This window comes from Heptranchias perlo, chromosome 5 (genome assembly GCF_035084215.1).
Source record: "Heptranchias perlo isolate sHepPer1 chromosome 5, sHepPer1.hap1, whole genome shotgun sequence".
NCBI lineage: Eukaryota > Metazoa > Chordata > Chondrichthyes > Hexanchiformes > Hexanchidae > Heptranchias > Heptranchias perlo.
Window position 1 is genome coordinate 20,067,513 of NC_090329.1, and position 61,415 is coordinate 20,128,927.

The following is a 61,415-nucleotide window of genomic DNA, read 5'->3' on the forward strand; positions in this document are numbered from 1 at the left end:
TCCAAGCAGAACAATCCTAGCTCCTCTAGTCTCTCCACCTTACATTTTTCAATACTTAGAACAAAACCATCAATTGAAATAAAAACCATTGAAAGGTAATAAAATCAATTTTTAAAAATAATTTTCCTGCTGATTTATGCTGGAACCTCCTGTTACAGACATTCCTCCATTCTGCGTCACCGGATGAAAAATGTCTATGTTATATCTTTTCAGATGGATTTGACCTAGGCTGGGGCAACGGGACTTTGAAAATAAAAGCCTCGGCTGCTTTGTCTGATAAGATTGCCCTTTCCTTTTGCTTCGACTGCCTATAGTTGAGCAAATATATAATTCGGTCTGGAGGCATTAAATGGTAACGACACAGAAATTCTCTCTCCGGGTGCGTGCGTGCGTGTGTGTGTGTGACATTTGATGGCATGTGGTGGCTTGCTAACACATAGAGGGGGTAATTTTAAGTTTTGGTAATAGTGTAAGCAATAACAAGAACTTGCAATTATATAGCGCCTTTAACAAACACATACACACAACACACACACGCAACACACACAATGCCAAAATAAATATATTCAGATGTACTCAGGAGGTGTTTAAATGCAAGGCTTTGATAATACTTATTTAATGTTGGTATGAAACCATTTCTGCACCAATTATTCAGGATAAGTTCACGCATCAGTTATTATAATTCACATGCTTTACACACAGATTTAAATTTTATTTTTTGTATTGTGCATTGATACCAAAGTTAGAAAGAAAAATCTTGCATTTATATAGCCCCTTTCACGACCTTAAGACGTCCCAAAGCTACTTTACAGCCAGTGATGTACTTTTTGAAGTGTAGTCACTGTTGTCATGTCGAGAATGTAATTATAAGCAGGGTCTATTGTGTGAGTAAATCAGGACAATCATTCTGGATAGATGGGAATTTGTATAGATTAATAAATAGTAATTTGCATCCATATTACAAAACTGGCTTTTCAAGTCTGAACAGTTAAGAACTCTCAGTATACAGTGCAGTCCACATCTCGTGTCAAGGTATTTCAGTGTATTTCCTGGAGGACTGCTACATACGCAGAACCCCAAATCCTCCAGTCTGACCCAGTGAGTTTCCTAACTCCACAGGAAATAGGAAATTGGGGGAATCAAGTGAGTTGGCATAATAGTCCCAGAAATGTCCATTTTATAAATGAATTTTGCTGAACACCACAAACCCTAACTCGACTCAACTTTATCTTCAAGCCAATATTAGAGGTGGAGGGGGAGCTAAAATTGTAGTCATACAGTACAGAAGGAGGCCATTCGGGCCATCGTGCCTGTGCGGGCTCTTTGAAAGAGCTATCCAATTAGTCCCATTCCCCCTGTTCTTTCTTCATAACTCTGCAAATTTCTCCTTTCCAAGCATTTATCCAATTCCCTTTATGAAAGTTACTATTGAATCTCCTTCCACAACTCTTCCAGATCGTATCAACTCGCTGCGCAAAAACTATTTCTCCTCAACTCCCCTCTGGTTTTTTTGCCGATTACCTTAAATCTGTGTCCTCTGGTTACCGACCCTCCTGCCACTGGAAACATTTTTTTCCTGTTTATTCTGTCAAAACCCCTCATGATTTTGGACACCTCAATTAAATCTCCCCTTAACCCTCTCTGCTCTAAGGAGAACAACCCCAGCTGTTTAGATTTGAGATTGAAAATTGCACCATGGCACATACCCATTAATGCTTGTTCTGAGGCAAAGAATATCCATTAAATGTTGAAAGGGGTGAGATGTTAAGTGTATTCAGTGTGAACAGACCTCCTGGCTCTGACAGCACCACGTCCCTCACTGGACAGAACAGAGGGGCAAAAAAAGTCTTTACTAAAAATAGGAATGATGTGGAGATGCCGGTGATGGACTGGGGTTAACAATTGTAAACAATTTTACAACACCAAGTTATAGTCCAACGATTTATAGTCCACACTGCCTGAGGAAGGGGAAAGCCCCCGAAAGCTTGTGGGATTAAAAATAAAATCGTTGGACTATAACTTGGTGTTGTAAAATTGTTTAAAAATAGGAAGGCAGAAGTCTCCTTCCTATTTGCTAAACACCCACACTAGCCTCCTAAGGCTATTTTTAGGGTCCCTGACAGTTGTGCAAAGATCAGTTCTAGAATTTTTTTTTTTAAAAAACGTAGCAAAATTTTAAATTTAGATACCCTCATAAACGAGGAGACAAGCCCCCCCCCCCCCTTTTTTTTTTCCAATCACTGGTTTCTCCATTAGCCTGTTTTAAAAGAAGGGACGGGAAACGTTGGCCTAGTGACTGAATTCCCTCCTCACCTCAGCTCCAAGTCGTCGAGAGTCTGCAGTAACAGTCCCGAGCGGTCTGCCATGGAGGTGGAGCGAAAAAACTTGTTCTCTGCATCGTTAGCCTTGACCTTGACCTGGGCCATGGCGGTGAGAAGATTGAGGCCGTGGACTTGTTCCTTTCTCTCTCTCTCTCTCCTGACTCTCTCCTTCCCGCCTCCGGGACACTTGGCAAACGGCTCCCCCCTTGCCGCAGGATCTGATCGTCAGCCTACGAGGAGATGAGTATTTCCAAACATGGTGAAGACACCCCTAGGGGCCCAACCTTCTGCTCAGGGAGAAACAGAGCGGAGCCAAGCGAGACTCGAACACACCCGGTCACTCGGATTTCTCCCTCTCTGGTGGCATTTTTACTCGCTTCAGAAGGAGGAACTCTTGACAGAAGACAAGCAACACTTTAGCCAGGTGCATTCTGCATTTTCCATGTGTGAAACACATAAAATATTATTTCTTTGATTGATCTCTCAAAATCAGGCGATTACATTATTCTGAATTTGATTTGTTGTAAATTTGTACCTAAATTCAGTATAGGTTGTAGGATATCTACATTATGTAGATACATTATGCAGCTCAGTGGGTAGCACTCGCCCCTCTGAGTCAGTGGGTTTAAGCCCCACTCCAGAGACTTGAGCACATAATCCAGGCTGACGCTCCAAATGCAGTACTGAGGGAGTGCTGCGCTGTCAGAGGTGCTATTTTTCAGATGAGATGTTAAACCGAGGCCCAGTCTGTCCTCTCAGGTGGACGTAAAAAATCCCGTGGCACTATTTCGAAGAGCAGGGAAATTCTCCCTGGTGTCCTGGCCAAAATTTAATCCCTCAACCAGCATCACTAAAAAACAAATCATCAGGTCATTATCCCATTGCCTTGCTGTGTGCAAATTGGTTGCCACATTTCCTAAATTACAACAGTGACTACATTTCAAAAAGTACTTCATTGTCTGTGAAACGCTTTGGGACGTCCTGAGGTTGTGAAAGGCGCTATATGAATTCAAGTTCTTTCTTTCTGACTTTACATTGGCATCAATGCACATTACAAAAAGTAGTTTAAATCTGCCTGTGTAAAGCACGTGCACTATAATAACTGATGCATGAACTTACCCTGAAGATTTGGGTCAGATACGGTTTCATACCAACATTTTGTTACCTGGCCATTCATCTCATTACAGTTAATAGGATGTTGCTGACGCAGTGATTCATTCTGTGAATCACTTTAAGATGTTTAAATAAAGAATTTGTATTTATATAGACCTGTCAAATCATCAGAACCCACCAAAGTGCTTCTCAACACTTTGGTTACTTTGGAAGTGCAGTGACTGTTATAAGGTAGGCAAACACAGAAGCCAATTTGCACACAGCAAGGTCACATTAAAGGCAAATGAATGACCAGATAAGCTGTTTTGGCGTCCTATTTGGCTGAGCTTCTGACCCCATATCCTTTCCATCACCAAGACCGCCTATTTCCATCTCCGTAATATCGCCCGTCTCCGCCCCTCCGCTGCTGAAACCATCATTCATACCTTTGTTACCTCCAGACTCAATATTTCAATGCTCTCCTGGCCGGCCTCCCATTGTCCACTCTCCGTAAACCTGAGCTCATCCAAAACTCTGCTGCCCGTATCCTAACTCCCACCCATCACCCCCTGTGCTCGCTGACCTACATTGGCTTCCAGTCCCCGACATCTTGATTTTAAAATTCTTATTCTAGTGTTCAAATCCCTCCATGGCCTCACCTCTCCTTATCTCTGTAACCTCCTCCAGCCCTTCAACTCTCAGAGATCGCTGCGCTCCTCCAATTCTGGCCTCTTGTGCATCCCCCACTTCCTTCACTCCACCATTAGTGGCTGTGCCTTCAGCCGACTAGGCCATAAGCTCTGGAATTCCCTCCCTATACCTCTCCGCCTCTCTCTCCTTAAAACCTACCTCTTTGACCTGTCCTAACATCTCCTTCTTTGGCTCGGTGTGAATTTTTGTCTGATAATGCTCCTGTGAAGTGCCTTGGGACGTATCACTACGTTAAAAACTCTATATAAATGCAAGTTGTTGTAGGTTGGTTGAGGGAGGAATGAGATGGCCAGGGCACCGAGAGAATTTACTGCTCTTCTTTGAACAGCAGCACTGGATCTTTTACTTTCACCTGAGTTGGAAGACAGGACCTTGGTTTAACACCTCATTCAAAAGGCAGCACTTCTAACAATACGGCACTCCCTCAGCATCGCATTCAAGTTCGTGGCACACAAACCCACAACTTTCTGACTCATGATGGGACAGAGCTACTATGTGAGCCAAGCTGACACTTGTGATATATCTGATACTACATTATGTAAATGCAATTTGTTGAAACATCCAAGGGTAGGAATAGCCTGGATGTTAGACAGAGTAGCAAGCCTCTAGAATGCATTGCTGGCTGGTGGGGTAGTTGCTGATCGCATCACATAGAAGGCAAGCGTCTTTATAAATAACACTTTGGTCCATGTGAGCTCCTGAAGTGGTTTCGAGCTCCTGAGGGGATCAGAAGCTGAGGGAATTTTCCAGCGTATTTCTTCCCTTATATAAATGCAAGTTGTTATTAGGCATGGTTTTTTTTGCCTCTTGCAGGTTACGTGGCTGCAGAGGGCTGAGGGGGGTGGGGGTTGGTGGTGGGAGAAAGAGAAGTGTTTGGTCCTGATGCTCTGGCCATCATGGTGTGTGGGGCAGGTTTGATGGACGAGCTGGTCTTTTCCTGCCCGTCAATTTCGTAGGTTGGTAATTATTAGATTTTTCTCAGCTAACTACATGTTACAGAAAATCTCCCGATGAGTCTGGATAAGCAGCAAGGGGGGAAATTGGCCTAAAATATACTTCCATTTCAGGGGAGTAGATTTTTTAAAACTTACCTTGTTAGTTATGGCTGGCAGCAGTCTCTAAGAGAAACAAGTCCTATTTACCTTCTTGAATTCAGTTGGCATCAGTCACTCCCACAAGTCTTACTTTGATGGGATTGACTCACCCTGTATCTAAAGGTCTGACGACAGTACCTCGTATCACACGAACTGGATATACGTGCATTTTGCACATCTACTTCTTCAACCTCGCTGAAGGCGGATAGTTGACACTAAATGAGAGGCTAGGTTTAAATTATTATGCTGCTTTATTCTATGGTACAGTGTGTGTACAGAGCAACAGTTACAATCAGATTCACTTAATTCAATCGATACAACTTATCCCTGCCCAAAGGCAAGTGCTAAGCAGAGCGAGCCACAACATGAATTCTTAATGAATTAGTTTCTGACCCTGCGCCATTTGTGAGCAAGAGACAAATCCTTGGGATGTAATTTTTATGGGATCAGTAATGAACATAGTCTGTTTGGTATAAGGAAACTCCAATTTGTTCCACCTTCTATCTCAAGCACTCAATTCCTCTTTGGGTTGTTGAAACTGGGCCTCCATCACAGACAGCAGATATTCTTTGGACTGGATTCTTAAGGTTCCATGATTGTAGTACTTTACTGTAAACCAACACGCCCAATACAGGACCAAGGGAGAGCCGCACCGTCGGAGGGTTGGGACCGAGGGAGCGCTGCACTGGCGGAGGTGCCGTCTTTTGAACGAGATACTAAACCAAGGCCCCGCCTGCCCCCGCAGGTGTACTTAAAATATCCCACGACACTATTTCAAAGAGCAGGGAAGTTCTCCCCGGTGTCCTGGCCAATATTTATCTCTCAACCAACATCACTAAAACAGATCATCTTGGGTTATTTATTACATTGCTGTTGGTGGGACCTTGCTGTGCATAATTTGGCTGCTGCGTTTCCTACAACAGCGACAGTTCAAAAAGTACTTGATTGGCGGTAAAGCACTTTGGGATGACCTAGAGTTATAGTATCACAAAGTTTACAGCACGGAAGGAGTCCGTTCGGCCCATTGCGTCCGCACCAGTCATGAAAGGCGCTAGATGAATGCATGTTCTTTTTTCAGCAAGGTATAACGCTCTTACTAGTGCCGTGGCTGAGATGAGTGGATTTAGTACACACCAGACATCCCCCTAATGTGTATGGATTAGTGTCAACCCTCACCGCCCACTGAGCAATCAGGGGACCCGCACTCGTGATTTGTGCATAGGGGTTCATCGAATACATTTTCTCCTGTATACGTAGGGCAGAAGATAGAAACTGCTACTGAAGTTAGCTCAGATACGCACAGGCCCGTAATTTTATTTTATTCTATGCACTACAACAGACTGTCTCAACAAATAGGGTACAAAACAACACAAACAAAAACTTTTATTTTCCAGTCAACTAACCAAATAAAATCTCAACAAACTGCAAAGGGCAGTTTTTGAACACGTACAACACATGAAAAAAATATATATATATTTTAAAAAAGCTAGTCTTCATTAACTCTCGTGAAACGATAAATTAGGAAACCGAACAGGGCAAGCGAGAGAGGAACTTTTCTGGAATAGAAAGTTACTATTGGCAGATAGCAATAGAATGAATAAATCTCAGATTTTAACACCTTAGTTCCAATCAAGGAAACAAAATGGAAGAAATTCAGTTAATTGTGTAATCTCTAATCTGTGCAGAAGCCTGTTAATAATGTAGGTAGCTTGTTCCAACAGTTGAACAGCAAGGGATTCACCAGATAAGAATGCATCAGTAACAGCTCCAGCACACACAGTTTTTGCCTTCTGTTGACACGGGCACTGTTAAGAACGACATGGTAACTGATCACCTTGACCTTCCCTAACTTTAAACGTCTCTCGTTCTGGCTCCTCTGCAGATTTCTATTCTCCCGCCAGGCTCAGGGTTTTCTTCCAGAAGCTGTTTGAACAACTAGCCAAGAGCAAGATTTCTTCCCAGCATCGCTGATCTGGAAAAGAAAGCCCAGCTCTCCAGCTTGGAAGGCACACTTGTACCCATTCCCTCCCCTCTGTCATTAGCGGTTTGCTCGCCTCCTCTGCATTCGTGTTGATTTGATCCGTTGGGGGGAGGGGGGGTGGGTTTTTGCACCCTGCCCCCCCAACTTCCCTCCCTTTCATTTTTCCTCCAGGCTTCGCAAAATGGCTTCTTCAATTTTGGCATCTGAAACAAATAACGCAGACATCAAGAAACTTTATGCATCACCACGAGCCTTTCATAAAAGATAGAATCTTTCAGCACAGAAGGAGGCCACTCGGCCCATCGCGCCTGTGCCGGCTCTTTGAAAGAGCTATCCAATTATTCCCACTCCCCCTGCCCTTTCCCTTCAAATGTTTATCCAATTCCCTTTTGAAAGTTACTATTGAATCTGCTTCCACCACCTTTTCAGGCCGAGTATTCCAGATCATTATAACTCGCTGCGTAAAAGAAATTCTCATCACACCTCTGGCTTTTTTTTTTAAAAACCAATTACTGTAAATCTGTGTCCTCTGGTTACTGACCCTTCTGCCACTGGAAACAGTTTCCCCTTATTTACTCTATCAAAACTCATGATTTTGAACACCTCTATTAAATCTCCCCTTATTCTTCTCTGCTCTAAAGAGAACAATCCCAGCTCCTCCAGTCTCTCCGCTATAGTCCTATGACTATAGACCCTCATTCCTGGTACCATTCCAGTAAATCTTTTCTGCCCCCTCTCTCAGGCCTTGACATCCTTCCTAAAATGCCGTGTCCAGAACCGGACACAATATTCCAGCTGAGGCCTAACCAATTCTCCACAGTTCCTGAACTCAGCTGGGTCACCAGAATATGGCCTTTCCCCACCAGCAGAGAACAAAGGCTTTTTTTTGCAGATTTAGCCAGATTTATTTATTAAAAAAGGCCTGGAATCCTAGGGGACACAGTAATAGGATTCAGCATTTGAATCCTGAGATCCAATTCACTGAACAATGTCATTCACTCATTTTCTCCTTCTACCCTTTGATATCCACACATCCTCTGCTGTTCTTGGCCCTGTAACACGGTGCTGCTTATTGCTAACGTAGACAACAGATTATTATTCCAGATGTGCTCAAGTTCTGGAGTGGGGCTTGAACCACAGAGGTGAGAGAGTGGCTAACTGGGCCCAAGGTACACTTGAATAAAAAGTTACCTTCATTGAAGGACACTACCACAAAAAGGAACCCACAGGTTAGAGAGCTTCTAACTCGGCCCAAGATACACTTTTAATAAAGACAGTTACCTTCACTGAAGAACACTTTACCTCAAAAAGCTAAAAAATCAAGAAAATCAAGAGTGCACCTTCATCAGCTGTTTCCTGCTCTTCAATAGCCTCTTGCAAGCTCAGCACCAGTGTTTTTTGGAGAGCTTCATCTTCATCATCGCTGACTGGAGTCCAATAAAAGAAAAGAAAGTTAACAGTGAAACGACCACAGAGGAGGCGCCAAACAGGAACCAGAACTGTTTGATAGCTAATTAGACGATGACAAACATCCAGCTCGGTTCCCTTCCTCGCTACCAAAAAAAAAATTGTTGAATTCCCACACCGCTTTACAAGTCCGCCAAGAATAGTTTAGTTGTTGTGAAGTTGTGTTCAAGACTCCTTTTTAATTCCATTGACGGCCTGCCTTCCATTGTTATGCTATCCTCAGTACAGTACGATAGTCCAGGCTTGTAGTATTAATGCAGCACACCCTCCCCCCACTAGACCTGCTACTCCATGTCTTTGCTTTAATTCGCAGCCCACCAACTCTGGAATCACGCTGGGCCAGAACTCCAGAGGAAGGGAGAAATAAAAAAGTGTTAATTTTCAAAATGATTCGCTTTTGTGCCGTTTGAACTTGCCCTTTGCGCAAATCAGTGGTTGGGACGATACGATGGTCCGTTAGTGAGTGTTCCTGGTCTAGAAGGAAGGGACTTCAGTTATGTGGAGAGACTGGAGAAGCTGGGATTGTTCTCCTTAAAGCAAAGCAGGTTAAGGGGAGATTTAATAGGGGTGTTCAAAATTATGAGGGGTTTGGATAGAATAGATAGGGAGAAACTGTTTCCACTGGCAGGAGGGTCAGTAACCAGAGGACACAGATTTAAGATAATTGGCAAAAGAATCGGGGTGGGGGGAGGGGTGTGGAGAAATTATTTTACGCAGCGAGTTGTTATGATCTGGAATGCACTGCCTGAAAGGGTGGTGGAAGCAGATTCAATAATAACTTTCAAAAGGGAATTGGATAAATAACTGAAAAGGAAAAAATTTGCAGGGCTATGGGGAAACAGCAGGGACTAATTGGATAGCTCGATCAGAGCCAGCAAAGGCACGATGGGCTGAATTGGCCTCCTTCTGTGCTGTGCGATTCTCCACAGCTTGCGACTCTATAAAAGGTCAACAAATCGACACAATGGCAGTGATAGATGACCCTATTGGCTTCCCTTTTGAAAGAGCAGGCACTCCAGAAGATAGATAGAACTGGAGGGCATCTCAGGTGGAGACCGGAAGTCCAACAGTGCTGGAGGTGCCTGGTGCCTTGGATAACTTTTTTTTGCTGAATGGTTTAATAGGTTCTATTTTGAAAAACATGATCAGTCAAGAATCACCAGAAATCTTTTTGGTCGCAACCGCAAAATTTTCAGACTTTGCATTCCCAGTGGGAAGCCCGTACTTTTACGCGCCGACGTTAAGCCCAGAAATAAAGCCGGGTTGCGGTCGCGACCCAAAAAACTATTTTCAACTCCCACCCGCCCCCATTCTTGGGGTTTAAAATCACTCCCTAAGTCAGTATGCGAGGGTCCGTGGTTACTTAACCTTGCCTTGCACCATCATCCCTTTTATCATTTAATCGCTCCTGCCCATCACCCTAACACACACACCTTCCCTTTTGTTCTTTCCTCCCCTCTCCCTTCGTCCCTGGCTCTGCACTTGCTTAATAACTGTTAAATCTCTAACATCTTCCAGTTCTGACAAAAGGTCATCGACCTGAAGTTTCTTTCTCTCTCCCCACACACATGCTGCCTGACCTGCTGAGTGTTTCCAGCATTTTCTAGTCTCACTTCCGACTTCCAGCACATTTCACTTCAGCTTCCGTGGCTGATTGCCCAAGAAAACTTACGACCAAACGGAAAACCCCTTATGGGATGGCCGTATGTTTCACAACATTCAACATCACATTCAGAAAAGCATCTCAAAAAACAGAACAGGTTGCAAAGAATAAAAATTACATCCAACGTCAATGTAGGAATCATAGACGCATTTATTCCAGTTAAGCAGTACCATGGGGTCTAACTTTTCTTTTTTCATCTTACTGCTTCTGTCCCACCTTTTCCAATATCAGATATACTATTCAGTAAGGCACACATCAGCTCCCCTTCCATCTGGTGAGGGTTAAGGATGTAACCCGGGCGCATTGTTTTCCTCAACTGGTTCTTCAACTCCTCGAAGCCCTTGTCTCCGGAGAGCACGGTGAAAGGAATATGCTTTGGCAACTGCTCATCCATACGTCCGGCCTGTAAATGGTGGGGTTGAGGGGGCGGGGGAAGGTCACAGAAGTAAGGAGAGGGGTGGAGAGAGGGAGAGAAGAAAATAAAACTTCACATTTCTGCCATTAGTCAAAAGTTCCGCATTTGCTCTCTTGATACAATTTAAATGGTACAATTTTAAAAAGGTGAAGAAACAGAGACCTGAGAGTGTATGTACACAAGTCTTTGAAGGTGGCAGGAATAGTTGAGAAGGCATACAGGATCTTTGGTTTTATAAATAGAGGCAGAGAGTACAAAAGCAAGGAAGTTATGCTAAACCTTTATAAATCACTGGTTAGGCCTCAGCTGGAGTATTGTGTCCAATTGTGGGCACCACACGATAGGAAGGATGTCAAGGCCTTGGAGAGGGTGCAGGGGAGATTCACCAGAATGGTTCGAGGGATGAGGGACTTCAGTTATGTGAAGAGACTGGAGAAGCGGAGATTGTTCTCCTTGGAGCAAAGGTTAAGGGGAGATTTAATAGAGGTGTTCAAAATAATAAGGGGTTTTGATTGTAAATAGGGAGAAACTGTTTCCTCTGACAAAAGAGCCAGTGATGGACCGAATGGCCGCCTTCTGTGCTGTATGATTCTATGATTTCTATTTTCTCCCCCTACCGGGTACAAACACAACACAGAACAAATGTGTCACGTTATCTGAGATTTACACACGGCTTAGCAAATAAATTGCTGACCGACTTTTTGACAAATGCTTGTTCCAATTTCATAAATTGATGCTGCTGCCCTTGCTCTCAATAGACAGGGTTATGGGTTGAATCTCCCCGGATTGAAGGGCACCTAAACTACAGTCCCCGCCACGTATGGCAGGTGTGTTGGTGTTAACGAGATTTGCCAGCTATACGTGGAGGAATGTTAAAACCAAAAAGATAAGCAATCAACATTATTTTTTAAAACAAGAACTCTCCACCTAGCAACCACCTCGAATTGTTAGCAGTTACATCCAGAATCTGATCACTAAAAGGTAATCGCACTTTAACGAGGTGCGAACTGCTGATTGAAACTGCTCGAAGACCTGACTTTGCCTGAAATCGGCACAGCCTTTTAAATCAGTAAGACAGGGTAAGTAGTTATTGAACTGCCCGAAACAGTCGGCACGCTTAATACATTATAAGTAGAGCCTTTGTAATTGACTCCTACGATAATGGAAAACTGTTAACGTCATTTGCCCGATATATGGGGAAAGAGCAGGGATGTGGGACTAATTGGGTAGCTCTTTCAAAGAGCTGGTACAGGCACGATGGGTCGAATAGCCTCCTCCTGAGAGAATCTATAGGTGGCTGCCCGTGATAAGTGTGGACGGTGTAAGTGGTGGGGACTGTATTTAGTTTATTTACAAATATACAAGGCAATGCCAAAAAATGCATGATCATCTGTTGAAAATCATAGGATAATTATAGATGAGGAAGGCCATTCGGTCCATCTTAATTCATGCATCCAGAAAAGGTCCAACACTCCCTCCCCTCCCCTTCCTCCCACATCCCACCCGCCATTGCAGCAACCAGTGATTTCTTAAATGATTCCAAGGTTTTAACCTCCACTACTCTGTCTGCCCTCTCAGGTGGATGTAAACGATCCCACGGCACTATTTCGAACAAGAGCAGGCGAGTTCTCTCCGGTGTCCTGGCCAATATTTATCCCTCAACCAACGTCACTAAAACAGATTACCTGGTCATTACTACATTGGTGTTTGTGGGATCTTGCTGTGCACAAATTGACTGTCATGTTTCCTACATTACAACAGTGGCTACACTTCAAAAAGTACTTCATTGGCTGTAAAGCACTTAGGAACGTCCTGAGGTCTTGTGAGGCGCTATATAAATGCAAGTTCTTTCCTTTTTTAAAAAACTATCAGGCAGTCCATTCAATGCGTTGATCACTCTTGTGCATGAAGAAAAACTTCCCGAAATCAGTCTTAAATTCACTGTTTACTAGTTTGACCCTGTGCCCCTTCGTCCTATTCTCAATGTAATTTTAAAAGTAATATTCCTGGTTTACCTTTTCCATCGTCTTAAATACCTTATCTACCTTTACATGATGACCTCTCAGCTGCCTCCTTTCCAAGCTGAACAGCCCAAGAGTCAGATCCCCAACACCAGGGATTAGACTAGTGCCTCTTTTCTGCACAACCTCAAGTGTTTAGAATCATAGAAAGGTTACAGCACAGGAGGCCATTTGGCCCATCAAGTCCATGCCGGCTGTATGCAAGAGCAATTCAGCAAGTCCCACTCCCCCGCCTATCCGTGCAGCCCTGCAAATTTTTTCCTTTTGAGTACTTATCCAGTTCCCTTTTGAAGGCCATGATTGAATCTGCCTCCACCACCCCCTCAGGCAGTGCATTCCAGATCCTAACCACTCGCTGTGTAAAAAAGTTTTTCCTCATGTCACCTTTGGTACTTTTGCCAATCACCTTAAATCTATGCCCTCTGGTTCTTGACCCTTCCGCCAATGGGAACAGTTCCTCTCTACCTACTCTGTCTAGACCGCTCATGATTTTGAATATCTCTATCAAATCGCCTCGCAACCTTCTCTGTTCCAAGGAAAACAATCCCAGCTTCTCCAGTCTATCCACGTAACTAAAGTCCCTCATCCCTGGAACCAGTCTAGTAAATCTCTTCTTTGGCCTTCACAACTTTCCTGAAGTGCGGTGCCCAGACTGGACACAATACTCCAGTTGTGGTCGAACCAGTGTTTTATAAAGGTTCATCATGACTTCCATACTTTTGTACTCTATGCCTCTATTCATAAAGCCCAGGATCCCGTATGCTTTTTTAACCGCTTTCTCAACCTACCGGGCCACCTTCAACAATTTATGCACATATACCCCAGATCGCTATGTTCCTGTACCCCTTTTAGAAGTGTGGCCTCTAGTTTAAATGCCTCTCCTCGTTCTTCCTACCGAAATGTATCACTTCGCATTTTTCTGCGTTAAATTTAATCTGCCACGTATCCGCCCATGCCACCAGCCTGTCTATATCCTCTTGAAGTCTATCATTATCCTCCTTACTGTTCACTACCCTTCCAAGTTTCATGTCATCTGCAAATTTTGAAATTGTGCCCTGTACACCCAAGTCCAAGTTATTAATATACATCAAGAAAAGCAGTGGTCCTCGTACCAACCCCCGGGGAACACTTCTGCACACCTCCCTCCAGTCCAAAAAAACACCGTTCATCACTACTCTCTGTTTCCTGTCACTTAGCCAATTCCATATCCATGTTGCTACTGCCCCTTTATTCCATGGGCTGCAATCTTGATGACAAGCCTACCATGCGGTACTTTATCAAACGCCTTTTGAAAGTCCAGATACACCACATTAACTGCATTGCCCTCATCAACCCTCTTTATTACCTCATCAAAAAACTATCAAGTTGGTTAAACACGATTTGCCTTTAACAAATCTGTGCTGGCTTTCCCTAATCAGTCCAAGTGACTGTTAATTCTGTCCCGGATTATTGTTTCTAAAAGTTTCCCCACCACCGAGATTAAACTGACTGGCTTATAGTTGCTGGGTTTATCCCTAACCCTTTTTTGAACAAGGGTGTAACATTTGCAATTCTCCAGTCCTCTAGCACCACCCTCGTATCTACGGATGTTTGGAAGATTATGGCCAGTACCTCTCCAATTTCCACCCTTACTTCCCTCAGCAACCTAGGATGCATTCCATCCGGACCGGGTGACTTATCTACTTTAAGTACAGCTAGCCTTTCAAGTACCTCCTCTATCAATTTTTAGCCCATCCAGTATCTCAACTATATCTTCCTTTACTGAGACTCTGGAAGCATCATCTTCCTTGGTAAAGACAGATGCAAAGTACTCATTTAGTACCTCGGCCACCCCCTCTGCCTCCACAAGTAGATCTCCTTTGTGGTTCCTAATCGGCCCCATCCCTCCTCTTACTACCCGTTTACTATTTATATGCCTATAGAAAGCTTTTGGATTTCCTTTTATGTTGGCCGCCAGTCTATTCTCATACTCTCTTTGCCCCTCTTACTTCCTTTTTCACTTCCCCTCTGAACTTTCTATATTCCGCCTGGTTCTCACTTGTATTATCAACCTGACATCTGTCATACGCCCCTTTTTTCCACTTCATCTTACTCTCTCTCTCTCTTTTGTCATCCAGGGTGCTCTGGCTTTAATTACCCTACCTTTCTGCCTTGTGGGAATGTACCTAGACTGTACCAAAACTCTTTAAAGGTCTCCCACTGTTCAACTACAGTTTTGCCTGCCAATCTTTGATTCCAATTTACCCAGGCCAGATCTGTTCTCATCGCATTGAAATTGGCCCTCCTCCAATTGAGTATTTTTACTTTAGAGTGGTCCGTATCCTTTTCCTTAGCTATTCTAAATCTTATGATACTATGATTGCTGCTCCCTAAATGGTCCCCCGCTGACACTTACTCCACTTGGCCTGCCTCATTCCCAGCAATGCCTCCTTCCTCGTTGAGCCGGAAACTGTACCAGTCAAGAAAGTTATCCTGAACGCACTTCAAAAATTCCTCCCCCTCTTTGCCCCTTACATTATTATCCCGGTCTATATTAGGATAGTTGAAGTCTCCCGTTATCACTACTCTATAGCTTTTGCACCCCTCTGTAATTTCCCTGCAAATTTGTTCCTCTATATCTTTCCCACTAGTTGGTGCTTGAATCTTTCCCTTGGTCTCTTCCACCTGATCAGGACACTCACCGTGGGATCTCATTGGACCTCTCCACAATCCACAGATCACTAAAATGTAGTCGTCAGGTACAAAAAAAAATCAAAAAGTCTAATGGAATCTTAGCCTTTATAACTAGAGAGGTAGAATATAAAAGGGGAGGAAGTTTTGCTGAAGCTATACAAAGCCCTGGTTAGACCACATCTGGGGTACCGTTTACAGTTCTGGGCGTCGCACCTTAGAAAGGATATATTGGCCTTGGAAGGAGCACGACGCAGATTCACCAGAATAGTTACCAGGGCTCCAAGGGTTAAATCACGGAGAGGTTACATAAACTAGGCTTGTATTCCCTGCGATATAGAAGGTTAAGGGTGATCTGATTGAGGTTTTTGAAAAGGAATTAATAGGGTAGATAGAGAAACTTTTCCCCCTGGTGGGAGAGTCTAGGACGAGGGGACATAGCCTTAAAATCAGAGCCAGGCCATTCAGGAGAGAAGTAAGGAAACACTTCTTCACGGAAAGGGTGGTAGAAGTGTGGAACTCTCTCCCACAAAAAGCAGTAAATGCTAGCTCAATTAATAATTCTAAATCTGAGATCAATGGATTTTTGCTAGCTAAGGGATATGGAGCCAAGGTGGGTGGAGTAAGGCCACAGATCAGTCATGATCTCAATGAATGGCACAACGGGCTCGAGGAGCTGAATGGCTGACTCCTGTTCCTATATTTTGATTGTGACTTCCCCCGATTTGTACTCCACTGTTTTGGCCTCGTATCTCAACAAGCATTGGCTTTGTTGACTGCTGCTCTGCATTGGTTGGATATGTTGAGCATCAAGTCTACTAAGACCCAAGGTCTCTATCAATCTCATGCTTCGATATCTGAACACATTTTACAAGAGGACCCATGAGGCCCATTTTTTTTCCTTCCAATATGCAATACTTCACACTTGCCTGCATTGAATTTCATCAACATCACTAAAAACCAGACAATCTGGTCATTTATCTCACTGCTGTTTGTGGGACCTTGCTGTGCACAAATTGACTGCTGCATTTCCTACATTACAACAGTGACTACACGTCAAAAAGTACTTCAGTGGCTGCAAAGCACTTCAGTCCTGAAAGGCGCTATATAAATGCAAGTTCCTTTTTAAAAAAATTTCTTCTTTCATCTGCCACAGATCTGACCACGCACATATTTTGTCCCAACTCATTCCGTAATTTCTGAGCTGATTCCTTACATTCCACTGCCCCTCCCTGTTTGTTACTGCCTGCAGATCTGACCACTTGGCATTTGAGTTTCTCAATCCAGGTTGCTGATGCAAATTAGAAACAGTAGTGGCCCCATCAATTACAACTTAAAAAAAGATAAAGCGAGGTGTGGCTTCTCTCTCACCCCTAAACATATCGTCACTGACTGGGATAAAAGAACCAGGGGGAAGAAAAATCAAAGAACACAAACATGCATGCAGATGGCAAAATCAGCAGCATCCTTCCTAGCACTGCACCGTGGATGAAGGAAAAAACAACCCGTGTTGACCAGGAAATTGTAGATGGGACAGTTTTCTGGTGCTTTCCAATGAGTCTTTCCACCTGAGGGAAAAAAAAATACACGTTGAATTATAGAAAATTACCAGGATCTTTAAAAAGACACAAGTCAAGGATAAGAAAAGGCTCCTGTCTCACTGAAATTCATCCCTTTTTTTTTATATTCGTTCATGAGATGTGGGCGTCGCTGGTGAGGCCAGCATTTATTGCCCATCCCTAACTGCCCTTGAGAAGGTGGTGGTGAGCCGCCTTCTTGAACCGCTGCAGTCTGTGTGGTGATGGTTCTCCCACAGTGCTGTTAGGAAGGGAGTTCCAGGATTTTGACCCAGCGACGATGAAGGAACGGCGATATATTTCCAAGTCGGGATGGTGTGTGACTTGGAGGGGAACGTGCAGGTGGTGCTGTTCCCATGTGCCTGCTGCCCTTGTCCTTCTAGCTGGTAGAGGTCGTGGGTTTGGGAGGTGCTGTGGAAGAAGCCTTGGCGAGTTGTTGCAGTGCATCCTGTGGATGGTACACACTGCAGCCAAAGCGCGCCGGTGGTGAAGGGAGTGAATGTTTAGGGTGGTGGATGAGGCTGCTTTGTCCTGGATGGTGTCGAGCTTCGAGTGTTGTTGGAGATGCACTCACCCAGGCAAGTGGAGAGTATTCCATCACACTCCTGACCTGTGCCTTGTAGATGGTGGAAAGGCTTTGGGGAGTCAGGAGCTGAGTCACTCGCTGCAAAATATCCAGCCTCTGACCTGCTCTTGTAGCCACAGTATTTATGTGGCTCGTCATCTAATACTCTATTACACTATATTACACTTTCCACATTAAAACAGTGACTACACTTCAAAAATACTTCATTGGCTGTAAAGTGCTTTGGGACATCCGGAGGTCGTGAAAAGCTTCTTTTTCTCAATTAAAAGCATCCAGCTGAATTTTGTGCATCTCCGATGTTCTTGCTCACTAATCAAACATGTGTTACACAGAGCAAAGATCTCCCTCCCTGATGATAGGTTTAACATTTATGTATGTTAAATATTTATGGGCCCCCCCCCTCCATTTGAAGTAATAATCTGCGTTTACCTTATCGGGTATGACATTAGTGGAGAGGACAGCAAGCTGGATATTAAAACTTGGTTAGAGGGGACAAAATAAAGGGTAGCAGTTAGGAGCAGTTTTCCAGGGTGCTTGAAAGTGGGTGTTGGTGTCTCACAGGGTTAATTTTTGGGGCCATGTCTGTGTGTAGTAATGATTTGGATCTCAGCCCAGAGGGAGGGGTGTCGAAATTTGCACTAATAGCAAAATAGGAGGTGCAGTTAATTCTTTAGAAGACCAAAGGAAGCTGCAGTTGGATATTGATAAGATGGGGGAGGATGGGCTAAAAAGTGGGTGTTGGGGTTCAACGCAAGAGTGAGGCAATGCATTTTCACAATTTGAAAAAAAATAACTAGGAGTATTTATACTCTGATTGGAAGTAGGGTCGGTGCTATGGAAAAGCAGAGGGATTTGGTGGTATAGGTTCAAAGGTTAAAAGCTGTTGAGGCTGGGGGTCAATTGAAAATTTCAAAACTTGAGATTAGGTAAGGGTATTAAGGGTTACGGAACCAAGACAGGTGCAGATCAGCCCTGATCTAATTGAATGGCGGAACAGGCTTGAGGGGCTGAATGGCCTACTCCTGTTCCAATGTTCCATTAAAAGGCAGCACCTGAGGCTGATATGGCTGTAAAACAAAAAGCTAATGAAGTTCTATCACAAGAGGTACAGAATATAAAAACCAAGAGGTAATAATGATTCTACATAAAATCTTAAGACCTCAGTTCTGTAGAGTACTGTGTGCAGTATTGGGCTCCATTCTATAGGAAGCATATTGAAGGTACAGCACAGATTCACAAGGATGCTGCCAGTATGAGGAAATACAAATAAGACAGACTTGCAAAATTGGAGCTTTTTTCGTTAGAACAACGCAGAGTCAGGGGCAATACGATAGAAGCGTTTTAAATCATTAATAGATGGGACAGGGTAGAGAGAAACAGGCTGTTTCCAGTAGTTAAAGGGTTAAGAACGAGGGGCCAGAGCTACTAAATTAAACGCAAGAGATTTCGAAGAGGGCAGGAGTTCACAGAGAGAGTGTTGTGAGGCGGTGGAACTCACTTCCAGGGTTAGAGGCCGAACCATAACATCCGAGAGTGGATTGGTGGGTGGAAGAAGAGGGGTTGAAGGGATATGGGAACAGGTCGGGTAAATGTGATTAGAACTATTTGCTCGCGAGATGGGTAAACGCCGACACGTACTGGATGGGCCGAATGGCCTGGTTCAGTGTATTTTTCAGTCTCAACCATAATCTAAGACAGATTTTCCCCCCTTCAAAAAAAAACCCACAAAAGCCCTCAATATATTAGGAACATAGGAACAGGAGGAGGCCATTCAGCCCCTCGTGCCTGCTCCGTCATTTGATAAGATCATGGCTGATCTGTGATCTAACTCCATATACCTGCCTTTGGCCCATATCCCTTAATACCTTTGATTGCCAAAAAGCTATCCATCTCAGATTTAAATTCAGCAATTGAGCTAGTATTGAACTAACCTTGAAAGCCCCAGAAAAATGTGCCTTGGTTAAGATGTCCCGGTAAATGGTTGAAGAAGCCTGCCCAATTATCTAAATCGATGAAGACAAGGTGGGTCATTGTGCGGAGCAGGTCCAAGTCAGGCAACTCAATGTCTCCTTCCTGGATTGTGCCTTCCCTTTCCGCTAGTTAGTAAAATATAACAAAGGGGAGGGAGGAAAAAAAAATTAAGACAAGCGTAGAAGAATTGTTGCAACAAAAAGTCCTTCGAATACAACTAAATGGAGTTCAACGTCACTAAGTGTGAGGTGATGCATTTTCGTAATAAAAAATAACCAAGAGTAATTATTCTCTGATTGGATGTACTGTCGATGCTGTGGAAGAGCAGATAGATTTGGGGGTACAGGTTCAAAGGACATTAAAGGAGGTTGAGAAGGCTGTAAAACAGCTAATGAAATTCTATCACAAGAGGTATAGAATATAAATACCCAGACCCTGCCAGGAACCACTTAGCTTGTTCATTCAATGGGCCTGATCTTGCTGGAAAAATAATGGTGTGTTAACGATGCATGCCGTTGTTAATGCACAAATTTTAAATTTTCTTGATGACTTTTCCTTTCTCTCTCTCAATCCAAGCTTTCTTTCCCTCTCTTTCTCTTTCTGTACTTGGTTTGACTCTAATTCACTCCATTTCCTTCTCCGTCATTCCTCTGTTTCTTTCTCAATCCTTAAATCTCATTGGGAATGGGAGGATATTGAGAGGTGTAGAGGAAGTGAGGGACCTTGGAGTGCATGTTCACAGATCCCTGAAGGTAGCAGGACAAGTAGATAAGATGGTTAAGAAGGCATATGGAATGCTTTCCCTTATTAGCCGAGGCACAGAATACAAAAGCAGGGATGTTATGCTGGAACTGTACAAAACATTAGTAAGGCCACAGCTTGAGTACTGCGCACAGTTCTGGTCACCACATTACAGGAAGGATGTAATTGCACTAGAGAGGGTGCAGAGGAGTTTTACGAGGATGTTGCCAGAATTGGAGAGTTTTAGCTATGAGGAAAGATTGGATAGGCTGGGGTTGTTTTCCTTAGAAGAGGGGTGATTTGATTGAGGTGTACAAAATTATGAGGGGCCTAGATACAGTGGATAGGAAGGACCTATTTCCCTTAGCAGAGAGGTCAATAACCAGGGGGCATGGATTTAAAGTGATTGGTAGAAGGATTAGAGCGGAAATGAGGAAATATTTTTTCACCCAGAGGGTGGTGGGGGTCTGGAACTCACTGCCTGAGAGGGTGGTAGAGGCAGAAACCCTCATCACATTTAAAAAATACCTGGATGTGCACCTGAAGAGCCATGACCTGCAGGGCTACGGACCAAATGCGGGAAAGTGGGATTAGGCTGGGTGGCTCGTTTCTCAGCCGGCTCGGACACGATAGGCCGAATGGCCTCCTTCTGTGCCGTAAATTTTCTATGATTCTATGATTAAGGAAATAGACTGTTGGGCCCGTCTTTCACTAAGGTCCCAGATGCCCTGTTGCCCTCCCTGCACCGTTATCAGCTCGCACTTCCAGCAAATCACGTGCAAAAAATTTGAGAGCTGAAGGGTGAGGGAAAAAAATCTAACGCCACAAGATGCCCCACTCCATCCAGCGAGATCCGGCCCAATGTTGCAAAGTGCACCAGGACCTGATTGTTTAAGGAACAGACATATTGGAGATAATTTTAACCTAACCTAATAGAGCGTGAAATCGGGTGGGGTGTGAAAAACGCATTTTAAGCTAACCCACCCTCTGGGAGAGCTGCAGCAGCTGAAATCAGTCTACATTTGGACAATGAATTCCCACACAAACACATACCTGGAGCGTAGAATGAAACCTCCCCAAAGTAGCTTTGTATTTTAGACATAAGTATAAAACCAGATAAAATTAATCGCCCCGAACTTAACAGAAGTATTTTCACGCGACATTTAAATACTTAGCATTAGAAATTTAAAATTTCATTCAGACTACACAAGTGGAAATCTACTGTACTATGTTTTCCTCTTCTGCAACTTTTGAAGAAACATTTTAGTGTGAGTACGTGTGGTGTAGATGCATTTAAGGGGCTGTTATTGATGTATTTAAGAGGAAGCTCAATAAACACGAGGGAGAAAGGAATAGAAGGATATGCTGATAGGGTTAGATGAAGAAGGGTGGGAGAAGGCTTGTACAGAGCGTAAACAATGGCACCGACCAGTTGGGCCGAATGGCCTGTTCCTGGGCTTTACATGCTATGTTTATAATGTGTGGGCTGGGGGAAGAGAGAGAGAATCTAATCTTCTCGTGTCAAATTCTCTCTCTGTCAAGTCAAAGTCGCAGAAAGCGTCCTCATTATAAGCAGAAAATTGCTGTCAGGGACTGATCTAATCAATCAGTCCATAAAATGCATCCTCCGAAAAATCAATACTCTACAAAGTAATGAATGCTGTGAGGTACAAGAGTACATGGGTGGTGACACCGAGTGTCTCCTCTCTAAACAAAGACTGAAGTCAAATCCAGATTGGAAATGGCTGCACTGCTGAGTAAGCACAGCTGTTTCATGCCTGAAATAAACAGAGCATTTAAGACACTATAAGCTGCAACGTTAAATTTGACGTTAATGCAAATGAATAATCTGGCCGATAAAACAGCTACATTTAGAACAATTACAAGTGGTGGGAACCGTACTTTAACCTCCGCCAATGTTTGCTGCATCAGATCTTTGCACAGTAGTTCTATTGAGAGGTTATGTGGGCAGTGCAGCACGCAAGTACTTCCATGTACTGAGACAGTGCGCCAGGATTCAGAATGACACTCTCCATTGCCCCATTTGGTGAGTTCCCAATTTTGATGTTGCCATAAGGATACTGAGTGGAGGTATGGTGATCCCCAGAGTAAAGGAAGGACAATCAGAAATTCGGGAACCCTACCCACACACCCTGGGGCTGAGCGGCCCACTCCCGTTCCCATGGCGGAAGCAGAGTCAATAATAACTTTCAAAAGGGAACTGGATAAATACTTGAAGGGGGAAAATTTTAGGGCTATGGGGAAAGAGTGGGGCGGCGCGGGAATAAGAGAGGGGAAGTGGGACTAATTGGATAGATCTTACAAAGAGCTGGCACAAGCACGATGGGCTGAATGGCCTCCTTCTGTACTGTATCATTCTATGGTTCTATAACGAGGTAAGAATATTGTGTTGCCAATCAGAACAAGTGAATTGTTCACTGAAATGGTGATTAGACTGGAGCTAACTCTTGCTCTATTTACTACTGCATTTTATGGCCAGGATTTTTCCACCAAATACACTGAACGGGGAGGGGAAATCTCGAGCTGGTGTGTAGATAACTCTGGCTTATGTTCCTTAAAAAAACCAAAACACTGATACCACAGTGAAACCTGTATAAACGGACACTTACTGAGACCCCCAAATAACTTACATGTTTAAAATATAAGGAATCTTACAACACCAGGTTATAGTCCAACAATTTTATTTTAAAATCACAAGCTTTCGGAGATTATCCCCTTCGTCAGGTGAGTGAGTGAATAAGAGGTTCTCAAATCGCATATCTTATATTAGGCTGGGACACCATCACACCAATCAAAAGGTGTCGTTGGTGTTCAGACAGGTTAGCCACGGAAAACAGTACGTCCCAGTATGCTGAATACACATTGTGTCAAATTACACAGACTGGACTCCTCCAGAGGGTCGCCGCCCTAAACTTGACATGTATGCTCAAGCTGTCAGGAGATGCGTCAATGCCAGATTCATCAGCCGCACTCAGAAGACAGTCCAGAATGTCACCCGAGCACAACGCAACGCCATCGACGCTCTCAAGACCAACCGCAACATCGTCATCAAACCAGCAGACAAAGGAGGAGCCATCGTCATACAGAACAGAATGGATTATTGCAAAGAAGCATACCGACAACTGGACAACCAGGAACACTACAGACAGTTACCCGCAGATCCGACCAAAGAACACACCCACCAGCTCAACAAACTGATCAAGACCTTCGATCCAGACCTTCAAAGCATCCTACGTGCTCTCATCCCACGTACTCCCCGCGTGGGAGACTTCTACTGCCTCCCAAAGATACACAAAGCCAACACACCCGGACGTCCTATCTTATCAGGCAACGGAACCCTGTGTGAGAACCTCTCTGGATACGTCGAGGGCATCCTGAAACCCATTGTACAGGGAACCCCCAGCTTCTGTCGCGACACTACAGACTTCCGACAAAAACTCAGCACCCACGGACCAGTTGAACCAGGAACACTTCTCACCACGATGGACGTCTCGGCACTCTACACCAGTATCCCCCACGACGACGGCATGGCTGCAACAGCCTCAGTACTCAACACCAACAACAGCCAATCTCCAGACGCCATCCTACAATTCATCCGCTTCATCCTGGATCACAATGTCTTCACCTTCGATAACCAGTTCTTTACCCAAACACACGGAACAGCCATGGGGACCAAATTCGCACCCCAATACGCCAACATTTTCATGCACAAGTTCGAGCACGACTTCTTCACTGCACAGGACCTCCAACCAACGCTATACACCAGATACATCGACGACATTTTCTTCCTATGATCCCACGGCGAAGAATCACTGAAGAGACTACACGATAACATCAACAAGTTCCATCCCACCATCAAACTCACCATGGACTACTCCTCAAAATCGGTTTCTTTCTTGGACACACAAATCTCCATCAAAGACGGGCACCTCAGCACCTCACTCTACCGCAAGCCCACGGACAACCTCACGATGCTCCACTTTTCCAGCTTCCACCCCAACCACGTCAAAGAGGCCATCCCCTATGGACAGGCCCTACGAATACACAGGATCTGCTCAGACGAGGAGGAACGCGATGGACACCTACAGACGCTGAAAGACGCCCTCGTAAGAACGGGATATGACACTCGACTTGTCGATCGACAGTTCCGACGGGCCGCAGCGAAGAATCGCATAGACCTCCTCAGAAGACAAACACGGGACGCAACCAACAGAGTACCCTTTGTCGTCCAGTACTTCCCCGGAGCGGAGAAACTACACCATGTTCTCCGCAGCCTTCAACATGTCATCGATGACGACGAACACCTCGCTAAGGCCATCCCCACGCCTCCACTACTCGCCTTCAAACAGCCAACCAACCTCAAACAGACCATCGTTCGCAGCAAATTACCCAGTTTTCAGGAGAACAGCGTCCACGACACCACGCAACCCTGCCACGGCAACCTCTGCAAGACATGCCAGATCATCGACACGGATACCACCATCACACGAGAGGACACCACCCACCAGGTACATGGTTCATACTCCTGTGACTCGGCCAACGTTGTCTACCTCACACGTTGCATGAAAGGATGCCCCGGAGCATGGTACATTGGCGAGACCATGCAGACACTGCGACAACGGATGAACGGACACCGCGCAACAATCGCCAGACAGGAGGGTTCCCTCCCAGTCGGGGAACACTTTAGCAGTCAAGGACATTCAGCCACCGATCTTCGGGTAAGCGTTCTCCAAGGCGGCCTTCGAGACACACGACAACGCAAAATCGTCGAGCAGAAATTGATAGCCAAGTTCCGCACCCATGAGGACGGCCTCAACTGGGATCTTGGGTTCATGTCACGCTACACGTTACCCCACCAGCAAGGGGGAAAAAAAAAGTTATCTGTTTTTAATATTCTCTCTCTCTCTCTCTGCCTTTTGGGTCTCTTTCTCTCTGTCTGTGTAATTTGACACAATGTGTATTCAGCATACTGGGACGTACTGTTTTCCGTGGCTAACCTGTCTGAACACCAACGACACCTTTTGATTGGTGTGATGGTGTCCCAGCCTAATATAAGATATGCGATTTGAGAACCTCTTATTCACTCACTCACCTGACGAAGGGGATAGTCTCCGAAAGCTTGTGATTTTAAAATAAAATTGTTGGACTATAACCTGGTGTTGTAAGATTCCTTACATTTGTCCACCCCAGTCCATCACCGGCATCTCCACATCATGTTTAAAATATACAAGAGAAACACTCTGAAACTACTGACACTCGCTAATTACAAACTACAGACAAAGCCTTCAATGCAACAAGTACCTTTTACAACTCAAAACAACGGTCACGGTCAGCACGAGGCAGCAGTGGGTTTAGTGAAAGAAACGGCTTTTGTGGAATGGGCGAGCTCATTACCCAGCATGCACAGCGGCAGAGAAACTGCTGTATTTCTGGGATTGAATGCTGGCACGGCTGTGTCCCAGGGATAGAGAGGTTTCTCTGGGATTGAATGCTGGCACGAATGCTGGCACGGCTGTGTCCCAGGGATAGAGAGGTTTCTCTGGGATTGAATGCTGGCACGAATGCTGGCACGGCTCTGTCCCAGGGATAGAGAGGTTTCTCTGGGATTGAATGCTGGCACAGCTGTGTCCCAGGGATAGAGAGGTTTCTCTGGGATTGAATGCTGGCACGGCTCTGTCCCGGTGATAGAGAGGTTTCTCTGGGATTGAATGCTGGCACGGCTCTGTCCCGGGGATGGAGGGGTTTCTCTGGGATTGAATGCTGGCACGGCTCTGTCCTGGGATAGAGAGGTTTCTCTGGGATTGAATGCTGGCACGGCTCTGGCCCGGGGATAGAGAGGTTTCTCTGGGATTGAATGCTGGCACGGCTCTGTCCCAGGGATAGAGAGGTTTCTCTGGGATTGAATGCTGGCACGGCTCTGTCCCAGGGATAGAGAGGTTTCTCTGGGATTGAATGCTGGCACGGCTCTGTCCCAGGGATAGAGAGGTTTCTCTGGGATTGAATGCTGGCACGGCTCTGTCCCAGGGATAGAATGGTTTCTCTGCCGCTATGGATGTTGGGTGAAGAACCCTCCATTGTACTTGAATTTTTTTTTTAAAAACACACACAGTACATACAAAAATGACCACTTTGAAAATAAGGACACCTACAAAAAAAGACAGCTGTGCCAGTCCCCTTGGTGTTGGACTGGGCAGGGGGGGGGGGGGGGGTGTTGGAGGCGGACACACAGTCAGCTGTAGAAGAGATTATAGGAGTAGTAGTTAACAATGTGTTAAACTTGCCCTCCCTCCTGAGCTAAATTCATAGGCCACTACCTTTTCTGTTTAGTCTCTTGGCCAAATAGGTGACCTCCCCTGCCTTTCTGATGTACAGGTGCCACCGACTTACTGGCTGGCATGGATTGGGCAAGTGTAATACAAAGGCTACCTTTGGTCGGTATAAAGTTCTGGTTACTCGTCGAGGCCTCGGTTTCGTCGTCTGCCGCCGTCTCCTTGGCATTGCCAGAACTCGTGGCCTCGACGTCAGCTGCCAGAGAGCTGCCCAGCGGCTGCTCCTGCAAAGTGCAGTGTTTACTGTGATAGTGCATTTGGGCGCTTTGGCAGTCATTAAAAGCCTTGCTGCAGATGCATTTGATGGCAACTGTCCCAGCGCCAGCAACTCTCGTCCCATGGCTCTCCGCCAGATGATTCCTCATGTCTCCCTCGCACTGCGCTGTGGCAGAACAGGAGCAGCGGAACCACAGCTTTCCTTGGTCGAACAGGCTCTTCATGCACTTGTGGCAATCTTCCTTCCGTAACTTTCTGGAGTTGTAGTGCAGCCGACACCCGCAGGACAACTGAGAGCTCTTCCCCAGAGCCTCAATCTCGGCCTCCTTATCGGATGCTGCATCCCCATGCTCCACAAAGACATAGTCAGTGCTGTGGAAAGCCTTGTAATGCTCGAGAAATTCATCTTCAGAACTGAACTCGATGTCGTCGCACAACCCGCAGAAATAGTTGACGCTTATCTCGCTGTCGTGCTGATCCCGACTGTGACGGTACAAGGTCTCCACCCTGTGGAAATGCTTCTTACAAAACCCGCAACTATACTTGTGAAACTGGTGGTTCGTGAGGCAACGGCAGTGCTGCGCGACGAGTTCCTCCGACTCAAACATCTCTTCGCACAGCCGGCACTGCCACGAACCATCCGCTGGCACGGCAACTCCCGACTCGGGGCTGTTTGGATCCAGCTGTATCCCTTCACCCTCTTCACCTTTCAAACCCGTTGCATGCCAGGCCAACTTGGACGAAGAGGGCTCAAAAGCCATCAACTCATCTGCGTCCACTTCCCTCTCGTAGTAGTAAGCATGGCCACTGTGGTACTCCACGATGTGGGACATCAGGTCGTCTCTCCTCAGCATTTCCGCTCGGCATCGCTCGCACCAGAAGTGGTGGTGGTTCAAATGAGCTCCCCCGTGACTGCGGCTCATGTGCAAACCTATAATCCCGGCATCGAGTGCCAGTTTGCCGCAGACCAAACACTTGTGGCGGATTCCGTTAGCCGCCATGACATGTTTCTCCACCCCCTTTTCTGTATCGAACCGTTGGTGGCATTCGCAGAACCACAGCCTGACGGTCGGGCTGTCGTCGCTCTCCATCTTCTCTTCCTTCACGGGCACGTCGTTGGGTTCTCTCCGGCTCCTCTTGTTGGAACTGTGGGCAGCCGGCTCCCTGGCGCCCGGGCACGTCTCGGTCAGGGGCCTCTTGAACGGAGAGTTCTTCTTAGCCTTGGACTGGTCCAACATCATACGGAGGTCGGAGGGAGTTGCGCTCTTCTCATTGAAGTGGCAAAACTCCAGGATGGCCTTCTCCATGGTGCGTATCCAGCGGATGTCGTGCATGGTTTGCTGAGTGTGTTGATTGATCTGGTTGGCGTCCACAAACAGCTTGTTGCAGTCCAGACAGCGTCCCCTCACTTTGAATATCGCAGCAACTTGGCTGATATCTTTGGCAGATACAGCGACAGGGCCAGCCTTCCTGCATCGCATTCTGCGAAGAAAGAAGAAAGTGAGACATTTATAAATGCACCCAAAATCACTACGTGGTCCACAATTAGGGAAAAGACAGAAAAAAAAAAGGTGGTCTCAGAATGGAATGATTCCCAAAATCTCGTGATGTGAAAAATGATTTAAGGATGCCTACTTACACCATGGCTAGGGCACCCAGCTAGCTAGGAAAAGTCACCACACGATCATACGAACAATGACGGGACAGTCATCGAGTATAGACGATTAAGGGGTGATCTAATTGAAGAGCTGAACATGATTAAAGGAGTTGATAGGGTAGCTAGAGAGAAACTATTTGCTCTGGTGGGGGAGTCTGGAACAAGGGGGGCATAATCTTATTAGAGCTAGGCTGTTCAGGGGTGATGTCAGGAAGCACTTCTTCACACAAAGGGTAGTAGAAATCTGGAACTCTCTTCCACCCCCCCCCACCCCACCCGCAAAAAGCTCCCGAGGCTGGGGGCAGGGAAGGGAGGGTGAATTGAAAATTTCAATACTGAGATTGATAGATTTTTGTTAGGTAAGGGTATTAAGTGTTATGGAACCAAGGCAGGTAGATGAAGTTAAAAAGAGATCAGCCATGATCTAATTGAATGGTGGAACAGGCTCAAGGGGCTGAATGGCCTACTCCTGTTCCTATGAATGGACAAAATAAATCTCTGTGCCTCCCCAACGCACACGACAAATCAAAATCAAGAGGAGTCCAAGAGTCACTTGTGTGGTTTACAAACAAATTGCCCCATGACTACTTTTTTCAGAATAAAAAGTTGGTCTACTATTCAAATAACGTGAAAATGTTGCTGGAGTGGGGCATCTCGTGGCATGTCCAGTTGGTTAGACTTGTTGGTGCACGTTTAGGTTTTTAAATTTTTTGCTCACAAAGTTGCTGGATGTACAAGCTGACAACGGCGCAGCGAGGTCAATAGGGCATCTGGGACCTTAGTGAACGACACGACAATCGGTGTATCTCCTTAACTAATTAAAGGATTTAACTCGAGATCATAAAAGATAAAATAGTCGCTAATAAAACTAACAGGGAATTCAGGAGAAACTTCTTTAACCAAAGAGTGGTGAGAATGTGGAACTCGCTACCTCAAGGAGTGGTTGAGGCAAATAGCATAGATACATTTAAGGTGATGCTAGATAAGCATGAGGGAGAAAGAAGTAGAAGGATATACTGATAGGGTGAGATGAAGAAGGGTGGGAGGAGGCTTGTGTGGAGCATAAACACCGGCTTAGACCTGTTGGGCCGAAAGGTCTGTTTCTGTGTTGTAGTTTCAATGCAAGGACTGAGAAGGAGGGTGAATTAAAGTTAAATCAGTTGCAGAAGGAAAAAAAAGGGAAAGAAATATTGGATTAAGAAAGAGAGAGAGAGAGACTGAATGGAAAAGAAAAAAAATTAAATTAAAAACTTGACATTTTTAAAATCTCCAACAATTCACAACCTGAAGGAATGAGACTCCACACTTTTAATTGTTCACTTTTTGGGCAAGAGAGGTTAATTGGCAGTAATTAACAATTATCACATCATTAAAAGGGTAATTACGCTGTTAATTACTAGACTGGACTTTCTGTGGCGAGTTCAATGGGCAATTAACGCGCAAACTTCATGAAATTCACGGGGAGGTTGAGGGCGAGATGCCGTTTTCCCGAAGCTGACGGTGGAGCGGCGCAAATCGTCCAGCAACTTGTAGCGACTCGCAATTCATGGGGTATCTCTTCCTCGCCACAAACTGGTGTCCGATTTGCGCATTAATAACAGCGTGCGTCGCTCACCGCCCGTTATTTATTCAGCAAATTCCGGGCCAGTATTTTGCTCCTTTCACAAAGTAGAAGTTAAATCTTTAGCTGTGGCCCATATTCCCCCAGTTTCAGATTGTATCTCACTGCTTAGGAACTTTTGAAGACAAGATTACCCTTCGGAAAAAGAAAAAAAATTGTACGAAAATAGTACGCTTGTGAGCTGCCCCTGAAAGCTTTGAGAGATTGTCCATGGTCTGTGTAGCTCAATTACTTGAGTGAGTAGCTGTGCCGTAGCAAAGGTCACAGGTTGACACTGGTGGTCATGCATTTCAGTTGGGGTGTCACAACTGATCAACATCCCTGGGTTGGGGAGGGGAACGTCAGCCAGTCTTCACACTCCCAATGGCTGCTTTATTGGAACCACATAACGTGCACTATCAAGGTGCTGGAGGGTGCCCATGCAAGGAGTAAACACCTTCTGGAGAGGAGGATTGGGGGGGGGGGGGGGGGAGGGGGGAGTGGAAGAAAGAACCCACTGATACCCAGCCAGGACCAGCTAACCTTTCCTACTGGTTAGGATCAAAAAAAATCATTTCTGTTATCAAGCTGTCAGATGAACAGCAACAACTTGCATTTATATAATGCCTTTAACGCAGTAAAACATCACAGGAGCGTAATCAGTCAAAAACCGGCACCCAGCCACGAGACGACAATATTGGGACAGGTGACTAAAAGTTTGGTCAAAGTGGTAGGTTTTACGGAGGGTCTTAAAAAGCGAGAGCAGAGGGCGAGAGAGAGGAGAGGTTTAGGAAGGGAATTCCAGAGCTCAAGGTCTAGCCAGCTGAAGGCATGGCCGCCAACGGTGGGGTGAAGGAAGTGGGAGACAAACACACACACACCTGAAATGTGCTGTCAATTCTACATGGGTACGCAGCATCTGTTGGCAGGCTGTACATTTAACCTGGAATGGAACTTCCTGGCACAGAGAGATCAACAACTTCTTTGCATAGTTAGGAACGGGCAGAGGGCACCGTGTCCCCTGCTCACCTATTAGAAAGGGAGAAAAACCAGGGGAAAGAAAGAAAAAAAGAGAGAACATTAGATTAGAGATCATTCAGACACGACCCAAATTTTTTTTTGAGAAAGTTTTAAGTGCAGAGAAAAAATTTCCAGGCAGATCTTGGATTTAACTTTCTTGGATGAGCACTTGAAGTGCCGTAACCTACAGGGTTTCGGACCAAGTGCTGGAAAGTGGGATTCAGCTGGATAAGCTCTTTTTCGGCCGGCATGGACATGGGCTGAATGGCCTCCTTCTGTGCCGTAACTTTCTAGGATTCTATAAAACGGATGAATATGCAAGTAACAGAAAATCAGGAGTATTTCTAAATACAGTTGACAAGGTTTAAAAAAAATTGCTAATGTTGAATTGAAGCTAATAATAGACTCCCAGTCAAATACCAGTTAGAACAGACTTTCAGAGTCACCTGTTTTTGCTCGAGAAAGTATTGCCTGTTCTGGGTCGCTAAATGCCAGTAGAACGCCCCTTTGCATAGTACGTAGAACGACAGGTGAGTTGGCAGAAGGAGGAAGGGTCCAGGGGAGTTCGAATATGGTGGTTTACTGAGTGGGGCTGCTAGGCTTTGGTGCAGCAGCCCTGTGTGAACCAGGAAGACTGTTTGGGGTGGGGGATTATTTCTGTTCATTCTGATGCCTGGAATGCTCCACTGGATTACCCTCATCAATCACTCCCAAGTGCTTCCCATTGTATAACTAATTCATCATCTTAAGAGTCTCTTCGCCTTCAATTAAAAAAACTACTACCCGCAAAATTCCACATTACCATCACTGACAGATTCTGTTACATCCCCCACCCAAAGAACTTAAATATGACTTTGCCCTTCCATAACATGGAATTTTTGCTTTTATTCTGATCAGATCCATTTCTTTCACTAACGATACATAAAATGATTGAAATGATGTTTGTCAAAAAAACCCTCACGGGCACCTGCGAAGTCTCTCAGTACGGAGTTCACACCTGGAACGGATTTTTGTAACAAATGACAAGAGGGCGAACTTTGAAAAATATATGTCAAGAGTTTAACTATTTACTGAAGCAAGCAACTCGGGGATACAAAACGACAGTCTAGATTTATGAGAATGGTGCCAGGGATGAGGGACTTCAGTTACAAGGGGAGATTAGAGAAGCTGGGATTGGTCTCCTTAGAGTAGAGAAGGTTAAGGGGAGATTTAATGGAGGTGTTCAAAATCATGTGGGGTTTTGATAGGGAGAAGCTATTTCCACTGGCAGGAGGGTCAGTAACCAGGGGACAGAGATTTAAGATAATTGGCAAAAGCACCCATGGTGGGGAAGGGGGAAGAAAGAGATGAGCAGAATTTTGTGTTACTCCAAGTTGTTATGATCTGGAATGCACTACCTGAAAGGGCGCTGGAAGCAGATTCAATTGTAACTTTCAAAAAGGAATTGGATATACACTTGAAAAGGAAACATTTGCAGGGTTATGGGGGAAAAGAGCAGAGCAGTGGGACTAATTGGAGAGCTCTTCCAATGAGCTAGCACAGGCATGATGGGCCAAACGGTCTCTTTCTGTGTTCTAAGATGCAATGATTCTAACACATTGAGCTTTTTCCAAAAAAAACTGTTCTCACCCCGTCTCCTGACCTCACTTCGATCAATGAAAGTCTATTCTTTTCTTGGAGCTGAATTGGTTTTGAGTACTGTACTGTATTAAGAACATAAGAAATAGGAGCAGGAGTAGGCCAGATGGCCCCTCGAGCCTGCTCCGCCATTCAGTATGATCATTCGACCTCAACTCCTTTCCCGTCTGATCCCCATATCGCTTCATTCCCCATGAGTCCAAAAATCTACTGATCTCAGTCTTGAATATACTCAACGACTGAGTACCCACAGCCCTCTCGGGTAGAGAATTCCAAAGATTCACAACCCTCAGGGGAGAAATTTCTCCTCATCTCAGTCCTAAATGGCCGACCCCTTATTCTGAGACTGTGTCCCCTAATTCTAGACTCTCCAACAAGGGGAAACAACCTCTCAGCATCTACCCTGTCAAGTCCTCTTAGAATCTTATATGTTTCAATGAGATCACCTCTCATTCTTCTAAACTCCAGAGAGTATAGGCCCATTCTACTCAATCTCTTCTCATAGGACAACCCACACATCCCAGTCATCAATCCAGTGAACCTGCCTTGCACCGCCTCTAAGGCGAGTATATCCTTCCTTAGGTTAAGATTGTTCCCAAGTGCTGAAAATTCCGTGCGCACATTCGGCCCCCAAAACCTACCACTCAATTTGTTCCTTTGAAGGAAGTGGTTTGTTTTGGCCATATGCTGCAGACATTCATCCCTCAAATTAAAAAGCAGGTAGCAGCTGGGGCAAGCGAAGCACTGAGTAATCTGTGGCTCAAGGTCCCGCCGATGGTCCTCAGGGTCCTGTGAATCAACCTACAAAAGGAAAGGATCCATCTTTATAAATGTATGCTCATATTAAACCACACGCTGTCCACTGCCCATTAATGAAGAGCAAGTCCTCACACTCCTTTCAATGGATGTAGTCTTGAAATGGTCTCCTATATTGGGAAGACTGAGCCAGTTCATAAAACTCTTCTCACGACTGGGGGTGGGGTGGGGGTAGAGAGAGAGACCCGGGGGGGGGGGGGGGGGGGGAAAAGAGGGAAACGGGGGGGAGAAAAATTGGATTAACTGAACAAAAAAAGGGGTGAATCCATCAAAATGTTACAAATTGATACACTTAAGCATATAAATGAGCAATGGCTACCGTGGCTAACTTAAAAAGGGAAAAAATAAGTGCATAGATATATTAAATATGATTCTTAAATCATAAAAGCATTTGCCATATTGTACCTTGGAAGACAAATGATCTTCGTATTTCTGACTGTTTATAAACCGTTGGCAGCACGCGACACAAATATACGAAGTGGATGGAGACCCGTGAAGTGTGATCGTGGGATCACAGGGAGAATGGTCAAACCTTTGCAAAAAAAAGACATTTAATAAGTTACCACAGTGTACGAACTGGGCTTCCTGTAAGACAAACATCAGAGTACAGCGTCCAACAAAAAAATTGCTGAGAAGACTGTAGGTACGATCCTGTTCCACCTGTTAGCTTGTGTGTCTATCACATGATGCCTAAAAATTACACAAATCCCTCGTCAGAGTATCTCTATGATTTCCGTATCAATCCCACTAAGTGGTTTGATGGTTAAGTCGTTGCATAATCTTCAGCTAATCTTGCTGAATGACGACCGCTCACTCACGCCACTCCAACGTTGTGAAAGATGAACTCTTCCCACCAAGCAGCCCACCATCAACAGGACCATCGGTCTGCAGGGCTCTGGACTATACTGAGCCCAGCACGGAGACGGAGTCCCTCAGCTCTCTGCGAAAGATGCCTAAAGTACATCAATGGACGGACTGAAGGCTTCACGAAACACTGAAGTTGCTGACAGTGCAAGCAGGACCAAACCTTCTTTGACGACTCCCACTCCCAACTTCTCCAGCAATTGTTACGCATATTTGCTCCAGTATAGACACAGGCACAAGGTTTTTCCAATCGGAAGGCCGACGATAACACATTTAAAGCATCACCACTGACCCCAAATCCAATCATCACCCAGCACCCATCCACATACCCGCCCAGGAGTTAATATCAAGCTCCATGTGTTACCCATTAACTTATCACCTCTTCCTTGCGCTCCTTCTGTGAGGAACGAGAGTAGGCCATTCAGCCGCTCAAGCCTGTTCCGCCATTCAATTAGATCATGGTTGATCTGCAACTCAACTCCATATCCCTTAAAAACCTTGCCCAACATAAATCCATCAATCTCAGTTTTGACATTTTCAACTGACCCCCAGCCTTTTGGGGGAAGAGAATTCCAGATTTCCACTACCCAATGTGTGAAGAAGTGCTTCCTGACATTACCCCTGAACGGCCTCTCTCTAATTTTAAGGTTATGCCCTCTTGTTCTGGACTCCCCCACTGGGAGGAAATAGGATAGAGAGAGAGAAACTATCATAGGAACAGGAGTAGGCCATTTAGCCCCTCGAGCCTGTTCCGCCATTCAATGAGATCATGGCTGATCTGTGACCTAACTCCATATACCCGCCGTAGCCCCATATCCCTTAATACCTTTGGTTAACATCTATCAATCTCAGATTTAAAATTAACAATTGAGCTAGCATCAACTGCAGAAGAGAGTTCCAAACTTCTGCCACCCTTTACCTGAAGAAGTGTTCCCTAAATTCACTCCTGAAAGTCCTGGCTCTAATTTTTAGGCTATGTCCTAGTCCTAGATGCCCCAACCTGCGGAAATAGTTTCTCTCCATCTATCCTAATCAGTTCCCCTTAATATCTTGAAAACTTCAATCAAATCACCCTCAATCTTCTAAATTCCAGGGAATACAGCCTTAGTTTGCGTAATCTTGCCTCGTAATTTAACACTTGGAGTCCAGGTATCATTCTAGTAAATCTACACTGCACTCCCTCCAAGGCCAATATATCCTTCCTGAGGTGAGGTGCCCAGAACTGAACACAGTACTCCAGCCATGTGGTCTAACCAGGGCTTTGTATAGCTGGAGCATAACTTCTACCCCCTTGAATTCTAGTCCTCTAGATATAAAGGCCAGTATTCCTTAGCCTTCTTGATTATTTTCTGTACCTGTCCATGACATTTTAATGATCTATGTACATGTATCCCGAAGTCTCTTTGGAGCTCCACTGTTTTGAGCTTTTCACCATTTAGAAAGTACTCTGATCTATCCGTTTTAGGTCCAAAGTGGATGATCTCACACTTGCCTACACTGAAATCCATTTGCCACAGTTTTGCCCATTCACTTAATCTATTACTTATACTCTGTAATTTTATGCTTCCATCTACACTGCTGTCAATGCTACCTCTCGGTTATCGGCAAACTTGGATATGTGACTCTCTATCCTGTCAACAAGTCATTAATAAATACAGTGAATAGTTGAGGTCCCAACACAGATCCCTGTGGGACACCACTAGTCACATCCTGCAAATTTGAGCACCTGCCCATTATCCCTACTCTCCGACTCCCGCCACTCAGCCAATTTCCTAACCAGGTCAATAATTTGCCCTCAATTCCATGAGCTTCGACTTTAGGTAACAGAATGCCTTCTGGTAGTCCATATAAACAACACCCATAAATATTCCCCTGTCCACTACTTTTAGTCACCTCTTCAATAAATTCAATCAGGCTCGTCAGGCATGACCTACCCTTTACAAATCCATGCTGGCTCTCTCTGATCAGCTGAAATTTTTCAAGGTGCCCAATCCTTTAATCATCTTAAATGATAATCACCCCTTAATCTTCCATACTCGAGGGAATACAAGCTTAGTCTATGCAACCTGTGCGCATTATTGAACCCTTTTAGCCCCGGTATCATTCTGGTGGATCCGCACTGCACCCCTTCCAAAGCCAACATATCCTTCCTGAGGTGCGGTGCCCAGAACTGAATGCAGTGAGCAGAGGGAAAATAGTAAAACTCAATCACAACAGGCCAATGAAGTCATATACAAGTCCCTCCGAATCAGAAGGTTAACTCAGTAATCACTGCAGTCATTCAGTACTGTAAGTTATAGGCAGATCTAGTTGGCAAGGAAGTCATTTATTCAGTATTTATCCAGTTGGTAAATCACGATTCTACAGTATTTAGGTTTCTTAAAGGAGTCTTACACAGCCATATACTGACATTACTTTCACTACAATCAAGTTTAAAAGAAAGCGCGTACCTTTTCAAATGGCCTAAAAGCAGATGTCTATTATCAAACTTCCTGTTACAATTCATTATTGGGCAGTCAATGGGATCAGGAGTCACTGATGCATCCGTGTGTCTTCTAGCTGTTCCACGCCCAAAACTGACAATACCAGGTTTTGGCCCTGTTTGACAAACACATTGGGAAGAGAGTGACAGACACACACAGACACAATGGAAAACTGTCAACATGATCAGAAAAACCAGAATAAAATTCATGTATATGAACTGTATGTTTAAACTGTTTGCAATCTCAAACTACGTTAAGAGCTTGGAAATTTTCCTCATTATTAGAGCGGAGCATCATTTCCCACCAAATAATAAAATGTAGCAGTTGCGTATATGAAAGGATTATGGTCAGGGATGTTGTCAGAAGGTAGGATCCAAATACAGGACCAAATATATTTTGTTTAGTATGTTTGCCACTCTATTTCCCCCACCCACTGCCGCCTCACCTGAAGGCACCGAATCTTTCAGCAAACCAGTTCCATGGGTGCTGGCCATCTTCCAACTACCTCATCCAAGTAGTTAAGCTTCACGTGAGCCTCACCAGTGAGTGCCGGCATACTCCTTGCCTATGGACAGCGTCACATCTGAGTCTAATTCCAGTCCCCACCCAACACCCACCCACATCCAGCGAGCGTCATCGTGCCTTTAACGTGGTAAAACGTCCTGAAGCATTTCACAGGGGCATAATCAGACAAAAACTGACACCAAACCAAAACAGGAGACATTAGATCAGGTGACCAAAAGCTTAAAGAGGTCGATTTTAAGGAGCATCTTAAAAAAGGGGCGAAGAAAATCGTGGATGCACAAGAGACCAGAATTGGAGGAACGCAGAGGGTTGTAGGAACGGAGGTGGTTACAGAGATTGGATTGCGATCGAGAAAGAGGACCACAGCTGGTGTGTTAACCTTCCCCAGCCCCATGGATGATGAGCGCCCACAGTAGCATCCCAACTGGGGCTCATGCTGCTGGCCAACCCAGCACAGGCCAGGATTGAACCTGGAACCTCCCTGGTCTGTGCAGCTCAGCCTCGCATCAAGCAGTACACTTATCAACACAGCCACCAGAGCAAAGCACAAGACTTTCCAAATGGAGCAATCCAGGCGATTTTGGTTGGGGCAGCAGAACAGACCTAGTCTGAATGGAAATCTACAACTACAGGGTCATTTATTGCCCTTAAGATATTTTATACGGAACAGTAATACAACCTTTTCAGCTGTCAGATCATCACACTGAATCTTTATGTTGGGAATCTTTGATACATTCTAAATCACCCAATATTTTAGCCATTTTCCAGTACAGTCAATGGTGTTGTCAAACAGTTCATTTTTTTTTCTTTACACCACCTGGGTATTAACCGTAACATTAGGAGTAGGAGGAGGACATTCAATCCCTCGAACCTGTTCCACCATCTAATTAGATCAAAACTGATCTGTACCTCAACTCCATTTTCCCACCGTTGCTCCATATCCCTTGATATCCCTTACCCAATAAAAATCTATCAATCTCGGTCTTGAGTTCCAAATGCCCCCCAACCTCCACAGCCTTTTGGGGAGGGGAGAGTTCCAGATTTCTACTACCCTTTGAATGAAAAAGTGCTTCCTGATTTCCCTGCTAAATGGCCTGGCTCTAATTTTAAGATTATGTCCCCCTCATTCTTGATTTCTTCCACCAGAGGAATTAGCTTGTCCGTATCTAGCCTACCAAATCCTTTTAACATTTTAAACACCTCATTCGGCTCACCCCTCGATTTTTTATACTCAAGGGACTGCAAAGCCAAGTCTATGCAATTCAACCCTCTAAGCCCTGGTAACAGTTCAACAGAAGAATATTCCGGAAAGCAGCATTTGGGCCCTTTCCTCTCCGCCCCCACCCCGCCAAGATTCATGCAACACAAAGTGACACAGATACACCTGGTCAGAGTAAGCACCAACCTCACCTCCAGGTAATAACCTCCAAAACAGCTATCCCAAACACCAGAGCTTCCATCTCGAGTGTAACACAAGAAGCTGCACAACAGCTTGTAAAGTGCCAGCAACCCTGATGTCAGACACATCCAAGTCTAACGCCACCTACCAAACTAATTCATCACCAAACGCTTAATCCAGGTCTGCTCACAAGGGCCCCTGGCAAAATGACATGGGTGGCTGTTAAGAGACTGACTCCCTTCCCAGGGTGTTGAGCCTCCTGGAGTCTTCCCTCCCTGCCTTTCTGCCACCAATCTGTCTGTAAGCTTGGCACTGGGTTGCGTGCAGGGGCTGAAGAAAGCCCTCCTCCATTGCGTGCTTGCGATCTCCAAACGTTTTCAGTTGGGCACTCACGCCAACTAACGTCGTACACTAAGTTGAGTCAAGATAAGAATGCGGATGAGTCCCCATTCCGCCCGTGTCTCTTTCCTCCTCCTTCCCCCCGCCCCCCCCCCCACCGAATTCCTCCATCTCTCCTTCCACTCAACGATGCACATTGCGAGCAAACTAAAATTATAATCTAGAAGTGAAACGCAAGAAAAGCATACCTGGTACTTTCAGCCATCCATCAACACACCGTCTCGCTTCCTCCGTTGCAGCCTGTCCTTGAATGAATTCCAACTCTTGCATGCCATGAGCATGTTGGGAATCCACCTTCTCCTGCACAAACACACAACGTGAAAATCTAAAGCAAATTCATCAATAATTGCGAACAGTTTCTAGCATCAGCCCAGGCATTTAAAAAAAATTAAGGATAGCAGAGGATGAAGTATATCCAATATAATGACTGTTCCTGCGCAAAGAAATGATTGATGAAATCCTCCACAAAGGAAACATTTAAATTTAATGTAATAGAAAAGCAATCCTTATGTAAACTCGTGATGTTGGTCTCCTGGTCTGAAATGGTGCGTTTAGATACGTACACCTTGATTAGACCACACTAAGATTACAGTGCAGAGTTCTGGTCTCCATACTACAAAAAGGATATAGAGGCACTGGAGAAGGTGCAAAAAAGATTTACAAGGATGACACCACAACTGAGAGGTTATTACTGTCAGGAAAGACTGAATAGGCTGGGATTAGAAGAGAGAAGGCTGAGAAGTGACCTGATAGAGGTCTTTAAAATTATGAAGGGGTTTGATGGGGTCGACATAGAGAAGATGTTTCTACCACAAGGAGTCGAAGCGAATAGCATAGAAGCATTTAAGAGGAAGCTGGATAAACACACGAGGGAGAAAGGAATCGAAGGATATGGTGATAGGGTTAGATGAAGTACGAAGGGAGGAGGCTCGTGTGCAGCATAAACACCAGCATAGACCTGTTGGGCCGAACGGCCTGTTTCGGTGTTGTAAATTCTGTGTGATTCTATGCAATGACCAAAAAACATGTTCTCCTTCAGAAAGGCTCAACACAGTGTGTGGGGCATTTGTCTGAAAAGGATAGTTTTATCTCTCCTGTCTGTTCCATTGTGCACAATACCTATATCTGCCTGCACGTTCAAGCTCCCCCTGTTGGGATTCAGCACATTATAGCAAAAGAGAGCAAGGTAACCCTATCCAAATGCCAGGCTGTTCCTGCCTCTATACCTCTGGTAACAAGGCCCTTTCACAACTGTGTGGGATGTAGCCCTTTCAATTGTCCCAAGAACATGCACTCAGAAGAGGGAATAATGAGCACCCAATTTAAAGAAAGATGAACAAACTTGCATTTACATAGTGCCTTTCACGACCTCAGGATGTCCCAAAGCGTTTCAGTCAATTAAGCACTTTTGAAGTGTAGTTGCTGTTCTAATCTGCGGAAACGCGGCAGCCAATCTGCGCACAGCAAGATCCCACAAACAGCAATGAGATAAATGACCAGGTAATCTGTTTTAGTTATGCCGACTGGTCTGGCCAATCAAGCTTTTTTTGTAAAATAAAATAATCAAAGGTCGGTCTTTATTACTGTACGTCGTGACTCAGAGCTGATCACTAACTCAAAATACCGAAAACTTTCAGGTTACACAATGGTAAAATGGGTGGGTGCACTGATGTGCTGTTCCATCAGTAACATATTTTCAGTTCACTCCCTCAGTTCCTCACACAATACACAGGACGATGACTATTACCAAACAACCTGTTCCACATCTGATCCCCGCAAGCCACACATCACGATGGAACGAACCCACGAATCAATAGCTTACCAATTGGCGGGAATTGTGGAACTATAGCATGATATTCTGCCAGCCATCAGCAACCTTCCCTTCACAGCAGGCTAAGCATTCCAAATACATTACAGTAGAACCCTACCCCCATTGGCCAGGATCCAATCATAATACAACGTACAAGGTGCAAAGAACCATTTGGCCCATCAAGAAAGAAAGACTAGCATTAATATAGCAGTCTGACCTCAGGACATCCCAAAGCATTTCACAGCCAATTAAGTATTTTTGAAGTGTAGTCACTGTTGTAATGTAAGAAATGTGGCAGCCAATTTGCACACAGCAAGATCCCACAAACAGCACTGTGATAATGAACAGATAATCTGTTTTTTTTTAAAAAAGTGATGTTGGTTGAGGGATAATTATTAGCCAGGACACCACGGATAACTCCCCTGCTCTTTTTCGAAATAGTGCCAGGGGATTTTTTTGTTTAAACTGAGCGGGCAGATGGGGCCTCGGTTTAATATCTCATCCGAAAGACGGCACCTCCAAAAATGCAGCACTCCCTCAGTACTGCACTGGGAGTGTCAGCCTGGATTTGTGTGCTCAAGTCTCTGGAGTGGGCCTTGAACCCACAACCTTCTGACTCTGAGGCAAGAGTGCTACCCACTGTGCCACAGCTGACATCAAACCAATCTCCATCCATTGGACATGCTCAGAATCACATTATCATGGAATCTGCTCAACTTATTTAACTTCTTAAGGGGCAACTGTAGGTAAAACTTCCAGGATGGAACTCTCTGAAATCTGACCCTGAATACAGTTCAGTGAAACTCTGCAACCTTAATAAAACTCTCATCTGAGAAAGAAAACCCACCATCCACTCTTAACTTTCACCCATCTAGTGGTACGATGAGATTTGAAAAACAAGTACAGCCATCCAAAGTTACATCTTTGTCTTTCCCTTTGACGTTAAACTGCTACAAAAGATAGATCAAAATATATCTCACACAATTAGATAAAGCAGTCCTCAGCAACTAGACAAGCGCTTCACCTTTCAGAACACTGCAATTGGGTGTCCCATCAGGTCCTTGGCTAAGGCCACAGACAGACATAAACAATTATTGCTTTGCGATTAAAATCATCTACATTTTGCACTTGTTAATCACATCCATCTAAATAGGAGGTAATTCATTCACTTTCCAAGCAACATCCACACGTGAGCCAGGGATGGAATCATCCTGGTGCAGATGTGTATTCCAGGGTGCTCCTGGCTGTACAATAACCAACTGAAAGTGGCCAAAATATTGTCACTAACTGAAATTACTCCACCACCCCAAAATAAAGATAACAGTGATTATTCTATTAAACAGATAGGACTTTGATCTATTACAGGAGGTTTTGGACAATGGTCTTGATTTAAACATGCATATTTAAGTGGAAGCTTTTGGTGACACTAATTATTATTGGAGGTGTTTGGTGAAGTTAGTAATCCAAAGGCTAATGGAATGGTGGCTGTTATCCCCAGGGGGCTGGAATACTAAGGGGTGGAAGTTATGCTACAGTTGTACAGAGCCTTGGTCAGACTCTCTCTGGAGATTCTGGGCATCACACCTTAGGATGGATATATCAGCCTTGGAGGGGGGTACAGTGCATGTTCACCAGGATGATTCCAGGGCTTAAAGGGTTAAATTACAAGGCTAGGTTGCATAAACATAGCTTGTATTCCTTGGAATTCAGAAGGTTGAGGGGAGATTTAATTGATGTGTTTAAAATGATTATGGGATTTGATAGGGTTGTTACAGAGAAGCTATTTCTCCGGTGGGGGAAATCCAGAACAAGGGGACATAACCTTAAACTTAGAGCTTGGCCGTTTAGGAGTGAAATCAGAAAGCACTTTTTCCACACAAAGCGTAGTGGAAATCTGGAATTCTTTCCTCCCCACGGAAGGCTGTGGATGCTGGGGGCCAATTGAGATTAGCAAGATAGATTTTTGTTAGGTAAAGGTATTAAGAGATATGGATCAAAGGTGGGTAAATGGAGTTGGGGTACAGATCAGCCATGATCTGACTGAATGGCAGAACAGGCTCGAGGGGCTGAATGGCCTACTCCTATTTCTATGCAAGTAGGAACAATGCAGTCTTAAATTTTATACATCTCTTGGGCGTCAAGCCTGAATACATAGATAGTAAAGGCAAACAGCTGATCCCCATATTACATGCAGAGATCAATACATTTACTGGCAGCAAGGTTTATGCTATTTATATATTTATTTTCCAGAAATCAATCAGAAAGCAATTACGGCACCAATCCTGAGGTCTCTTAAAAATGCCGTGCCAAAATCGTTCAGCGGATATGCACTCCTTGCATATTTCCACACACCATTATTATTCCTGCCAACAGTGTAACCTCTGACTCACTTTGAGCAGTTTAAACATTCCTTTACCAAGGAGCTAAAATAACCAGCTTGGGTTTCATCAATAAATAGCCTTGGGATGCATCCCAGTTCGAGTATTCTTAACTTCACTCTGACTGGACAGTTTCAATAAGTTTTCTGCCCACATACCCAAACCTCTCCTTTTCACCACCACCCCCCCCACCCCGACCCCCACTTCACTGATGGAAGCCCATTTAATTTCATTCTTCCCATGTCATCGGACATCACTTAACGTTTATTCACATTAAGTTCCACCATTTTTTAGTCTATGGGCACCCAAGCATTTTGTCTTTATGGGCCACATAGTACAGGTATGAGAGCCGGCAGCCTGTTCCAGAGGTCCGCTATTCTCTGGGAAAAGAACCACCTCCTGACATCTAACCTAGATCGGGCCAAGGTGAGAGACTGTGCATTATGGAGGGTGAATTTAGCTGGAGTTTGCTCAGTAGGCTGGAAAGGCTTGTTGAGATCAAGATTAATTTACTGAATTCATTCACATCGTGACAATACTATTGCACTTTGAAATCTAGGGATGACACTCCAGTGCAGTACTGAGGGAGTGCTGCACCGTCAGGAGGTGCCACCTTTCGGATGAGATGTTAAACCATCTGCCCTCTCGGATGGACGTAAATAGATCCCATGGCACTATTTCAAAGAAGAGCAGGGGAGTTCTCCCCGGTGTCCTGACCAATATTTATCCCTCAACCATCACTAAAAAAAATTATTTGGTCATTATTACATTGCTGTTTGTGGAACCTTGCTGTGCACAAACTGGCTAATGTGTTTCCTACATTACCACAGCAACCACACTTCAAAAAATGTACTTCATTGGCTGTAAAGCGCTTTGGGACGTCCCGAGGTCATGAAAGGCGCTATATAAATGCAAGTTTTTTTTTCTTTCTTCTCATACACAAGCGTCCTCTGTATCCCCCAGTCCAGTTGTCTCCATTCCTCTCCTAAAGCTGGACATCCATATGGATACAGGGTTCCATGGGCACTGACCACCATGAGGTACCTTCCTCAACTGTCCACTCTTTACACGTAAGCAGGCAGTCAGTGCTGCCAGAATATTTGGAAGTGGTGGATATCGCTGAGCCAGATGTTGCAGTTTTGAGAGTTAAATTCAAAGGAGAAGTACTTCACAGAAATTTACAACACAGAAAAGGACAGGAAATCAGCAGCACTCACCTTTAACTAGCGGCCATTTATAAATTTATACTTCGCAAAGATATTCACAGGGAGAGGTTTTTACACAGAATGTACAGCACAGAAACAGGCCATTCAGCCCAACTGGTTTATGCCGGTGTTTGTGCTCCACACGACCCTCCTCCCGCCCTACTTCATCTAACCCTATCTGCATGTCCTTCTACTCCTTTCTCCCTCGTGTTTATCTAGCTTCCCCTTAAATGCATCTATGCTATTCGCCTCAACTACTGCTTGTGGTAGCAAATTCCACATTCTCACCACTCTCTGGGTAAAGAAGATTCTCCTGAATTCCCTATTGGATTTATTAGTGACTGCCTTATATTTATGACTCCTAGTTTTGGACTTCCCCACAAGTGGAAACATCATCTCCACATCTACCCTATCAAACGCCTTTCATAATTTTGAAGCCCTCTATTAGGTCACCCCTCAGTCTTCTCCTTCGTAATGTTCGACAAACAGAAAATGTAGAGAAGGTTGATCTGTATCTGAACAATAAAGATAAATCATTTCAGGAGTAAACCTTCATCAGATGATTGAAAATAGAGGAGGATGTCAAGTCAGTGTAAAGATACCGTGCATACTGGCTTTAGGCATGTCAGAGGAGTTCAAGCCTCGGTCTGATACTTTATCACTGCTATCAGGAGGTTTGTGGACAACTCCCACATCTTTTCCTGTTCCTCAATTCGACCCAGAGTTTCTACTGCCTGCTCACTCTTACTGCTTTCCCCTCTTTCTAATGCTGTAATATCAATATTATTACACCACCCCCCTTTCCAATTTCCCTGTCCTTTCTAAAGACCTTATAACCTGGTCTATTTATCTCCCAGTCACGTCCAGCTTGCAGCCAGGTCTCAGTGATGGCCACTACGCCGTACCCTTTAAGCTGAATTTGCGCTCCTAATTTGCTCGTTTTACTCCTTATGGTGCATGCATTAGTGTACAGAACTCTCATTTGGGCGACCGACCCTACCCTGGCCTCTTGCCCCGACGCTGTTATTCTCGCACATTTTAAATGTATCGCTCGCACTTGTTTTTTCATTACTCCTGTTGTATTTTGATCACTTATTTTTGTCATTATTTCCTACATTTTTTTTCTGAACCTGAAGTATTTATATTACCTTTAATATCTATGATCTAGACTTCACTCTCATCCCCTTTTCTCTTATCTTTAATTTTTATAAAAGCAAAAACAGTTTCCCTCCAGCACCAAGTCCTTTGCCCTCTATTCCAGGATGAATCAAGACTGTCCATATTTAAAGCGATTCTGCACTAGGTGGCGGTCTCTCCCATGCTACGAACCCAGCCACAAATGCGGGCAGTCCAAGCTTTATTTTCCTGCTGCAATTTGATATTTGGAGCCCATCGTTCCACATTTAGTCCATTTGGAGTAAATCAAAACTCAGCAAGACAAGCATGCATAACTACCAGCAGGAACCAAATCATCTGATTTCCGCCTGTTCCAGCTCCTTGCCAATTTGCAAATATAAATTAGTGTAAATATTTATCCTTCAAGTTACAGTCAGGTTGATATGTCCTCAGTGTCTAGGGCCGAGCAGTCTGCTAGATCAGCAGCCCATCCACCACCGGCGCACCGTGGCTGCAGTGTGTACCATCTACAGGATAGACTGCAGCAACTCGCTAAGGTTTCTTCGACAGCACCTCCCAAACCCACGACCTCGACCACCTAGGACAGGGGCAGCAGGTACATGGGAACACCACCACTTCCAAGTTCCCCAAGTCACACACCATCCTGACTTGGAAATATATCGGCCGTTCCTTCATCGTTGCTGGGTCAAAATCCTGGGTCGCCCCAACCAACAGTACTGGGGGAGCACCTTCACCACATAGACTGCAGCGGTTCAAGAAGGCAGCTCACCACCACCTTCTCAAGGGGCGACTAGGGATGGGCAATAAATGCCAGCGACGCCCACATCCCGAGAATTAATATTTTTTAAAAAGACACTATTTCCAAAACCTTGATCAATGTGTTAACATGTCAGCAACTTACCTGAAAAGCTTTGCATTTTTCTTCCTTCAGCTGTTTTTCAACTTCCACATGACGTGCCAATCGATCCAATGTTGACAGGACTCTCGCCTTTTGCCAATCAATGTGATCTTTTGGTTTCTGTTTGGTTTATGTGAAAAGAAACACAAGATAATAAATTGTTGATATTTTTACAACAAATGAAAACACTTCTTCCAATTTTTCATCCATCAATTAAGAACCAAAAAGTAGTTTTTAAAAAATTCATTGAGGAATGTGGGCATTGCTGGCAAGGCCGGCATTTATTGCCCATTCCCTAGTTGCCCGGAGGTGGTGGTGGTGGGCAGCCTTCTTGAACCACAGCGGTTTGATACAACTGAGTGACTTGCTAGGCCACTTCAGAGAACAGTTTGGAGACAACCATGTTGGTGTGGGACTGGAGTCACATATAGGACCTGACCCAAAACGGCAGGTTTCCTTCCCTAAAAGGACGTTAGTGAACCAGTTGGGTTTTTACAACAACTTCATGGTCAAATTGTACGGATACCAGCTTTTTATTTCCAGATTTTATTTTTAAGCTGAAGTCAAATTCTCAAACCGGCCACGGTGGGATTTGAACTCACGTTCTCTGGATTATTAATCCAGGCCTCCGATTACTAGTCCAGTAACATAACCATTACACTACCATACCCCAATTACAGAGTTTTCGTGATCCAATACCACAAATCCACTTGTTCATATCTTTATTGGTAATTAAAAAATGAAAGCTCACCATTCTCCAAGACAACTCAACTCTTATGTACAAAATCTGGTACAGTGTTCAGGGCTCTTTTTCTTCATTCGGGAAATCAAACGGTAAAGACAATTTCTACAACAACAACTTGCATTTATATAGCGCCTTTAACGTCGTAAAACGCCCCGAGATGCCTCACAGGAGTGTAGTCAGACAAAATTTGTCACTGAGCCACAAAAGGAGATATTAGGACTGGGGACCAAAAGCTTGGTTTTAAAGGGTGTCGTAAAAGGAGAGAGAGGGAGAGCGGTTTAGGGAGGGAATCCCAGAGGTCAGGGCCTAGGCAGCTGAAGGCACGGCCGCCAATAGTGGAGGGAAGAAAATTTGGGATGCGCAAGAGGCCAGATTCGGAGGAGTGCAGAGATCTCGGAGAGTTGTAGGGCTGGAGGAAGTTACAGAGATAGGGAGGGGGTGAGGCCAATGGAGGGAATTTTAAAATCGAGGCATTGCCAGACCGGGAGCCAACGTAGGTCAGCGAGCACATAGTTAAGACAACAAAAACACCGACTACCAGCATCAATGGTTAGACTTGGGTTGTGAAAAGGGTTGTGAAGAGAGAATGAAAAAGACAAGGAAAAGCAAGACTTGCATTTATATCGTGCCTTTCATGACCTCAGGACGTCCCAAAGCACTTTACAGCCAATAAAGTACTTTTTGAAGTGTAGTCACTGTTGTAATGTAGGGAAACATAGCAGTCAATTTGCACACAGCAAGGTCCCACAACCAGCAATGTGATAATGACCAGTTTTAGTGATGTTGGTTGAGCGATAAATATTGGCCAGGACACCGGGGAGAACGCCCTTGTTCTTCGAAATAGCGGCCATGGGATCTTTTACGTCCACTTGTGAGGGGGCAGACGGGGCCTTGGTTTAACGTCTCATCTGAAAAACAGCACCTCCAGCAGTGCAGCACTCCCTCAGTACTGGTAGTGGGAGTGTCAGCCTGGATTATGTGCTCAAGTCCCTAGAGTGGAGCTTGAACCCCACGTCCTTACGACTCAGGGGAGTGTGTTACCCACTGACCAAGCTCCTACTCACATCATGGTTGCAGGACGCATTAAAACACGGTATAATCTGCTCACTGGATAAATATTTCATGCAATAAATCCCTGACGTGCCCTCTGATTGTAATATGGATTTTACTTTGAGCTGCAGTCTAGGAAGTAACAAGAGATCCATTCAATGAGATTGAGGAGTTGTTGAATAGTGATGTCACAGAACAGGTGATTTCATTCAACCCAACAAAGCAAAAAGAAAGTGGACTGTGGGGCCTTAATGTGGGAACATCCTTTTCAATTGTATTCAGCACTGTCATCAATGGCCGCAGGTTGTTAAGACAGTATTTGTGCTTTAGTGTTTAGGGGTTTTCTACAAGGAATGTTAGCCAAGTTCCAAGGAATAGCACAGAGTGGCCAAGGAGTATTGATTTTACGAGGAATCAACGCACTTTTGAACTAGAGACCTCTAAGGCAGGCTGATACAGTGCCCAGACAAACACACGTTATTCGTCTGAACATTTTCACCATTATAACATGCAGAGGCTCCAAATGAGCTTTACCATCATCATAAAAAAAAAGGTTCAGGGCTTAACTCTTCACCTGTGGCGTATAACTTAAAAATCTCTGGCACTAACTTACCTCCTCGCGAGCTGAAAGACACCAGGCATTAGTCTGAGCACAAGATTGGAGATTTACATACAAAGAATTTACAGCACAGAAACAGTCCATTCGGCCCAACTGGTCTATGCCGATGTTTATGCTCCACATGAGCCGCCTCCTCCCACCCCTCTTCATCGAACCCTATCAATATATCCTTTTATTCCTTTCTTCCTCATGTACTTAATCTAGCTTCCCCTTAAATGCATCTGTGCTAGTCACCTCAACTGCTCCACTTGGTAACGAGATCCACATTCTAACCACTCTCTGGGTAAAGAAGTTTTTCCTGAATTCCTTCCTGGATTTATTGGTGCCAATGACACCTAGTTTTGCATTCCCCCACAAGCAGAAACATTTTCTCAACGTCTACCCTGTCAAACCCCTTCATAATGATCAGTACAATCAAGTACTCACCCTGTTGAGCCGTACAATGTTCCCTTCGTTGTCTTCATCGCTCGATAGATCAATACATTCCAACACAGGCCTTAATGGCTCCTCCTTTTAATCACAAAAGAAAGTAAATTACTCCACGGACACATTTCAACACAAATTTGCTGCACTCGTCCTCATGATGGCTGTTATTACAATCACCCAATCCAATGCAGTGCAGAAGGCATTGGACTAGTATGAAGATCCCCCTCCGTCAAAAAAGAGCTGTGAAATAATTGTTTAAGTCGTGAAGATACTTAGAATTGGCACTCCCTGCTCAGCCTCTTCCGTGACTACACTGATGGGAAGCACCTGGAGAGGCTCCATGACAGTCCATACCTTGCTCTGTACCACCCATTCTTCCAAATTGAAAAAACTGTAAAAAAGGCAATCTTTTGATCATTGTTTGATTAGGAGTAACTTATCTTTTTATTTAAAAAAAGTCTAATTCTTTCAATAAAAATACCTACAATTTAGTGACAATAGCCATCTCAAATGTAGGTCTTTATCTCAGGCTCCACTGAAGCCAGATCATCGCAGGATCAGGTTATCAGTTGGAAAATCTCCATCCCCAGCCAACAGTGTGCAGTTTCCTTCAGGGACCTAACTGAGGAACAGTATCGTCATGGCAACACTTAACAGCAAGCCATCTTTCTTTTTGGTAATAAAACACGGTGAGAACCCAAAAGGATGCTACAAAAAGCCAAAACTGAGGATGACCATGACCCCATACTGTTTATAATTGACAATGAGGACTTGGACTCAGAAGCTCAATGCAAAATGGCCAAACTCACAATAAACAACGAGCAGCAACTTCATCGGAGCAGGTAGCTCAGGAATTACAAATGGAGTTGAGACAAAATACGCAACTGGATGCAAATTAACATGGACAAGCGTGAAGTACAGCATGTAGGAAGAAAATTGAGTGACGAGAGTACTCTGAATAGTGTTGCAGTAGCTGCTATGATACACAAAGTCCAACAACTGCAGAGCAATGAGCAAAGCGTGGTTAGAATATAGAACTTGCTACCACATGGAGTTGTTGAGGCAAAGATGCCTTTAAGGGGAAGCTAGATAAGTACATGAGGGAGAAAGGAATAGAAGGATATGCTGATAGGTTCAGATTAAATAAGGTGGGAAGAGGCTCGTGTGGAGCATAAACCTCTTGGGCCAAATGGCCTGTTTCTATGCAATTCCATGTAAAGCTGAACTAGATGGCCAAAGCGGTAGAGTACAAGTCGCGAACCGTACCAGTTTCTGGTCAGACCGTGCCTTAGGTACTGTTCCAGTTCTGGTCACTGCGACTCAAGGGAGATGTTCAGCTCAGAGAAGAACCACAAGACTGATCCTTAGCATCGGAGGACTGGATTATGAGGAAAGGCCTGCTGATTCTTCAGCTTTTCAGTCTTGACAGGAGGGACTTGAGACAGAAGTATGTAAGAGAATAAATGGTACAGAAAAGGTAGATCTGGAGTGAGACTTCAAACTAAACTGTGAAAGAATGATGAAGGGACACGTGTTCAAACTAGTAAAAGGGAAATTTTGGGTTGGTGTCTGGAAGGTCCTCTTCACACACCTGTTAAAAGAGAGTGAGGAAGAGTGGAAGGCCATTCAGCACCTCGAGCCTGTTCCGCCATTCAATTAGATCATGGCTGATCTGTACCTATCTTGTGAAATCTCCATCGAAGGGGGGAATGGAGTGGAGTGGTGAGAGAACTTTTGTGCAGCGTTGAATTCAGGAAAGCTGAGATGACTTCAGAGAGTGTGGAACTGTGGAGGAAAGTGCTCCATGATTGAACCTTGCTTGGATGATGAACCTATTCCAAAAAGCTAGGTGGATAATGAACAAAATAAGAATGGGATTTTTCTGTAACCAGCCCAGTGAGGGTTGTTTTTTTTGTTATCATGTATGCTGGACCAAAGCTCACCGGCAATGCCGTGAACTGACTGCCCCCAACTTTCCATCGTCAGCTCATTTGAGTCATTATTCAGAGCTGCCTCGGCTTTGTACAGGGAGCCAACCTAATAGGAGAAGTGGGAAATCTGGCCAGGAGGTCAAAATTAAAGGCATCTGTACGCTTAAAAGGTGAGTGGCTACATATGGGGGCAAATATTGTTTCCGCTTCCATCAAGCTTAAAAGTGAATTTTAGTTATTTGCCAACTTTTGGCAAGGTTGGGAGAAAGAGGGGAAGATACTTCCACATCAAGGCACAAAACAACAACAACTTGCATTTATATAGCACCTTTAACGTAGTAAAAACATCCCATGGCGCTTCACGATTATCAAATAAAATTTGACACAGAGCCACATAGAAGACACAGACATAGAAAAATAGGAGCAAGAGTAGGCCGTTCGGCTCTTCAGGCCTGCTCCGCCATTCAAAATGACCATGGCTGATCGTCTAACTCAGTACCCTGTTCCCGCTTTTTCCCCATATGCCTTGATCCCTTTAGCATCAAGAAATATATCTATCTCCTTCTTGAATACATCCAATGACTTGGCCTCCACTGCCTTCTGTGGTAGAATTCCACAGGTTCACCACCCTCAGTGAAGAAATTTCTCCTCATCTCGGTTCTAAGTGGCATACCCCGTATCCTGAGACTGTGACCCCTGGTTCTGGACTCCCCAGCCATCGGGAACATCCTCCCTGCATCTAGTCTGTCTAGTCCTGTTAGACTATTATATGTTTTGATGAGATCACCTCTCATTCTTCTAAACTCCAGTGAATATAGGCCTAGTCGACCCAATCTCTCCTCATACCTCAGTCCTGCCATCCCAGGAACCAGTCTGGTAAACCTTTGTTGCACTCCCTCCATGGCAAGGACATCCTTCCTCAGTTAAGGAGACCAAAACTGCACACAATACTCCAGATGTGATCTCACCAAGGCCCTGTATAACTGCAGTAAGACATCCCTGCTCCTGCACTCAAATCCTCTTGCAATGAAGGACATAAGGAGACATTAGGGCAGGTGCTTGGTCAAAGGAGGTAGGTTTTAAGGAGCACCCTAAAAGGAGAGAGAGGTAGAGAGGTGGAGAAGTTTAGAGAGGGAATTCCAGAGCTTAGGGCCAAGGCAGCGGAAGGCACGGCCGTAGAAAACAGATTCTGTGGGCAAGTGATAGTACTAGGGCAGCACTCGAACCCCATTGGCTAAATGGACGTGTCACTGCACGAGGCGGGGAGAGAAGGGTTTCCTTATTTGGTAATTCAGGGCACCCTCCCCAAAGGACAGCAGTGCGCCATTCCTGGCAGCAAGTGATAACCACGCTCAACACTGTGTCCATTACATGCAGGACCTGGGTTGGGGGGGGGGGGGGGCGGGGGGGTGAGGAAACAGAAGAAAATCTCACACTGGAACAGGAGCAGGCCATTCAACCCCTGGAGCCTGTTCCGCCATTCAATTAGATCATGGCTGATCTGTACCTCAACTCCATTTACACACCTTGGTTCCGGAACCCTTAATACCCTTGCCTAACATTAATCTATCAAGCTCAGTTTTGAAATTTTCAATTGACCCCCAGCCTCAACAGCCTTTTTGGGGGAAGAGAGTTCCAGATTTCCACTCCCCTTTGTGTGAAGAAGTGATTCCTGACATCACCCCTGAATGGCCTTGCTCTGATTTTAAGGGTAAGCCCCCTTGTTCTGGACTCCCCCACCAGAGGAAATAGGGTGGAAAGAGAGAAACTATCATATCCTTTATTCATCTTCAAACACCTCAATTAGATCATTCCTTAATCTTCTATACTTGAGGAAATACAAGCCTAGTCTATGCGACTTGTCATAATTTAACCCTTTTTGCCCTGGTATCATTCTGGTGAATTTGTACTGCACCCCCTCCAAGGTCAATATATCCTTCCTGGCATGCAGTGCCCAGAACTCAATACAGTCTCCAGATGGAGTCTAACCAGAGCTCTGCACAGCTGTCACATCACATCCACCCCAATGTAATCCAGCCCCCTTGAGATAAACACTAACATTCCATTAGCCTTTAAAATTTTTTTTTGTACCTGTCCAAATAAAGCAACCTACCAAGACTACCCAACAGTACCATATATCTCATGAGGGCCCAAGAAGATTGCATGCCACCACGCCTGCTTGGAGTCTTACCCCGTGCCAAGCCCTCACACAACCTTACAAGTCTTCCTTCACATTTCATGCCCAGATATCAGGAGGGCACCCCTTTAGGATGGAATGATAAACCTTGCCACACTCGCATCTTCCAAGGGCCATTAACACCACAGGTCATTTTGAAACAACCTACCTGCATGACGTAGCCGCTGACTGACCCTCAGGTTAGCGTGCAGGTTGTACACACCTGTCATTAGCCACACGTTTCCAACCTCTCAAAGTGGGTGGTCTGCTAGCATAACAAGATAGCAATGGAAGGGCACGATCCTCAAGAAAGGACTTCTTGGTCAAGCACTGGTGCCAAAGGCACATGGCTGGAGAGGGGTCACTGGACCCTCCTAGGTGGATCTATCCCACCTGCCTCACGTAAAAGGTAGACCTGCCTCCGATCGTTCCTCTGGAACTCCTCCTTGTACTCCAGCTCCTTGACGGCAAGAGGAATTCCAAAGGAATGCTCATCACATCAGCAGGGACTCTCTTGACTGGTGAAAAATAGGAGGGGGGGGGGGGGGAAAAGAATAAAAAGGCAAAATTAAGTGTAAAACGCAGTTTAAAAATTAAAATAAATGCAACAAAATCAAACCAGAAATGCAACAAACAAGTCAGCAATCCCAGGGGGAAGACAGCTTTATCCACACCATATAGCCAAAACAGCAGCGTATAAGACTCGCACCGCACAGGTCTCTGATCAGATCACGCCTTGAGTTTAGTCTGGTCATTGAGTCAAAAAGTAGATGTTCAGCTGCCACATGTGGCCCAGAGTAGCACCACGATCACTGCTGTGTCGCTCCCTTCCCCCCGCACCCCCCCCGCAACGATTGGCACAGCATCCGCCACCCCCCATTTATATGGGAACATAGCAATAACATGACACTGGAGGAGCAAATCACAGGAAGATACAGGGAATTAGATACAGCATTAGAATACATACGCTCACAAATATCACTTCATCTTCACTTTCCCGTTTTTCTGCTGCCATCAACCCATCACTGGACGACATGATGGAAAATGGGATTCTGTGGTGAGGGAAAAAACACAAAAAAATTGGCAAGTTGTTTTCGAACACCTTTGAAAATAGTCAAAGAACTACCCTGCAGACTTGTCTAAAAAACATGTCTTCAATCTTTCCTAAAGCAAGCAAAGTAGAATTGAAATAGCCGTTGGAAAGTTGTCAAACTCCCTCTCGTAGAGCCAGCAACATTATTACATAGAATTTTACAGCACAGAAAGACTATTCGGCCCAACAGGTTCATGCCAGTTTTTATGATCCACATGGGCCTCCTCCCACCCCTCATCATCCAACCCTATCAACATATCCTTCTATTCCTTTCTCACTCATGCATTTATCCAGCTGCCCCTTAAATGCATTCATGCTATCTGCCTCAACTACTTCTTGTGGTATCAAGCTCCACCTTCTAACCACTCTCTGGGTAAAGAAGTTCCTCCAGAATTCTCTATTGGATTTATTAGTGACAATCTTATATTTATGGTCCCTAGTTTTTGTCTCCCCCATAAGCAGAAAAATCTTCTCTACGTTTACCCTATCAAACCCCTTCATAATCTGAAAGACCTTTATCAGGTCACCCCTTAGCCTTCTCTTTTCCAGAGAAAAGAGCCCCAGCCTGTTCAGTCTTTCCTGATAGTTATAACCTCTCAATTCTGGTATCATCCTTGTAAATCTTTTTTGTACCTTCTCCAGTGCCTCTATATCCTTTTTATAATATGGAGACCAGAACTGTGCACAGTACTCCAAATGTGGTCTAACCAAGGTCCTATACAAGTTTGACATTATCTTTTGTACAAGTTTGCCAACTTTCAATCCTCATGTACTGTGCCACGATCCATTTCAACATGTCCTATTTGAACTCAACTCTTCCCCAGAACCTCTAAACTGTGCAGCTTCTTGCCTCAGCTTCCCCTCCCTCGAACAGTCCACAGGTTTTTAAAACTCAAGTTTGGCAGCACCACATACTATGGAGCTTGATCCTTGGCCAGGGCTCTCATAGGAACAGGAGTTGGCCATTCAGCCACTCGAGCCTATTCCACCATTCAATTAGATGGTGGCTGATTTATATCTTAACTCCATCTACCCGCCTTGGTTCCATAACCCTTAATAAACCTTGCCTAACATTAATCTAACAATCTCAGTTTTGAAATTTTCAATTGATCCCCAGCCTAAAGCTTTCTTTTTGGTTGGGGGGGGGGGGGGGGGGGGGGAAGGAGGGGGTTCCAGATTTCCACTCCCCTTTGTGTGAAGAAGTGCTTCCTGACATCACCCCTGAACAGCCTAGCTCTAATTTTAAGGTTATGCCCCCTTGTTCTGGATTCCCCCACCAGAGGAAATAGTTTCTCATTACCTACCCGAGCAAATCCCTTAATCATCTTAAACATCTCAACAAAGAAGTTGAAAAGAAAAGTTGCACGAGCACAATCTCCCACTTGTCTTTCAATGCATACTCAACACTGGGTTAAAAGTTCTTTGGGCTCAAGACCCCCTCTAGTTACACATACATGAACTAAAAGTAGCCCTTAAATACAAATGCTGCTGTTAAGAAAATCATTGGAATATTTAGATTGTTTGTTTTCCAATTGATCACAAAATGCAACAGCATGACTTTGGTTTTCAGCTTAAAGGACTTCAGTTACATGGAGAGACTGGAGACGCTGAGATTGTTCTCCTTGGAGCAGAGACGGTTAAGGGGAGATTTAATAGAGTTGTTCAAAATCAGAGAGAGATTTCCACTGGCAGGTGGGTCAGTAACCAGAGGACACACATTTAAAATAATTGGCAAAAGAACCAGGGGAAGGGAGATTTTTTTTTTAACGCATCAAGTTATGATCTGGAATGCACCGTCTGAAAGGGCGGTAGAAGCAGCTTCAATAGTAACTTTCAAAGGGAACTGAATATACAGGGTGCTGTTGCTGTTTGTAATCATTATCAGCTTTGTAGCATTTTCACCTCCGAGTCAGAAGGCTTGAGCATTAAATCTAGGCTGACACCCCCAGTGCCAGTACTGAGGGAGTGCTGCACTGGCTAAGGTGCCATCTTCCACGAGACATTAAACCAAGGCTCCGTCTGCCCCCTCGGGTGAACGTAAAATATCCCATGGTACTATTTCCAACAAGAGCAGAGAAGTTCTCCACAGTATCCTGGCCAATATTTATTCCTCAATCACTGAAAAAACAGATTATCTGGTCATTATCACATTGCTGTTTGTGGGAGCTTGCTGTTTGTGGGAGCTTGCTGTGTGCAAATTAGCTGCCGTCTTTCCTTCATTGCAACAGTTCAAAAGTACTTCATTGGCTGTGAAGTGCTTTGGGTCATCCTGAGGTCATGAAAGGCGCTATATAAATGCAAGTTCTTTCTTTCCATACTGAATTCTGCAGCTTTACCGCATTATCTGTTTTTTGTTCCAGTCACATGTACATTTTGTAGAGGCATCAAATGGTTGGGAGGCTATAGAAGCCTTGAGGGATTTGTACTCAAATCACAAGAGCAAATTTTCAGTCTTCTGCATCCCTCAGATGTGTTAGAGAATAATGGGTCAACGTAATGTTATGAAACAATTCTGATGACTGCATAATCATCTGAAATCAAAATTATTTCCAAACAAAGTCACTTCCATAGAATCATAGATTGATACAGCACAAGCCATTCAGCCCATCATACCTGTGCCAGCTCTTTGAAACAGCTATACAATTAGTCCCACTCCCCTGCTCTTTCCCCATAGACCTGCAATTTTTTTCCCTTCAAGTATTTATCCAATTCCCTTTGGAAAGTTATTATTGAATCTGCTTCCATCACCCTTTCAGGCAGTGCATTCCAGATCATAACAACTCACTGCGTGAAAAAAAGTTTCCTCATGTCGCCGATCCTTCTGCCACTGGAAACAGTTTCTCCTTATTTACTATCAAAATGTATCATGATTTTGAAAACATCTATTAAATCTCCCTTCACCTTCTCTGCTCCAATGAGAACATCTATCTTTTATGATGAAGGGAGATAATGCAGGTTGCTCATCATCTGAGAAAGGTGAACATTTCAGATTGTAGAGTCACAAGAGGAGGAGTACCACCCAAAACACTGCATAGGTAATTTTCTCGTGTCTTTCTCAGCATCAGATCAACATCAGATTGCCAGTGTTGGAAGGATGTAGCTTCAAGACTCTCAGCTGACATTTCAGTGCAGTAGAGGGAATGCTGTCTTTGGATGATACATTCGGTCAAGACTCTGTTCAATGGTCGAGGATCGCTTCTCAAGATCCAATGGCACTATATGAAGACTGGGAGTTCCCCCGCTGTCCTTGGAGATGTTAAGCTGTGGACCTGACTACCTGTTACAGTGGATGAGATGGATTGTCAAGATCCAAATGGTACTGTTTGAAGATTGGGGCTTCCCCAGATGTGCTGGCCAACCTTCACCCATCAAACACCCACACCCAAAAAAAAATTTAAACTCGTTATCCACAGCTGCAGGACTTTGCTGCGCACAAACTGGATGCTGTGTTCAACAGCATGGCAACATGAACTGGGCAATGTAATTCATTCATTGCAAAGCACTTACAACATTTCTAGATGTTTTCACTTGTGGGGAATCCAAAACTAAGGGCCATAAATATACAATAGTCACTAATAAATCCAGTAGGGAATTCAGGAGAAACTTCTTTGCCCGGAGAGTAGTTAGAACGTGGAACTTGCTACCACAACGAGTGGTTGAGGCTGATAGGGTTAGATGAAGACGGGTGGGAGGAGTCTCGTGTGGAGCATAAACAACGGCATGGACCAGTTATGCCGAATGGCCTCTCTGTGTGCTCTAGATTCTATGTAATTCTGAGAGATTTGAAACTGCACTATTAAAATACAAGTTCTTTCCTCCCCTCTCTAAAATAGGCTTTTCATTCACATTCAACCACTGGGGCTTGTATCTTCCGTTGACATGAAGGCTGACCGCCAAGGTTTGCAACGTTGCTCTGCATCAGATGACAGGAAGGGGAAGGTGTTTGACCAGGATGCGGGTCCTGGCTTACAGTCAGATCAGCCAATAACATTTTACTGATCATGCAGATCTTTCTAACTGCATTTAACTGGTGAGCGTAACATGCTTGTGAGGAACAGATGACTTTGGACCAGTGGTTCCCAAAACTCTCCATCACTAGGGATTTTCCTCGCCTCATGTCTGGATCTGTTGTAGACTTATTGATAGAAGTTGATTGCTATGATTAGTCAACAACTCCATTATCATTGTATCTTGCGACTACCAGGATGGTAGAAGGTGAACTAGATGGATGTTGTTCTTTTTTCGTCCAGCTATTCCTATGTGTTGTTTCTTTACAAAAAGAAAACTGCTGTTGTTGCTGTACATCTGTACTAAACATTTAACTACTGTCAGGGAAAAAAAATTACACAAAATCATGCTGTTTAAAACTCCAAAAAAAAATTTAGTTAAAAATTCAAGATATAAAAGGATTACCCAGACTATGAAAAACAGCGACCACACAGTCCCAGCAATCAGAATTCACGGATATAACGAAGGGATGGCCTGCGTTTACAATCTCCTCTCCATGCCCTATTCTCAATTTGCCTCTTGATGTCCTCCCTCAACTCTTTATAAATACAAGTTGTTGTTATATAGCACCTTTAACATAGTAAAACATCCCAAGGCACTTCATAGAAGAGTAACCAGACAACAAGTGACACCAAGCCAAAGGAGACATTTTGGTCAAAGCGGTAGGTTTTGAGGAGCTCCTTGAAGGAGAAGAGAGAGATTTAAAGAGGAGAGAAGTAGAGAGGCATAGGGAGGGATTTCAGAGCTAGACAACTGAAGATATCTGAAGGGTATTAATGATAATTAAAGCTGAGAGAGGCAGAGGGGTTTAAGGAGGGATCACAGGAACAGGAGAAGGCCATTCAACCCCTCGAGCCTATTCCACCATTCAATTAGATCATGACTGATCTGTATCCTAACTCCATCTACCTGCCCTGGTTCCGTAACCCTTAATACACTTACCTAACAAAAATTTATTTTGAAATTTTCAATTGACATCCCAGTCTCAACAGCTTTATGGGGACAGTTTTCCAGATTTCCATTATCCTATGTGTGAAGAAATGCTTCCTGACATCACCCCTGAACGGCCTAGCACTAATTTTGAAGATTATGGCCCCTTGTTCAGGACTCCCAGAAAAAATAGGGTAGAGAGAAACTATCAACTCCTTCAATCATCTTAAACACCTCAATTAGATCACCCCTTAATCTTCTATACTCAAGAGAATACAAGCCCAGTCTATGCAACCTGTCCTCATTATTTAACCCTTTGAGCCCCATTACCAGATCTTAAGGCTAAGATGGGTGATGACAGTCCCCAATGGTAGGACGAAGGAAGTGGGGTATGCACACTGGGCTAGAGTTGGAGGACAGCAGAGTTCTCAGCGGGTTATAGCAGGTTACATAGATACACCCTAAGAGTCATTATTTAAAAATAAACTGCTTAATAGAGGCAATGACCCTATGATTTTATAACAAACACCTTGTTAAACTCTTTTCTTTTGAGGAGAAAGAAATATAAAAATACTGAACCTCCCTGCCCCCCCACTGCTTATCTTCTTCGGATCCAGCACTCCTGCCCCCAGCTCAGCTTTATCTTCTGCACCGTCCTCCAGCACAACACAAACTTCCTTCTTCACCTCCTCCCCGCTTGCAAACTTGCTCACAGGCAACGAGAGGCGCGGGGCCGCGCTGCTGTTGCTACTGCCGCTGCCACCGCCACCGGATTGCCCCCTGCTCTCAGCAAGAAACGCATTGCATTTAGGCCGCAGCGAAGGCTTGCAGGCGTTTGCCAAATAGTTAATTAATAATAATAATTAATTAATAACAAACACAGTTCATATATATTTAAAAAAGGAAGGCTCCGAGCCGCAGTCACGAGGAGCGAGTCACTTTGCTACATTCATACATAGAACCTTGCCCGGAGCGCGAGCCCGTTCCACCAATTCTCCGTCCGATTGCCTCTCCCCCCCACGGTCCTGCCGCCCACCCTCCCCTGATCACTGCGCATGCGCCGTCTTCAGTCCTGCTGCACAGCGTGAGCCCGCTCCGCCAATTGTCCGTCTTTTCCCCCCCCGCCCACCCTAACCCTGATCACTGCGCCTGCGCCGCCGGCTCCAACGCTACCCAGCGCCTCACACAGAGGCGGCGCCTGACTCACAATGTCTACGTCACCTGTGCATGCATATTGCAATTGCATGCATTGTGCATATGTATATTGCCATGCATATGCACCCAACAACATCAACCGGGTTGGTGCAAAGTAGATGACCCGCCAATATGGGAAATTAAAAATAAACAAAAATTCCTGGTAAATTCACAGCCAGGAATTAAAAGCAAAATACTGTGGATGCTGGAAATCTGAAATAAAAGCAGAAAATGCTGGAAATACTCAGCAAATCAAGCAGCATCTGTGGAGAAAGAAACAGAGACAGCGAAAGGTCATCGATCAGAAACGTTAACTCTCCACAGATGCTGCCTGACTTGCTGAGTATTTCCCACAGTTACTGTTTTTATATAAGAGGGGAATAAACTTGCTGTGAAATTTTCATTTTTTATGGGGAAAAAATGGTTGCACCAAAAATATTTGTTATCAGTGTGAGCCGTAATTCAGTGAGTGGCCGCCTTGCCTCTGAGTCAGATGTTAGTTCGAAGTCTCACTCCAAAGACTTGCACACAAAAAAGA

At 44.6% G+C, this 61,415-nt stretch overlaps 2 protein-coding genes across 6 annotated transcripts in view; both read right to left on the reverse strand.

Moving 5' to 3' along the window:
• The window catches only part of bag2 (BCL2 associated athanogene 2), a 15,141-nt gene extending 12,365 nt beyond the window's left edge, over positions 1 to 2,776 (reverse strand). The window contains exon 1 of the mRNA XM_067984054.1: positions 2,314 to 2,776. Coding sequence (XP_067840155.1) covers positions 2,314 to 2,426 — 113 coding nt within the window. The 5' untranslated portion in view covers positions 2,427 to 2,776. The remainder of the gene's footprint in view (positions 1 to 2,313) is intronic.
• Positions 2,777 to 6,072: 3,296 nt separating this feature from the next.
• znf451 (zinc finger protein 451) lies at positions 6,073 to 60,707 on the reverse strand. Of its 5 annotated transcripts, none has more exons than XM_067984056.1 (15): positions 60,646 to 60,707; positions 54,620 to 54,704; positions 49,546 to 49,629; positions 46,709 to 46,825; positions 39,466 to 39,577; positions 36,922 to 37,069; positions 34,013 to 34,139; positions 33,433 to 33,592; positions 31,015 to 31,162; positions 26,758 to 28,358; positions 19,530 to 19,694; positions 16,873 to 17,003; positions 10,546 to 10,732; positions 8,540 to 8,626; positions 6,073 to 7,402 (listed from the first exon to the last, which is right to left on the reverse strand). In XM_067984056.1, the coding sequence occupies exons 2-15, from the start codon at positions 54,686 to 54,688 to the stop codon at positions 7,356 to 7,358; spliced, it is 3,183 nt and encodes a 1,060-aa protein (XP_067840157.1). In that variant the 5' UTR covers positions 54,689 to 54,704; positions 60,646 to 60,707; the 3' UTR covers positions 6,073 to 7,355. The 5 variants fall into 5 exon arrangements, with proteins under 5 accessions (XP_067840157.1, XP_067840156.1, XP_067840158.1 ...); XM_067984055.1 differs by having other exon boundaries at positions 60,639 to 60,706; XM_067984057.1 differs by lacking the exon at positions 60,646 to 60,707 and adding an exon at positions 59,159 to 60,239.
• Between the last annotated feature and the right edge of the window lie 708 nt (positions 60,708 to 61,415).

Coding starts and splice junctions, on each gene's coding strand:
- znf451 (XM_067984056.1), bottom strand. CDS start 54,688: ATGTCGTCCAGTGATGGGTTGATGGCAGCAGAAAAACGGGAAAGTGAA. Junction 17,004..19,529: donor ATTTTTCTGGGGCTTTCAAG/GTTAGTTCAATA, acceptor TTTTTCCCTCAG/GTGGAAAGACTCATTGGAAA. Junction 7,403..8,539: donor GCAGGAAACAGCTGATGAAG/GTGCACTCTTGA, acceptor TATTTGTTTCAG/ATGCCAAAATTGAAGAAGCC.